The sequence below is a fragment of the Vitis riparia genome, chromosome 12, assembly GCF_004353265.1.
Source record: "Vitis riparia cultivar Riparia Gloire de Montpellier isolate 1030 chromosome 12, EGFV_Vit.rip_1.0, whole genome shotgun sequence".
In the NCBI taxonomy this organism is placed as follows: domain Eukaryota; kingdom Viridiplantae; phylum Streptophyta; class Magnoliopsida; order Vitales; family Vitaceae; genus Vitis; species Vitis riparia.
The window spans coordinates 3761383-3833471 of record NC_048442.1 but is presented as its reverse complement, the minus strand read 5'-3'; the positions used below and the strand labels follow the sequence as shown (position 1 = coordinate 3833471).

At 34.1% G+C, this 72089-nt stretch overlaps 3 protein-coding genes across 22 annotated transcripts; all 3 read left to right on the top strand.

Moving 5' to 3' along the window:
* Positions 1-5095: 5095 nt before the first annotated feature.
* LOC117926984 (AAA-ATPase ASD, mitochondrial-like) lies at positions 5096-6938 on the top strand. The gene has a single exon (XM_034846328.1). It carries the CDS (start codon positions 5162-5164, stop codon positions 6584-6586), a length of 1425 nt encoding a protein of 474 aa, XP_034702219.1. The 5' UTR covers positions 5096-5161; the 3' UTR covers positions 6587-6938.
* Positions 6939-16753: 9815 nt separating this feature from the next.
* On the top strand, positions 16754-45040 carry LOC117926990 (ATP-dependent DNA helicase Q-like 4A). Of its 4 annotated transcripts, XM_034846338.1 has the most exons (27): positions 16755-16915; positions 18030-18197; positions 19499-19549; positions 19658-19831; positions 30027-30084; positions 30424-30852; positions 31294-31467; positions 31539-31666; positions 31931-32306; positions 32388-32519; positions 32874-32960; positions 33063-33184; positions 40277-40397; positions 40487-40638; positions 40705-40840; positions 41597-41720; positions 41801-41871; positions 41996-42064; positions 42192-42320; positions 42408-42566; positions 42736-42816; positions 42906-43067; positions 43216-43271; positions 43774-43903; positions 44000-44094; positions 44235-44312; positions 44391-45040. In XM_034846338.1, the coding sequence occupies exons 3-27, from the start codon at positions 19527-19529 to the stop codon at positions 44833-44835; spliced, it is 3711 nt and encodes a 1236-aa protein (XP_034702229.1). In that variant the 5' UTR covers positions 16755-16915; positions 18030-18197; positions 19499-19526; the 3' UTR covers positions 44836-45040. The 4 variants fall into 4 exon arrangements, with proteins under 4 accessions (XP_034702231.1, XP_034702229.1, XP_034702230.1 ...); XM_034846340.1 differs by lacking the exon at positions 18030-18197 and having other exon boundaries at positions 16754-16915; positions 43774-43894; XM_034846339.1 differs by lacking the exon at positions 18030-18197 and having other exon boundaries at positions 19504-19549.
* Positions 45041-50332: 5292 nt separating this feature from the next.
* Positions 50333-58939, top strand: LOC117926698 (putative disease resistance RPP13-like protein 1). Of its 17 annotated transcripts, none has more exons than XM_034845939.1 (10): positions 50334-52020; positions 52432-55090; positions 55281-55343; positions 55446-55488; positions 55852-56218; positions 56350-56469; positions 57455-57499; positions 57657-57814; positions 57904-58284; positions 58413-58939. In XM_034845939.1, exons 1-2 carry the CDS (start codon positions 50502-50504, stop codon positions 55056-55058), a joined length of 4146 nt encoding a protein of 1381 aa, XP_034701830.1. In that variant the 5' UTR covers positions 50334-50501; the 3' UTR covers positions 55059-55090; positions 55281-55343; positions 55446-55488; positions 55852-56218; positions 56350-56469; positions 57455-57499; positions 57657-57814; positions 57904-58284; positions 58413-58939. The 17 variants fall into 17 exon arrangements, with proteins under 17 accessions (XP_034701824.1, XP_034701830.1, XP_034701816.1 ...); XM_034845925.1 differs by having other exon boundaries at positions 50334-55090; positions 57904-57997; positions 58092-58284; XM_034845933.1 differs by having other exon boundaries at positions 50333-55090; positions 55296-55343.
* The last annotated feature ends 13150 nt before the right edge of the window (positions 58940-72089 follow it).

Sequence of the window (72089 nt, the reverse complement as noted above, 5' to 3'; positions counted from 1 at the left end):
TCCAGGCCATCCCACTAGGAGCCCAAGCCACAGCCCAAGCTAAACCGAATGCTAAGGCAGAACCCAATGTGAGGAACGTAGCCCATCATGGAACCCACAAGAGAAAACCAACTTACGAATTACTTGCTCGCACTCAATTGCTAACTCATGACTAACCATGGATTGACTTTTAGTTGCCAACCAAGGTTAAGCCCCGAGTCAATTTGTGCTTATCCCATCCGCACAACAATTTTGACCAAAATATGATACTTTCAAAAATACTAAAAAACTTACATCACTTTTGAGACATTAATTCAAAATTATTTTTTCAAAGTCCAACATTAATTCAAATATTGAATTTGTTTAAAAAGTCAACTTTTGCAGGGGCGAAGTTAAGAATAGGATGCAGAGGCAATAGGATAAAGATTAGTTCCATGGGGCAAATATAAACCAAAAGGCTAATGTTTGGCCCGTCGGTTGGTATATCTCTCCCTTAAAATTGATGTCAGACCTTTTGAAAATCGATTTTATTGATTCAGTTTTCGATTACTTTGTCTCCTAACCAGTAATACTCAAATTAGACAAATAGTTTAAGATGGTGTTTGTTTTTTTACTTAATTCTAAATAGAACCTTAATGCTTAATATTATTAAATATTAGGTTATTTGTTTTTGTAGTATTTTATTTATATTAAGTATTAAAAAAAAAACAATGTGTTATTTTTTTTATTTAGAAAAAGTTTATAATAAGTCATGAAAAAATAGAAAAAAAAAAACAACCTAAATTCTGAAAACAAATTGTTTTAAGTAAAAAGCCAAAAAAATAAAGACCACCTAAGATTTTCATATCTTATTCGATAGTTGATGATTTTTTTTTATTATTTATTAGTATATATATATATATATATATATATATATATATATATATATATATATTAAATACTATTAAAATAATTTTTTTTTTTTTGTTAGACTATATTCAAATTAATTTGTGAGTAGATTTATCATATTTCAAACTAAAAATTTTTAAGGTCCTGTTTAGTTTCGAAAAAGTACCAAGGGAAAGAAAAAAATTGTTAGACTATATTTGATTTTTGAAAAATACTGTAAAAGAAAAAAAAATGTTAAAGTAAATGGTTTTCTTATGTTTGATTTCATTGTGAAAAATATAAAAGAAAATAAAATATAATTAAATTTAATTTGAAATTTATATATATTTAAATGATTTAATTTGTTATAATAGAAATAAATAAGTAAAATGCGTTTGAAGAAATACATAGAGATAATTTATTAAATTTAAATTTATTTTTTATTTTTCTTTATTTTTTCCTTTTTTCTATTTTTTCTCTTTATTTTTTTTTTTATATTTTCCCTTAAATTTTGTGGAACCAAACATAGCTTTAATGAAATCAAATATTTAGCTCACATTAGTATTTGGTATACACTTTTAAAATTCAAATTTTTTTTGTTCATATGCATTATATATATTATATACTATTGTCAAACATCATAAATTACATATATTAATTTTTTAATATAATGATTTCAATATATCTATTATTATTTGTTCCATCATTTTTAGGAGTGGTTTTTTTTTAATTAAAAAAATGTAAATAAAAATAACAAATGAAAAGAATATGAGAATTATTTAATAAAATATTTTATTTAGTTGTATTTAATCCAATCAAATTAATCTTTTACATATAAGGTCTGGTTATGATATTGAAAGATGCTTAAAAAATATATCACAAATTAGATAATGTCATACATACAATTTTTGGTCTCATTACTTATACCTTGATTTCATTTATTTATATTCTTATATATTTATCACATTCGTATATATATATATATATATATATATATATATGCAGGCTTAATGGTCTAAATCTCATTATCCATATTTTGACGATTATTTATATTAAAGAGCATGACATGCATATTGAGTTCGAATTCCGTAAATTTAAGTTTTTAGAAAAATTGATAATTTTGAACATGGTGTTAGAATATGGCCTTGGGGAAGTTCATGGGTTTGAACCACCTTATATAGATGAATTGCAACATGATGCCAATGTCATGACACAATGATATGATGTAATGGCTGCCGTCCATGCACAAAACAACAAAACTAACGTAGTGACAGTTGCTTGTATACATAATTCACTTACCAACTACGACACTCCCCATTTATTAAATTAGATATTGAGAAGATACAAATTTCTTACAGATCGATCATGTCTAATAATAACAAATGTCACGGCATTTCTATATATCCTTTTCACACCTATTGGTAAGGGTAATAGAGTGGCTGACTCGACCCCATCTTCCAGGCCGGCACCAGCGGACAAAGCTCCACTCGAATCTCGATTACCAAGAACCAGCTGTAGTGTGAACCTGTTCATATTCTTTTGGTCATGGAGTACTGGGTGTTTCGACTTGGAAGGGAGAAAGAGAGGAGGAGGACCCACAGTCCATTGTCATTGAAATTTGATCTATATGAGTTAGGTATATTTGTATGAGGCAGAAAATATTTTCAGCAACTTTGAATTCGTTTTTCAATCGTATATGGTAGTTAGAAAAATGTTTTCAAAAAAAGTTATTAGTTCACGGTTCATTGTTCAGACCAACGATCGAATCGTGGTTGAACCGATGACGTGATAAATATATAATTTATATATTATTAAAAGCAAAAATAATTATAAAATAAAAATAATAATTTATATATTATTTAAAAATTAAAATTTTGTTTGAAAAATGAGAACACTTAGTTTCAAATTAGAAATTTAAATTAAAATCAAAATTTTAATTTTAAAATTTATTTTTAAATCAAAAACTTATTTTATAATCACAAGTTTTAAAAATCATGAAGCAAAAAAAATAATAAATATAAAATAAAATAAATAATAATAGAGATGAGGTAAAAAAAAATATTTGGTGGCCAAAAAGGAAAAAAGGTGGGGGCAAGGCGGTGCTGGAAGGGCGAGAAAGAAGGAAGGGTTTTTTCTTTTTTGTGGGGGGTGGGGGGGACCTGAAATCGATTGAGTCATCTGGTTCACCAACCTAACTGCGGTTCCGGTGATTCGACGCCAGATCAAAGGCTCTTCGACTCAAATGGTTGAATCAAATCGGATTGATGATCGACTAATGATCAGACCGGTCGGTTCGATCCGATTTTTAAAACAATGGTTGGGAGTAAGTGCATGTGACTCATCTTTGATGGGATGTACTGGGAAAGTGGTGTGAATCCAAGATTTTGAATATTCAAAGTTCCGAAGTTTTGGTCTTGTCTACTAACTTCGTCGCTAAGTTTTGGTCCTTTATGGCAACTTTGTGGTCTTCAGAGAATTGCTATCGGGTCTCAAAAATAGTTTTGTATCCTTGAAAAAAAAAATTCACAACTGCATAAAAAAAATATGATGGTTTTAAATGAATTCTTCTAAATTATGGATCACAATGAGTTAGGTTAAGGAGGAGTTGCTCTCATCTCAACCCCGTCTCGTTTATTCAAAATATTTCTTATCTTTGTCCCATTAAAAAAACTTAAACACATGGGGCATGACATATAGGAAATTCTCATACCTGCCTCACATACTCCATTTAACTTTTTTTTTTTTTTTTTTTTGAAAAACTATATTTTATAAATAATTAAAATATTATAATTTTGTATAACTTATTTTAAAACTTTTTATTATATATATATATATATATATATATATATATATATATATATATATATATATATATATATATATATATATATATATATATATATATATATAATATGAAATTTAAAATTAAATTAAATTAAATTTTATATATAATCCGACTGGGGTGAAGTGAGACAAGACAATACCCAAACTCAGCCTAAATTGTCCTAATTTTTAAAAAGATCGGACAATTTTTAAAAAGATCTTAAACTCGTTTCAAACCTGTTTATTTAAATTTCAAACTTATCTTATTAGAAACTGAGCGAAATTGATACCTGAAAAAACCCACCCCACTGTCATCCTTATTCTAGATTTTTTTCACTTATTTTTCTAAGAGTTAATTTAAAAAAATATTTATATAAATATAAAAAATGATTGAAATATTACATATAAAATTTATTTTTAAAACATATTTAAAAATATAGAAAACATGTTACAAAACATTTTGAGTTCTGATGTGACTTTTATTCTTCAAAAAATTATTTTTTAAAATTATTTTCAAAAACACATTCCAAATAGACACTTTAATTTTAAGAGCAATTTTAAAAAACAGTCTTTGAAAACTGTTTTTAAAAATCATTTTTTTGATATTTTATTAAAAAGTTTTTTTGATATTGTTTTTAAATATTTTTTTTAAAAATAAATTTTATTTGTAGTGTTTTAACATTTTCAATCATTCTTCATAAAAAAAAAAAAATTAAAACAAGTGAAAACAGCTGAAATGTTAATAAGCTATTAAGTTATGGTTTTAGTTTTCCAAAATAATAAGTAAATTAATTAAGGAAAAGGAAATACTTAGTTTATCATCAATAAAAAGGAAATACTTTTTATAGGACATTATAAAAAGTGAAGAAAATAAAATATTAGGCTATGTATGATTGCCGAAAAGGACTAAAAAAATTTAAAAAAAATTATTATATTTGGTTTCAATAAGAAAAAACTGAAAAAAAAAATAATTAAATTTTATATATTTTTAAATTATTTAATTTTTATAATAAAAAAAAAAAGTAAAATGAGTTTAAAATAATATATTAATTTTAATTCTATTTTTTAATTTTTCTTCACTTTTTTTATTATTTATTTTTATTATTTTCTTTGTCTCATATTTTCCAAAACCAAACATAACCTCACTTTTTTTTATCCATTTTTTTTTTTTACTATTTTATAAGCTTTAAGAACAAATGAAGAGGAAAAATATGACCAAAAAAAAAATTGTTTAATTGAATTGAGGAAAAACAATTAAGTCATTAAAAAAATATTTTTTTCTTGCACTGTTATTTAAAAAGAAAATCTTTTAAAATTTTCTCTGTCGGTTGCCTAGTATTATGACATCCAAATATGAAAAAATAAAAAATAAAAAATAAAAAATAAAATTCTCAAACCTTTCTGGACACCCAAACAGAGCGTGTATATAAGGAGCTATAACACATCCCCTGAGAATGCGATGACAGGCTGAAGACAAAGGCAAGGGAAGAAAATGGGGGAGATGCTGGGCAATTTGGGGTCTGTGATGGCGGCGTTGATGTTCATCTGGGCCATGTTCCAGCAATACTTCCCTCACGACCTTCGCCGCCATATCGAAAAATACTCCCACAGATTGATGAAGGTTTTCTACCCTTACATCCAAATCACTGTCCCTGAATACGGCAGAAATCATTTCATGCGCAATGAAGTCTACACCGCCATCGAAACCTATCTCAGCTCCAATACCGCCGTCCAAGCCAAGCGCCTCAAGGCCGACACCGCCAAAAACAACCATTCACTGGTTCTCACCATTGATGATCATGAGGAGGTTGAAGACGAGTTTGAGGGAGTCAAGCTGTGGTGGGCTTCAAGCACCATCACAGCCAGAAATCAGACCTTCCCTTTCTATGGGCAGCCGGATGAGAAGAGGTACTACCGGCTGACTTTCCACAAGAAACACCGGGATTTGATCACCAAGGAGTACCTCAGTCATGTGTTGAGGGAAGGGAAGGCGATTAATGTCAGAACCCGGCAGCGGAAGCTTTATACCAACAATGGGTCGATGTGGAGCCATGTGGTATTTGATCACCCTGCAACTTTTCATACCCTTGCTATGGAGGCTGAGAAGAAGAGGAAGATTATCGAGGACTTGGTTTCTTTCAGCAAAGCAGAGGATTTCTACGCAAGAATTGGGAAAGCTTGGAAGCGGGGTTACCTCCTTTATGGCCCTCCTGGGACGGGAAAATCTACCATGATTGCTGCCATGGCGAATCTGTTGGAGTACGACGTCTATGATCTTGAACTCACGGCGGTCAAGGACAACACCGAGCTGAGGAAGCTGCTGATCCAGACGTCGAGCAAGTCCATCATTGTGATTGAGGACATCGACTGCTCCCTCGATTTGACGGGTCAGAGGAAGACGAAGAAGGAGAACGAGGCGGCTGAGGAAGAAGAGAAAGACCCCATTAAAAAACAAGCGAAGGTAGGGGATTCTGATCAAGGGAAAACCAGCAAGGTGACTCTCTCCGGGCTGTTGAACTTCATTGACGGCCTTTGGTCGGCCTGCAAGGGGGAAAGGCTGATAGTGTTCACGACAAACTACATGGAGAAGCTCGACCCAGCTCTGATTCGGCGAGGAAGGATGGACAAGCCAATCGAATTATCATACTGCAGCTTTGAATCGTTCAAGGTGCTGGCTAGGAACTATCTGGAGCTTGATTCCCACCACCTATTCGACACGATTGAGAGGCTGTTGGGGGAAAGTAGAGTGACCCCAGCTGATGTTGCCGAGCATTTGATGCCTAAGACAAGTGTGGCTGATGCCGAAACAAGCTTGAAGAGCCTGGTTCAGGCATTGGAGATGGCCAAGGAAGAAGCAATGTTGAAGGCCAAGGAAGAAGCCAAAGAGAAGGAGTCATCTGCTAGGGAAGAAGATTGATGATCATTGGCAAGAGGGGTTTAATTTTTATTTAGTGTTTGAATAAGTAGAGACTATGATTGTGTCTATCCATCTGAGTTAATTCCTGGGAATTATGAAATATTGGTCAAGTTAATAGTTTGGTAATTGAGGTTGATGGGAAATGCATATGGTGATCAATTCTGAAGATCTTTTCTAGGACCTACGACATGGGGGGAAAGGATAAGAGAAATGAGAGGTGGAGATATTGCGAGGAAAGGATAAGAGGACCAAAGAGGGAAAGTTTGTGCCTAATGAATATTTTTACAACAGGAGGATGAATGTTGATCACTTGTGTTATGGAAAGATATTAGTAATATAAATGTTCTTCGAACTCGTTTAGAGTGATTTTAAGAAACATTTATAATATTTTTAACATTTAAAATTTTTTATTATTTAAGTGTTAAAAGGGCTAGAAACATTTTTTAGAATCATTGTCAAACATATTCTTTATTTACAAATAAAAGAAAGTTTTTTTCGGTAGTTGCAATCATACTTAGTTTGATTGTGTTTTTAGAAAATATTTATAATATAAATAGCATTTCTTAAGAAATCAAATATTTAAAAAGATTAATATTTTGACAGTAAGGTAAATAATTTTGTCGTATATTTTTATAATATAATAATGATGTGTTAAATAGTAAAGAAATAAAATTTAATAATTTTAATTTTTAAAAAATGAATTTTAACCATATTTAATAAAAACTCATATTAAAATAATGTATTTAAGAAAAAAATAAAGAATTTACCACAACTAGGAGTGCAACTTTGGCTGGTTGGCCTGATCTATCCAACATATGAGTAAGATTGGACAATCATTTTCAATACTTGGGTTGGGCTTGGGTTAAGCTTTTTTTAACTCAAGTTCATTTTTTTTAGATTTTTTTTAAATATTAAGTTATATTATGTCATATATATTTTTTCATTTTTAGTGAAGATATATAATTTTTTTTTTTGTTACTATCTTGAAATTTTGTTATTTCTATAATCTGATCAATTCGAACTTAAAGAAATGATGTTGGGTTGAATACTATGGGTTGGAGGTCGAGTTAGGTTGATTTTGATTTGATTATTGTGGGACCCTGCATATGTCCAGTTATAAATCCATTTCATGTCCAAGTATCATATGGACAAAGAGATATCCGGGTAGCATCCATATTCATTATGCAAGTAATAAATGTACCAAACTGTTACGTTAGGAGAAATCATGAATATAAACACATAACTTCAAGCCCAAAAGTTATTATTTGCAAGGCTAATTATTAGCATTTGAAATATTAAAAAGACACATAAAATGTTACAACTTTGTCAGAATAAAAGGCCACCAAACGTCAATTTCATGTATGAACGAAACTAGCTCCCCTAAAAAAGCCATAGCCCATTTCTTCCAAAAACTTACTTAAGCTTCAGAAAGGTGTGCCTGGAAAAACTATTTGAACACACCTTGTTATAGGTACGCTCATCATTTATTTGGAGGAAACTAGCTGAAAAAACCATTGTTGGCCATGCATCAATAATTGGCACCGTTTATGAGAAACGAACAAAAAGCCTTAAGTGCAAATGACTAACGTACCTCTTGGAACATATCCCATTCGACAAATATGGATGATCAATTCCATGCGTGGCATGCCAAAATGGAGAGAAAGCAGGAACAATATGAACGGGGCATGCAATCCCTACTTCAGCATGCAAAGCAGTTGAACCAGGAAAACAAAGAGTTACGGGCGCAGATAGCCTCTGGACATTGTGTGAGCCGAATGAGCCACCACAAACCTAGTCGAATGACCTCAAAGCCAACACGAAGCCGGCTACATGCTTACAAGCATCTAACTAAACCGCTAAAAGAGGAAGAATAAAGTTGAATTCAACTACGTGCTCACATGCACCTAACTAAACCACTAAAAGTGGATGAACAAAATCGAATTTGGCTACCTGGTTATAAGAACCTAACTAAACCACTAAAAGAGGAAGAATAAAGTTGAATCTAGCTACGTGCTTATAAACACCTAACTAAATCGCTAAAAATGGAAGCACAAAGTCAACTCTAGGTACATGCTCACATGCACTTAACTAAATTGTTAAAAGCGGAAAAACAAAGTCGAATCCGGTTATGTGCTTACAAGTGCCTAACTAAGGTGCTAAAAGTAGAATAAAAAAGCACCTAACTAAATCACTAAAAAATGAAGACCAAAGCCAAAGTCGGCTATGTGCTAACAAGCACCTAAATGACCGTTAAAAACGGAAGGACAAAGCCAAACGGTACAAGTCCAATTGCCTAAAGTGTAAACAAAATGCGAAAAAATGAAAAGACAAAACCAAATGACATAAGTCCAATTACTTAAAGTATGAGCAAAAGGAAAAGCGAAACGACACAAGCACATTACTTAAAAGCAAGAAAATAACGCAAAGCTGATGAATAAAAACATAAAAACTCAAAACCAATACAAGCAGATGTAATCATGAAATAAACAAACATATAGCATATATATTTCCAACTATGCAAAAAAAAAAAAAAAAAAAAAACAAACAAACAAACAAAAAAAACCCTTATAATGTTTGGAATGTATAGCAAAAAGATCTATGTCATCATGAAAGGTGAAAAAGCCTAAAAGTATAATTGTCCAAAAAAGTGGCAAACTAGTTACAAGCATCTGACCACAGGTCTAATATACCATATTGCTTGATTGAGCTTCAACACCGTTTTTGTCTATAACACCTGGCCTGTCCTGAACAAGAACTTCCTCATCACGCTATGCTTTGCCATCAAAATGAATAACATAGATATCATTAGTAATCTCTTGTTTTTTCATGTGTCGCCTTGAATCCTGCGTATCAGACATGTGTTCCTTTGGCACCAAAAAATGAAATTTGAAAACTTTTTCAACAAGCAAGTCTAAATTAAATTCTTTCTAGCAGCCCATCTAGTGATTAGACGGATCTGATAGAAAATTTTTGGGGAAATTGTGGGACTCTACATCCATATAAGTATAAATCCATTTATCATCCAGATGTTAGACGAACAAAAAGATATCCAAGTAGTGTCCATATTTATTATGCAAGCAATAAATGTACTGAATCGTTATGTCAAGCGTAATCATGAATATAAACGCCTAACTTCAAGCCCAAAAGTTGTTATTCGCAAGGTCAATTATTGACATTTAAAGCATTAAAAAACCACATAAAATGTTACAACTCTGCTAGAATAAAAGGCCACTACACATCAATTTCAAGTGTGAATGAAGCTCCTTAAAAAAAGGCATAACTCATTTCTTTCAAAAACTAACTTAAGTTTTGAAAGAGTGTGCCAAAAAAAAACCATCTGGACACATCTTATTACAGATACGTTCATCGTTCGCTCGAAGTAAGTTAGTCGAAAAAAACATTGTTGGTCATGCACTAGGAACCAAGGCCCATTTATACCAAAGTATACTACTATACTTTAGATTGTACCAACTACAACAACACAAAATGGAACAAGAAAGAGAAATGAGAAAGGGTCTACAAATATCACTAACTGCAATTGTTTCCTGAGTTGATAAGCTTTATAGTCAAGAAGAATATGCTTTTGTCTATACCTACCAAAAATATATGGGAACTAACCAGAAAGAGTTCAAAGTTGCTTAATGATATCAACATGAGGTATTTTTCCATATTTTGCTTGCTGGCCATGAAGGTTGTTTTGTCTGGCAAGCAAAACACTTATCAATCAAGGCCTGAGGTTCCCCCTTGCAATGAAGAAACCATAGTTCCTATTTATGCGATTTCATGAGATGTTGTAAAGGAAAAAATAAGTATATATAAAAAATAAAAATAAAAATAAAAAATGAGAATTTCAAGGGTTTGATCTTGTGAATAGTATAGGTATGTGAGCTATTGAGGTGGCATTTGTTATAGCAACAACAAAATTTTTATTCTAAACAATATGAATGTTGAAATGCATTATGTTTTCCATTTCATTGTTTATTCTTTTTATAAACCATACATAAGTATGACATGATATATCTCAACGAATATAATGTTTAAAGCATAAATTGTAAAGCCTAAATTAGTTTTATTCTACTTCACTTGGTATGCTAAGGGTTGAGCTTCCCGATTAGCTCATGAGGTTCAAGTTGCATGGTCAATTCACGGGAGTTAAAGGGGATAGTGCCTCATGGAGATATATATATATATATATATATGATGAATGATGAGTGTGCTCTATTATATTTTTAACCCTTTTATATTTTAAGGTTTTTTTGGAGAGTGTGACTACAATTGAGGGTTTTTTCAAAAGCTTCACCATTATAATCCTTTGTCTCTTTTGATTAATGAATTATTGAGTGTTAATGCACTCCATGGATGTAAAGATTATATTAATCACCAAACCATGTTAAAAATCTCATGTTTTTCTTTATTGTTTACTTATGTGTGTGCATGATATGGTTAAGATAAAGATGCCATATCCCCTGAAAGTGATATTTTAAGATAAGCATATCTCATCTAACCAACCAAATACAACTTAAGTCAAATTTTAGTTTATAGTTATCCACTACATGAATATAAGAAGGTTAATGATATATACATTAAATGTTGCATCACATATATTTATAATATAAATGTCTTTTGATTTTGTGACAAAATAAAATTCATATGCCATTGAGTATGTTGGATATCATTGTGCCTCTATTGAGAATACTTGTTGCTATCAACCTCCATCAACAATGACTCGATCCATAAGGATATTTAACCATCTTAGAGTTTCACCCATATGTCAAAGCCTTTTATTGACTTTGGCATTGACTCAATATCCTTTCAAGGTTGAAAGTCCATGTAGTATAGTAACTTGGTGAATCATGACAATTGATAGCTTCATAATTCAATATAGGTCTTGTTCAATGTATAACCACACATAATATGTACTTACCATGAGAAACTCATCCAAATAACTAAGACATGCAATTTATTAGAATATTACCCAAATCCATGAATTGATTGTGGACAATTTATCTACTTATAAATACCTATGATTCGTATCCTTTATGCAACTCCTAATACACTCAAGTCATGTACAATGTAAGATATATGAGCATGTGTGCTCAAAAATCTAATTGAAACACAAATAGGATAAAGGAAAACCAAGAAACATGAATAAATAAAATTTATAAATGTATATTAGTTTGTTATATCATGTCATGCTTTATAGGGCTCAATCCCAACAAGTCCCACATTGCACAAGACATTATGGATTTAAAGTTTTAGAGGCATACCATTCCTATGACTTCTAGTACACCCATACCTCATCATAGTAGGAGGTTCCCACAAATTATGATGAAGTGGTGAGTGGTGTTGGTGCTCATTTATGGTAAAGAGCTATGAAGAAATAGTTAGAATCTTTGTATTCTAACATAGTTTAGGTTCTTGTAGAAACACCTAAGGGGATGAAACCCATAGATGTTAGTTTGGTCTACAAGAGGAATGCATACATAGATCGATGGAAAATTTGAGTTTTATGTGGTTAAAGTGTAGTAAAAGATTATAATTAGAAACATTGTTTTACTATGAAAAACCTTTTCACTAATAGCCATACTCAAATCCATCAAAATGCTTGTATCCATTACAATGCATCTCATTTATGAGATATAACAATTGGATATCAAGATAGCATTCTAGAATGGTAATCTCGATGTTAGTATCTATATGATACAACTAGTCATTTTCATAGCAAAGGACTTTGTATGTATAAGAAGGTGCAGGAAGTGTGGTAGTGCTATAAGATCTTATAGGTGGATGACAATCTACTTATTTGGAATGATATAAGGACATTGTCATCATTCAAGATATGGTTGTCTACTCAATTCTAGATGAAAATTTAGAAGGGACGTAATGTATTATTAGGATTAAGGTCTTTTGAGATTGCAAGAATAGGAAAATTGTGGTATCATACCTACATTGAAGAACATTTGATCAAGTGCATGATACAGGACTTCAAAAAGAGTTTGTTACCCTTCAGTTTGGAGTTGCCTTTAATAGGATTAATGTCCTTGGACATCTGAGGAAAGAAATCACATTAAAGAAATACTCTATGCCTTTACAATTGATAGCCTTATGCATGCAATGTTATGTGCTAAATTGGATATTTGTTTTGTATGTAAGAATAGTGAGTAGATATTAATCCAATCCAGGATTGGAGCTTTAGGCTGATGTCAAGCATATATTACCTTTTGAAGCAACAAAGAAAGCCTTTTGACTTAAGGGTAGTTCCCTTGGTTATATCATCCAAGATGTTATTATGTGATAACAATAGGATAGTGGCATAGTCTAAAGAACCAAAGTCTTATTGCAAGAGAAAATGCATAGAAAGGAAGTGCTATTTTTTATTTTATTTTTGTGAGATAGTACAAATAGGTGATATGGCTGTAAAAATATATTTTTTTTTCCTAGCGACCAGTTTGCTTTTTGGACTAGAGGGAGTTAGTTGGGATTTATCCCCTAAAAGCAACATATGTAATAATAAAGATAGACTTTATTGTCCATTTTCTATCCCTTTTATGCATTGATATTGATTAGAACATTCAACACATATCACTTACATTGTACATGACTTGAGTGCATTAAGAGTTTTATAGGGAATACAAGTTATGAGTTTGTTTCAAGATAATAAGTTGTTCATGGTCATTTCATAGATTTAGGCAATCCAACACAGATTATAATGCACTACCTCATAATTGAAGGTATGACTTGTCTTAGCTGTCGGGATAGTTTTTTCATGGTGAGTGTACTAGTGTGTAAGGTTACACATTAGATATGACCTATGGTTAATCATGATATAAGCTTATCAAATTGTCTTGATTCACCAAGATACTATATATTGCATGGATTTTCAACCTTAAGGGGATATTAAGTCCATGTTAAAATTAACAGGAGGCTTTTGACCTATGGGTGAAATCCTAAAGTGGTCATATATCCCTATGGATTGGGTTGCAATTGATGGAAGTTGATAGTAATAAGCAATGATTTAAAAATCGGACCGGACCGGTCAATTGAATCGTCGATCGGACCCTGATCCGCTCTGTTTCAGCTTTTGAACCGTAAAGGGCTTTGGACTGGCATCGAACCGGACGGACCAACAGTTGAACCGTCGAACCAAACGAACCATCTGGTTCTCTGTGAGCTGGACAACATGTGGATTGACTAAAACACATGTGGGGCATTGGCCCTACAGCAGCCTTCTTGCCACCAGCCAGCCAAGCCTACAAGCAGCCTACCTATTAGCCAGCCCATTGAGCAACTCACTTGTTTCTTCAACGTGTGGGCTATTTATGGAACTCATTATATTTGTGAGTTTCCGATGTGGGATTTGGTTATAAAGAATAATAAATGCAAATGTGTTGCGTTGTGAGGACTTAAACCTTAGTTCAAAGGTTTACAAAAGAGTGATGTTAACCATTATGTTGCACGACTCCTTTGATACATATAGGTAACAATGTTTTATATTAATGTTGTTTGCAAATTTTTATAATATAAAACATTTAAACAAATATAAATATTTGTATTCAAGATTATTTTTATAATAATTATTAACAATAAATATGAAAATATAAATTAATTAATATATTTTTTAAAATTTTAAAATAATAAAATGCATAGATATGTAAATAAAATTAAATGTTATAATTTTCTTCTCATATGTAAATATTATACATATTTTATTTAATAAAATTTGATTTATTAATACATTTATATTTATGTTTATCATTTAATAGACATATCAAATACATAAAAAATGAAATGCTATAATTTTAATATCATATAAATTGCTTAAAATTATTTTAATTTTAATAAAATATAAATTATATATTTATGACATCACCGGTTCGACTGCAATTCGACCATTGGTCCAACCAGTGAACCGTGAATCGGTAACTTTTTCGGTTCAATGACCAATCTGGTTCTAAAAACATTGGTAATAAGTATTTCCAATAGAGACATCATGATATTTCATAGGATTGAGATAATATGTACTTTTGGGTGATCCAAAGGATATATGTTCTAGAAGACTATGACCATGATATTTCCTTTAGTGAAAATTTGACATATGCTCATTGGAGTTATAGTATGTCAATTGTCCATATAATAGGAGGATTTATAACTTTAGGATTTGAGAGGTAATCTTGATGGGTTGATAACACTACCTTATTAGATCATGGACATTAGTTTATGTGGAATCTGCATGCTATGAATAGTAAGTCGCGAATTTGAGCTTTAATTCATTGTAATTTCATAGGATACTAAGGTGTAGTTGACTCTCTTTAGTGGAAAGTTAAATCAATTTTAGAATTTGATTCTAGGCGACTAATCTTTTTATATAGGTCCTAGTGGTCCTTGTTTAAGCTCTTAATTCATGGTGATACATGTTTTTAAGGTATTTTGGGTATGCAATTTATAAGTGTGCACAAGAGCATTTTGGTAAAAACATAAGGTTATATTAAATCTTATGAATTAACTTTATGGAATTGACTAATTAATTAATCATAGCCTAGTAAGGCTAATTAATTAATTAGGACCTAAGTGGCCTAAATTAGGTGACCCAAACCTAATTTGGACTCAAGTTACTTAAGCCCACAAAGAAGCCTATGTAAACCCTTCTTAGGAATTAGGGCTTCATTATTCCTATTTAATTTTTTGAGATTCCAAAAAGAAGAACCCTAGCCACCCTCAAGGAAAGAGAGAAGCCCACCATTCTCTCGTATCAAACATCTACGGAGGGAGAGATCATGTGGAAAAACATTGGGTAGACGAGCCCCATAGTGTTCTCTAAGTACGGTTTCATAATCTTCCTTGATGACTTCTTTGACTTGGAATTGATCTGGGAACATCTAGATTATAGGTTTGAGTTCCAACCTCTAAATCTAGTATTTTATGGTTTTTATGACCACTAGTTTTTTCTATGGTAGATCTAAAGTAGTCTAAGATAAATGCATGCCCCTTATGTAATCTAAGGCCAAGGAATGGAGTAATTTTGGATTTCCAACAATACCTCCTCAATCGCAACATTGGTAGAGTCTTTTTTGTTCTCATCATTTTTCAATGATTGACAATTCTTTTTTATGTGACTAGACAATCCATAATTCCAACATTCCACATTTTGCCAAGACTTGGAATTAGCTCATTTATTCTTTGAATTCGATCAACCATTACCCTGATTAGAATTCATTTCATAACTTTAGCCCTTAATCCCAAAATTTAGGGTAGAGTTTGATATTATCGCTTTACTCAAATTTTTTTGACAAACTTCCTCATCCAGAATTTGATCTCTAACACCATTAAACTTTAATTTAGAGCTCATTGTAGAATTACTAATCAATTCTTTCATGGGCTCCTAACTATTTAGTAGTAACACTATAAGAATTCTCCCAACATTGAAATTACACTTCACACAACTCAACAATTTCTTGCTCGTTAGAAACTCTAGAAGGGAAAAACTTTATGAAGCTTATTGATATAAAAGAAAAAAGAATAAATTTTGTATTACATGAGGACGAGACAATGAATAAACTCAAAATCATAATTTCTACACATAATTAAGAAGTTCATTGAGGGAATTACAACAACCGCTTTAAGACAATGAAAACACCAAAATGAAATACAAAACTACAAAAAATGTCAAACTCAAATCAATTCAATTACAAAATTCTTCTTGGGAGTCCCACAACATATATTTTTTTTCTTTCAAATAAATAGTTGACTTCTACCAAGATAAACAATGGAAACCATTGCTAATGACACTGAAAGAACGGTATGCATTGCAATGAGAATCCCACCAATGAGAAGTGCAAGAAGATTGTCGATTCTAGGACCATAATACCAATCCAGAATGGGTTTCATGACAAGCCAATCATCCCCACATTCCCAATAGCAGCCAAGACCTCAGCAACACTAAAACAAGAAATTTTAAAAGTTTTTAAAAAATTTGAAATAAAAATAAAATAGGTTTAAAACCTAAAGCCCCACCATGACTTTGGGCTTCAGCTTGTTTCTTGAAATACAAGGCCTTGCCCTGCGGGCTTGGACCGAATTCATCAATGGGTTGGGCCAAACCTGCTTATGTCACAGTTGCTATAATCCCCGGCTGTGACCTAATCACTGCTTGCGAAACAAAATGTTCAGGAATGTGCCGGGCTCCCGCCATCTACCAGTTTGAAGCTTCTCTCTCTAACATTCCTCCACCTCTCTTCCATGAAAGCAGTAAACCACACCTCAATCGTACAACTCCAAAGGTTTTTCTAACCGTACACCTCCCAGGGCTTTTCTAATCGTACACCTCCCAAGGTTTCTCTTTCTCTCTCTAGTTTTTTTCTGCATTTCTTCAACCTCACATAGCCATACCATATTAGGATGATCTCATTTTTTTTTTTTTTTTTTTTTTTAATTTTAATTTGTTTTTATTTTAATATTTTATATTTTAAAAATGTATTGATGTGAAATTTCATTATTTTTGGGAGTTTCAATCTCTGTAGCTGCTGTCTGAATCGTTTCTAGGGTTTCTTTTTTCTGAATGTTTTGTAGTGTTATTGATTTATGACGTGATGTTTGGATTTTTTGACGGTTTGTTCACTTTTTTAGGTTTCTATTGTTCTTCATTTTTCCAGCGTTGCCATTGGAAATCCAGGGGTTGTTCATGAAGTGTTAGTGAAATGGAGTGCATGTGTTTTGGGGGGTTGGGGTTGTTTTCTTGTGCTCTGTTTGGTTGGTGAGAAATGGTGGGAGAAGGACGGAGAATAAAATGACTTTCAATCTAATAAATGAGAAATGGGATTTGTGTACTTTGGGGTATTGGGAGTGATTTTCTTGTGTTCGGTATGGTTGCTGGGGACTTGTGGGGAATGCATACAAAATATAGTATTTTTCAATTAAATAATGGGAAATGAATGTGTATATTTTGGGGGATTGGAGTGATTGCTTGTGCTCTGTTTGGTTGCCGGGCAAGTGTGAGAAAAGAATACAAAATAACTGATTTTTCAATTTAATTAACAGGAAATGGAATATATGTATTTGGGAAATTGGAGTCGTTTGCTTGTGCTTCTTTGGTTGCTGAGAAAGCGTGGGAAAATAATAAAAAATATTTTTGTTCTTGAAGGAGAGTTTCATAAACTGTTTGTCAAAAACTTCTGCAAAATGCCTGTTTATTGTGAACCTTTTTTCTCTATGTTGAAATTCAGTCCTCCTAGGAGCCCAAGTTTAATTAGTTATGAGTTATTGCAAAATTGGTTGGTTGCAGGGGACTACTGTTATTCAGTAAAATAGTATCTTTCTTCCAATTTCTTTTTTGAATGCAGTTGTTTGTCTTATGCCTTGATGGAGTTAAACTCTGCTTCTTAGGATTCTTGCATTCTTCAAAGTTCATTCTTATATGGATTAATGACTTTCTTGGAAAATAAATCAGAATACAAGAAGTCAAAATCGGATGCTAGATTACACAAAATTCATGAAACACGAGGTTTGGCTTTCCTATGATACTGATCAAGTGTTCAGTTTATGATGGGAGGAGTTGATGTCTCTGGAGTTGGTTAAAGATACTACATGAGTCCAACATCATGCTTTGGGGTAGAAAGTGAGATATATCATTCTAATTGCTCCTAGTTGGCTATGCTTCCTGAATCCTCAAGTGTTTAATGGTCTACCTGATAAAAGTGATTGTCTCTACTATTAAGTTCAAAATTTGTGATGATTAATTGATGCTGACGTGCTGTTACCTTGGATTAAACTTTTATTGGACTGTTGTGACTTCTTAATGCTCAATCTGTTCTGAATCTTTTGATATTTCCTCGCCTCTCTTGCGGTTTTCCATTTGACATTTGCTGTTTGTCAGGTGCATTTTATCTTATTTTATATCTTGACACATTGAGTAAGCTTGTTTGGGTCTTTGCATTCTTCATACTTCTCTTCAAGATTATTAGTATGTTTGCTTGTTCCACCAATGCCATTCCATTAACACAGCCATTTGGTCTAATGTTAATTTAAGAGAAGTTTGAAAAGCGAATTATCATTTGTAGATTTAGGACTTGAATTGTGTTGATACCAAATAAATATCTGAACAATCCTGTAACTAAATTTGAGTAATCTCAATAACATCAATGCTGACACATAGATACAGAGACATAGGTCTTTGTATGTTTACTCTAGCTTTACAGAAAGATGTGAGGAAAAAAGTGAGATTGCGATGGAGAGGGACATTATCAGGTCTGGTTTGTCTTGTTAATGTGAAACACTTCAGCTTCTGGTGTGAAGGTGAGAGATGAAGCTTCAAAGATAAAGTGTAACATGCACTCTAGCAGGAATCCAGTACATATGGAGTATTTTCTTTGGGCACAACATAACTGTTAGAAACATTTTTATTTGATAGGCCCACAAGAGATGTGTGTTTGGGCATATATGATGTAAAGTGTATTACAAAAGGGTGAGTACATCTTTAACACTGATTCCTGTAGAAACTTTGAAGGAAATAAAAATCAATGAAATCAATGTCTATTTCTCAAAAAAGTTGTAAATTTTTTTACAATGTGAATATTGTATTTTTATGTGTTCTTTTGAACAGGACAGCATTGTTTAGCTTGTAAAAAGATTAGATGACCTCTGTGAATATAAACTGTTGAGAAGCATCCTATTAATACAGATAAATTCCCATCGCTTGCATAGGAGTTTCATGATGGAACCATGAGATGTAATATCCATTCCTACAATTTTTGTTTGGCATTTATTGCATTCAGCAGAATTAAAATATATATTTGAATCGACTAAGAGTTACTTTTGTAGAATTGCTCTGACATGGAGCAACAACTGTCTAGTTTAGTTTATGCACCATTTATAAGGAAAGATTTTTCCTTCATTTCCTTTTACTTTGTACTTTTGTAGGGCAGGAGTTAAGCAAATATGTTAACTAATGACAAAGGAAAAGCATATGGGGTAAGAGAGTAACTATCTGATTTTGATTTGTTATTTTGTTTTTTTTTTAAATTTCATTCTTTTGTTTTCCCTATCTTGTCTGGTTAAGTATTTGTGGTTTATATGCAGTGGTAGCAATTTGGGTGAAGGTTTTACTTCTGATGAAAAATGCCCTAAAGTTAATTGGTCTCAACATGCCAATGCACATGATAATTTCTTAAGCCCAAATAAGTTCTTGGGTTCAAATTTTCTTTTCTCCTTATCGACACAGAGACCTTGTACCATCAAAGAAATGGGTGTGAGGTACGTAACTCTTATATGTCTTACTTATAATAACATCCTTCTTTTGGATATGGAAGTATAGCTTTATGTTTGTTCCAAGAATATGCCTTTTCATCTAATTTATTAGTGGAAAAGCTAGGTTGAGTGGCTATTGGAATATAGAATCTACTGCATAAAAAATATCCCCATCGACACCAATTTCAACGATCGATAGTCACATATTTATTCTTATACTAGAGGGAATATAATATTTGCTCTCTCAACTTGATCACATTTCTAATGGTCTTTGCTAGTTTTATGTGTTTATCCTCGTCACCAAAAACAGTCTGAGTCTAATGGTCTTATATTTGAAGTGCTTCATAGGATGCTTGTGTTATGCTCCTCTTGAATTTGAAACTTATTACTTGGAATTTTAAGCTGATTGCTAGAAATGACCTAGAGTCGATAGTTCTTGTTTGATGAATTTTCTATTTTACACTTGAGGCTTGGCTCAAGTGGTGAAGGATTGAGGTGAAGATGTGGTAGGTTCCAAGTTTGATTCCTTATAGGGAAAAACGTTATTGGAAAAAAGATGGACCTTTCTGTTGGCAAATTAGAGGGTTGGCCGCGTCCATCAACTCCCCTTGTGTTCACCGTGGGCGTTTGGGTGAATGCACTATAAGGCTAGGGTATGCGCCTTTCCTAACAACAATTGCTTTTAGGAGAGTTGGTAGTGCCTGAGGTCCTACACTTTCTATTTTAGTGCTCCATGCAAGATTTATCAATATTTGGGTTGATTACAAATTGTAAAAATTGGCTACTGGAGGATGGTGGTTGAAGAGTTGTGAATCAGCCGATCATCTTTTTCTTCATTGTCCCATTGCATTAGTATTTTGGCATGGATTGGTCTGCTTGTCCAATCTTAAATGGGTTTCTCCTAGAGGCATAGTAGGGATGTTAGGAGTATCCTTTAAGGGATTTGGAAGCTTACCAAAAGGGAAGAGTCTTTGGTAAGTGGTTGCTTTATTCTTTGATATGGTTGGAGAGGAATGCACAAATTTTTTAGGATAAATGGAGATTTTACGATGCCATCTGGAACTTGATTTGTTTTTTTCCCCGCCCTATGGGCCTTGGTCACTAAGCCTCTTGCGGATATTCCTTTGTATCTTTTAATGCTAGATTGGAAGAGTGCTTGATATTCAAATAGGTTAAAGAAGAAATTTATGATTGATTGTTTACCCTTTTTAGTGGGTCCGATAAAGCTAAATTTTAATGAATGTTCTTTGGATAGCCTTGATTAGATAGGCATTGGAGGTCTCATTAGAAATTATTTTGGTACAATATTCAAAGCTTAATCTCAGCATACAGAATTAGGGTTGACTATCAATGTGGAGATATTGACATTATCAGGGGTTTTGCTACAAGCCAAAGCTTTATGCCTATCCAATCTAACTATAGAGGGAGATTTTGCTATTGTATCTTGGGTGACTAGTAGAGAAAGAGGCTTCTGAAAGTTTGACAACTAGATTCATAAAATCATAGATGTTATTAGTGAGTTGGGTTGTTCCTTCTCTTAGGTTCCTTGTTCAGATAACCAAGTTGGAGATTAATTAGCCAACCAAGGAGCAAAGCAGTTGGCCTCCTTTGTTGGAGATCTCCTTCCACCTTGAATTTCTAATGTTTCTTTACTATATTTATGTTGGTTTTCTCCTTTTGGGGTTGGGCTAGTTTTTGTGGATCTAGTTACTTGGTTACTTTCTAGCCAAATTTTGTACATCTTTGAAGGTTGCTTGTCCTTGTATTTATCAATTGATTGATGCATGAAGATGTTTGTTTCTATTTTGAAAAAAAGGAAAAAAAAAAAAGAAAAAAAAGAAAGGAGTTGCTGAGCATGAAGAGTGAAGTGTTTTGAGTTACACAAAGAAGATGGTTTTAGAAGAAATTTGGTTTTATAATAGAAGGATGAATGTTTCAATTCAAATCTTGGGTTTTCTTTCTTACTTCGATTTTTTTTTTCCTTTTCTATTATTGATGGGGAGAGATTTGTTGTAGAGAGGTGGGTTTCACAAGAAAATACAGTGTATTTGCTGGCTCTTAATTTGATTTAGTTTAGTGACAATAAGAATACAATGTTTATTAGGGTAAATAAATTCTTGGGTAATAGAAAATTCATTTCATTGCTAACTCTAGTTGGGAGTGACTATGGTGGTTGGTTGAATCCAAGCTTCCTAGTCTCCTCTTGTTTTGCTACTTTGTTAGTTCTAAAAGAATACCAAAAAGACATTTTGTGAGGGATCGAAAGGGGTTTCTAATCAAGATTTTTGAATAAAAGAGGGGAGGTCAGGACTACTTCTTTGTTGATTTGTTTGCAAGAAGAACTGTTGTAATTTTTTGAGGAATGTCATGGGTCCTTGGATATGGGCTTTGGTATGCATGGAAGTATTTGTGGAGAACTTGGGGATTAAAGGGGTAGTTGGAAGTATGCTTTATTTTAATGTTCTTTTGTAGGGGGAGCTAATATAGGCATAGATGCAGTGTGAAGATAATATTTTGATGTTAGATTAATGATGTAGCCTTCACTATTGAGATGACTAGATGGATAAGAATCCTCAACTTGAGGGAGATTAAAGTGACTATCAAGGGTGGCAATAGAGAGGGGATTATGAGGACCTTTTAACTAGAGAAGTTTCTTGGATGCAAATCTAGAGAAGTGTGGCTTCGGGAAGGTGATAGGAACACTGGCTTCTTCCATAGGATGGCTAACTCTCATAGAAGTGGGAATTATCTGGCCAAGATTAAAAGTAATGGAACCTACTTATCAGAAGAGCATGAGATTTAGGGGGTGTGGTTAGTGCTTTCTAGAATCTGTTTGATGAAACCTGGTGATTGGCATCCAAGTTTGAATGGGTTGGATTTTGAAAGAATTGGAGGTGAGGATGCTGCCAAGTTGGAGAAGGCTTTCTTTGTGGAAGAGGTAGTCGTCGCCTTTTAAAAACTGAGCGGGGACAAAGCACTTGGCATGGATGGATACTCCTTAGCGTTCTGGCAATTTAGTTCAGAGTTCATGAAAGACTAGGTTATGGGATTCTTAAGAGAATTCCATGAGTATGGAAGATTTGTATGGAGCTTGAATGTTACATTCCTGGTTTTAGTCGTAAAAAAAGGAGAGGTTGAAGACCTTAGGGACTTCAAACCTATTAGTTTGGTGGGAGGCTTGTACAAGTTGTTGGCAAAGGTGTTAGCTACAAGGCTAAAGAAGGTGGTAGGTAAGGTGGTGTATTGATCCCAAAATGCTTTCGTTGAGAGAAGACAAATCCTTGATGTTGTGTTCATCGCTAATGAGGCTATAGATACTTTGTTGAAAAGCAATGAGAAGGGAGTGTTGTGCAAGCTTGATATAGAGAAGGCGTATGATTACTTAAGTTGAAATTTTTTGCTCTTGGTGATGCAAAAAATGAGTTTCAAGGAGAAGTGGGCAGGCTGGATAGGGTGGTGCATTTCTACTGTGATGTTATCTGTTTTGGTTAATGGCACTCCATCAGGTTTCTTTCACATCATTATGGGATTGAGGCAAGGGAATCTTTTATCGCCCTATCTATTAGTGACTGAGAGATTTTTGATAGGATGTTGGGTAAAGGGGAAGGGTGGAGATGAAGCTCAAATCACTCATTTTCTGTTTACCGATGTTTGTATTTTGCAAGGCTTCTCAAGATCAGATGGCTTAGTTGAGTTGGTTGCTAATGTAGTTGAAAGCCATCTTAGGTTTGAGAAATAATTTGGACAAAATTGTGATTTTACCGGTGGGGAGGGTAGAGAATTTGAAGGTTTTGGCCTTGAGCTCAATTGCAAGGTGGGGCACTTCCCTCCTCCTACTTGGGGCTTCCCTTGGGTGCACCACATAAATTTGTGGTAGTTTGGGATGTGGTGGAGAGGTTTCATAAGAGGTTAGCCATGTGGAAAAAACAATTTATATTTAAAGGAGAGAGAATCACTCTCATTTTAGAGCACTTTGTCTAGTATGCCCATTTACTTCAGGTCACTATTGCACATGCTTGGAGTGGTTAGATTGAGATTAGAGCAGATCCAAAGGGACTTTCTTTGGGAGGGGACTCCTTTGGAACGAAAGCTTCATCTTGTAAAGTGGGCGGTTGTATGCTAGATAAAAGTAAGGGTGACTTGGGTGTTAGATGCCTTTCCACTCTTAATAAGGTCGTCTTGTATAAATGGAGTTGACACTTTGTGGAAGAAAGAGGGGCTCTTTGGAAGCAAGTTATTAGTAGAAACTTTGGGTTAGAAGAAGCGGGATGGTGTATTTGAGAAGTGAGGGAGGGGTATGGAGTGGGGTTATGAAAGGATATCAAGAAGGAAGGATCTTTATTGAGTAACAATATTGTGTTTTCTATGGGGGAATTGTAGAAGAGTGAGATTTTGGTAGGATAAATGGTGCGGTGACGATGCTTCGTGTGTTTCTTTCCCCTCTTTGCATGCCTTGGCAGCTTAAAAAAAGGCGTGGGTGGGGTGGGGGGGTGGGGGGTCAGAACCTTTGTTTCTCTAGGCCTTTTAATGATTAGGAGGTGGACTTGGTGGAACAACTCCTTTTGACTATATAAGGGAAGAGGGTAAGTGCAGATTTGGAGGATAGAGTGCTATGGAAAAAGACTAAAGATGGGAAATTTTATGTTAAGTCCCTTTATGGTGCATTGGAGCTTGGAAACATAGTCATGTTTCCAAGGAGAATTATTTTGAGCCCTTGTGTTCCTTCCAAAGTGGGTTTTTTTTGCTTGGGAAGCTTTCTAGAGTAAAGTTTTTACTTTGGATCGACTAAAGAGGAGGGGGTGGTCCCTAGCTAATAGATGTTTCCTTTGTCTTGCTCAAGAAGAGTCTATTGATCACATTCTAATCCATTGCACTAAGACTAGGGTTTTGCAGGAGTTATTATTTGCTCTATTTGGTGTGACATGGGTTCTTTCATGGTTGGTTAGAGAGATTCTCCTTGGTTGGTATGACTCATTTGTGGGCAAGAAGCGTAAGAAGATTTGGATGGCGGCTTCCTTTTGTCTCTTTTGGATGGTGTGGAAGGAAAGAGATAGGATTGCCTTTGATGATGAGGAGCTTTTGATTCATATGATGAAGAACTCTTTTGTTTGTAGCTTTTAGTCTTGGACTAAGTTGTTTATAAATGCAAGACCTTTACCTTAAATTAACTTTTTTGATTGGTTAGGTTTTACATGAGGGTAGGTGAGATTTTTTGTATCCCCTTTTCTTTTTTATTGTTGCCTTTAGGCGCTTGTTATATACTTCCTATATGCTTTGGGTTGGCCTTTGGGCTCCCTTTATATATGATATCTTTCTATGCTTTTACTTATCAAAAAAAAAAAAAGGAGCTTTCAACTGTTTCTCATGTCTCTAGCAACCTAGGTTTAAGGATAGTTTTAAACCATTGTTTACATCTCTAACTTATGATACTTTGTTTTTTGATAGGCCTCTAACTTGGGATACTTATTAGACCATCTTTGTGCCCCTTGGCTTAAAACATCCTTGGGTATTCTTTATAATGTATTGGTAGAGGATCCTCTAAAGTTTTCCTAGACTCACTCCAAACAAGTCTCCAAAGGCTCTCTAAAACAAATTGCCAAAAGGTCTTCTCTATTTTGAAAGGAGGCTTATTTATAGATCAGATTATAATAAGTAGATTTTAGAAGATTCTCTAATTTTTATGATAGGCAAACAAAAATATTATTGATGGTTCTTAACAAAAGGGTAGACTGAGGTGCACAAGGCATAGGCCAAGGTTGCCTGAATAGCAAAGAACAAGGAGATTCTCTTAATATTAAAAGGATAATTAGTCAACAATTAAACACTTGACGTGTGGAAGGTGGCCGATTAGCACTCGACTTGTGGAAGGAGATTCTCTTAAGATTGATTTGCCCCTTATTCCATTTAGAAGACTAAGGCAATAATTGGCCCACTTTTGAAGCATACTACTTCCTTTAGCCCTTGCTTTAGCTGGCAATTCAAGGTTCTCATATCATTCCCTCTTCTATCGAGGATAATAGTTTTCCAACACCTTAATTAAGAAAAATTGACATTGAGTCCTAAAAAATCTTGGGATCCCTTGGATCTTGCCATGAATTGGAGTAGGCATTAGTTGTTAGGGTGCATGAAGATTTAAAATTTTTATGAGACAAATTTTGTATAGAATGCTTTACAAGCCTCACTTCATTTCATGCATCATGCTCAAAGTCTCCATTCAATAGTTTCTATCATGTCATTTTCACTTGGCCCATTTCACTTGGTCATTGCCACATATTGTTTGGTCAAACCATTTGTTAGACCATGTTTCACCTTATCCTTTGGCTATTAACATTCCTTTTAGGATTCAAATTGTGTTTGCTTGCTGATTCTTCTGTGACTATGTCTCATTATTAAAGGTTGGAAGTGTCTCCCTTGTTGTTAGGGCTTGTTTTTCTCTTGAGTGATGATATCCAAATATCAATTTAGTCCTACATGGGTCTTTTGATGATGTGGAGTTCAAGTGAGAGTACTCTCATTCAATTTAGGAATAGTTCAAAAAATTAGGGCCCTATTTGATAACTGTTTTTTATTGTTTTGTAGAACAAATGTTTGTTTGAACTTGAAATGTTTTTAACCTATTTTCTATGTCTTTAAATATATTTTAAAAATAACTTTTATTTGTAGTGCTTTATTTTTAATCAATTTTCATATTTGTATGATTATTTTTTAAAACAACCCTAAAAAAAAATATTGAAAACAACTAAAAAATATTCTTCGAAAACACTTGTTTTCTGGTTGTCAAATGTGTTTTTTTTTTTTTTTGGGGGGGGGGGGGGGGGGGGGGGGTGGTGGGGGGGCAGGGGTAAAAATTGACATTGATCAGAAAACTTTGAAGCATTTTGACTTGCACAAAAGCAAGGATTAATTGATGGGAATATGAGCAAATTATAGGTATCGAAGCCTATAAAAAAAGAAAAGTATTGATATTGAATTTTTTTAGAAAGAAATGATGATAATCATTATTGAAACACTACCATTCGAAATGAAACTTTGAGGATGCTAATAGTTACAATAATAACACACTGTTTATTAATTTATGGATACAAACATGACAAGTGTATAATATACAGAATGAAAATTAAATTTGCTGACAAGTACATGGAAGTTTTATGTGAGAATAATTATATTAAATTACTCAATTGGTATAGAATATTAAGGTTTTTCTTTTTTCTTTTAATTACAGATTTTAGCACTGAAAATAATTTGAAATACGACACTGGTTACTAACCCAATACAGAAGCAAATCATTTTGATTCAACACTAGCAAATTTTCATTATATAAATACTTTGTGGAATCAAAATACAACATTCTATTATTTATTATTAAGCTTTTAATATCTGCTAGTTTCAGCATTCCCCTTCCAAACTTTGATTTTTTGTGTAATTTATTAAATCGGGAAACTTGATGATTTATCTTGGCTGTTACTTTGCACCTTTTTTTACCTCTTTGTTGTTTCCAAATAAGAGATTCTGGACTTTGGTTCCTCTTCCTCCAAGTCTGTTCAGTCTGAGGTTCTCTCAACTAAACCTGTAATTGTCTCAACCCAGTTATGACATCAACCACATCCTACTGTATTGCTTGTTGCTTGTATAGTTGCCTTCTGAAGGCTCCACCCCTCAAAGTAGTCACATATGTTATTTGCATAACAAAACAATAGAGGTTCTGGATTATCTCTTGATCCAGAGATCTGTTGATTATCTCTGGATTCATCTTAGTTCTTTTTCCATGCTTATTTTAAGAGTGAATGGTCACCTTATCTTTTTTCAGATTAATAGTATTGAAAGTTTAACTTTTTTCAGATTAATGGTGTTGAAAGTTTAGAATTCCTTCAAGGTTAGACACTTTACTGGTGAGTGGCTGGTAAAACGCTTAATGTCTATAGCTGGTTACAGAAAAAGTATGCTCTTCAAAGCATTTAATCTAGAGAGTTCTGTTCTCTGTTTATATATTCTTGAGACAATGGATAATCTAGTTCAAAATTGTCCTATGGCTTGGAATTTTGCAAAACAGGCTAGGTTGTCTTGGATTTGTCTTGGATTCCTCCTAGAGCGGATATAGATAATGCCCATTGCTTTGAGAGGTTTTACAGGATTCCCATTGATAAGATGGTATGGTAAGTATCCATGCCTTTTTTTCTTTAGGTGATTTTGTTGGATTGACCGAGGTATCTACAGGGAATCAGCAGTAGGAATTAGAATGAGGTTATAAGCAAGGATGAAAATATCGGTAATCACGGATATATCGGTACTTCGATTTTACGGATATATCGGATATATCGGAGATATATCGGCGGATATTTTGGAAAAAAATATTGATAAGCTTAAAATTGTTAAAAACTCATAAAAATGTAAAGAAAACCTCATAATAATATAATTAGAAGTATAATAGACATTCTAAAGTTATTTTATTGAAAATTTTGATATATGTATATCATGATTTATTATATTTGATAATAATATCGTATGTATCAATAAAAATATGAATTTTATAAGTGTATATTTATTATTAAATTACACATAATATTATGATATTTGATTATAATATGTCTAATTTTAAAATATATATTAATATTAAAATATGATCCATTTAATTCAATTGTATTAAACAATATAAAATAAATTATGATATATATATAATTTTTTTAATATTTAATTAATTATTAATGATATTAAAAACATTATGAAGAAAATTATATAATTTTTATATTTTTGGTAATTAATTAAAAGATCTTGTATTTAATTATAATTAATTTGCTTTTTAAAATATTCTTTTAATATTTTCATACTGAGTTTAAGTATATATATATGTTTTGCACATTATATATCAAGGGGCTAGTTAGCCCAAACGGTAAGTGGTTGAACCCCAAACCTTTTGGTTTGGGGTTCAAATCCCCTCGGCAGCAAATGGGATTATGGGAAGCTACTGTAGCGGGGGCACTGTGGAGCACTGTAGCGGGGGCACTGTAGCGCGTTGACTGTACTGTAGCGGGGTTGACTTCGTTTGACCCGCGTTGACCAGGCGATATATCGTGAAAAATCGCCGATTTATCGCCAAAATCGCCGATTTATCGCGAGAAATCGGCGATTTTCCACGATTTATTCTGAAATATCGGTCCAGCGATATTTCTCCGTGAAATATCGTGTCGCTGTCCATCGATACACGATATTTCGGCGATATATCGCCGAAATATCGCGATATTTTCTTCCATGGTTATAAGTATGGGAGTCTTCTCCTTTGGAGCATCTTGATTACTTCAATGGATGTTCATTGGGAAACCATGGCCTGTTGGTAATTTGAGCGGTGTTACTAGATCACTATAATGGAACGATAAGGGATTTTTCTAGGCCCGAGGGTTTTTGATTGGAAATTTAGGCTGAGTTTTTACCTTGCTGGAAGGCTTGATAGAGGCATAATGTATGGGAATTTGTAACTTACGGGTGGAAAGGGAGGCAACCACTGTTATCCTGTGATTGTCATGGGAAGTGGGGAGCATGAAGATTTGGAATATTTTAAATTCCTTGGGAGGGATGAGCTGCTCTTTTCCTTGGATAACTGGGTCCACTGACTGGGTTGTGGCTTTATTGACTAACAGAGGAGCATTGTTGCAGAGACATTTACTGGGGACTCACTCCACCCTGACAATTTATGAGTCTCTGATCTGCTTGCTGGTAGTCATGGTTTTGAAGGTTCACATTTCTGTGAGCTACTTTGATTTGTTTCCTCGTGATCATTTCTTTTGTTTGGCTTAAAGAACAGCTAGTCCTTCCTGGAACCTTTTTATTTTTGACTTAATGATATTTCCCTTGGAAAATCATTATTTTATCTAGTCTGTTGTTCTTAATTTTTGAGAATGTCCTTGTTATTCATTATTGCCTGTGAAGTTTGCCATTGAGGCTTGGTGCAAGTACAAAAGGGGTAGCGGTGGGGATGTGGGATGTTCCAGGTTTGAGTCTATCAGGGACCAAAAACTAAAAATGTTACCCAGAAAAAAAAAAATTACCCTTCAGGTTTGAATAATTTCCTTACTCATGGTAAATTCAGATGAATGCATATTGATCAAAATGACATGATATTTATATCTATTAAAGTGCACATTGCTCAAAATGGAATGATATTTGAGTCTATTCAAATGTGTTCTAATATAGTTGCTAATTTTTTTAGGCCGATGATATGTCAAATTCAGCATATTCAAAGATTGCAGAGTCTGCAAGTTGAAAAGGTAACTAATTTAGATAGGTGTCATGAGGTTGTATTTTTTTGTTATATCCTAAGTCTCACATTAGGGGTTTATCGGTTAATCTTTCCTTTAGTGGGGGACACTTGCTCTTCCCTTTCTTCTCTATTTTCTGATTATTACAGAGAACTATGTTGCTTAGACTTGAAGAATCTTGATCTTGCTTTTAGTTTACATTTAACTACGTTAACTTCATTTTTCTTTGACCTGTTTTTCCATTTTATGCACATTCAGAGAGAAGTTTCTATTTATTTTATTTTTATTTATTTATTTTTATTTTTATTTTTTTTGTTAAGACACTTTTGATTGGAAAACTTTTTGCAGGCATGGGGTGCCCTTTCCAGTCTTAAGCTGTCCTCCAGGAATTATTCAAAACCTGGAAAAATGGCACTATTACTTAAGGATGCTAGTGTTGAATTTCCCCGGGATGTTAGAAAATGTAATTTACAGAGCTCACACAACACGAATAATCAATGTTTGGAACATAATCTACCACATCAAAATTTGGGTGAAACCAATTCCAGCTATAGTGAGACTGCAAGTTGCAGGGGCAACTCTTTTCGGTCAGGTAGTGCTTGTGCTGCAAATGCTGGACGGGGAGGTGGGCAAAATGAGACCAAACCATCAATGCTTTATAATTCTCATACACAAGTTGTGGGCCAATCATCTGGAACACGTAATGTGCATACTGGCCAAGTGAAAGAGTTGGTGGGTGCTTTTCCTAATGGCACAGATGACGATGACATACTTGAGGTAATTCATGCCATTTTTGTAAAACAGCAAATATCGATCTGAAGCTCTGTTAACTAGAATTTGCCAAGTTCCGGGTCTGAACTCTTCAAGTTCTTAAGTCAACTTCAAACTTTTAGTTTTTGCCATGTCGTTAGTTTTCTGAAAATCATATTAATTAATGCATTAAATCTGATGATTTTGTTAATGCATTCAATACGTGTCTGAAAATGGAATTCCATCTTTTGTTATTGCATTCATTTTGTTGTTCTTTTTCAGCTATACAAGGCATAAAATTTTCTACTCAATTCAAGTTATTAACTCTATTTAGCCAACTTTGGGGTAAAGATGAATTTTTGAACTGTGACAGGCATTTTCTTTCATCTAGGTCATGCTTCATGATGTGCTTTTGCATGTTAAGTGTTGATTTGTGTGCCTGATTCCTGCACTGACTTTGGATTTCAGGATATTGATGTGGACCAAATAGTTATGGAGCACTACCAATCAACTTGCACACCTCAACCATCAATTTCTAAGCTTCCACCTGTTACTCCAACTTTAAGCACAGTTAATATCGCAAAGCATGAGGAAACATTTCTCCCTTTGGAATTATGCTCAAACTGCAGTCATGGCTTTAAGGTATATGTGATTCTTGCATTCTGTTCTATTGTGATGCCATCTAATATGTCTGATTCCCGCACTTTATACAGCTAGGGCTTTGCCCAGAAGCTGCAAATCATTTACAGGAATTGAAGGACATGCTAATTGTCATATCAAATGAACTTCTTGACAATGTTGACCTTACATCAGTGCAGGTAGAGAAGCTTCGCCAAGATAGGTTTGTAGGACTCCTCTCTTCTCTTCCTCACTAGTTTGGTTTTTTTGCCTTTCCCTTTTTGGTGTTTAGCAAGTAAGAATAAATATTCGTGGAAACAAGAAAAGGAAAAGAATAGGACAGAAGGAATTCTGGCTACATCAGATCTTGTGGAATGGATACATTACTTTATTACTGTGTAGTTGTGTTTTGTTGTGGGCATAGATATATAACAACCAGAAACTTAACAGATTGTTTTCCCTCTTGCCTGTATATGTTCATTGTTAGATTGCACCTGAATAAGCAAATTCAGCAGCTTGAGATACATCTACATTTGGTTTCTGTTGATGAAGAAAGGAAAAATTCAAATTTTTCTGCATCCACCGCCACTCCTTGGGCTCAATTTCAAACCCCTCCAGCAACTGCAGTTGGGATTGATCCCATGAGATTTGATGCCCAGGTGCATTTACATAATGAGTCAGGCAACTATGAGAAGTGGAATACATCATCAGTTTCATTCTCTTCTATAGATAGGTTTGGTGTTACGCCATATCCTCTAGAGAGGGAACCATATATCCCAAAGTTAATCGAAGTGAACTATATTGAAGGCTCAAGTGACAAGAAGTGGAGTAGTGGGAACTTCCCATGGACAAAGAAGCTGGAGGTGCTCATCTGCATTGATGTTTGAAAATCTATTTACATTGCATGTACTTCTGATTGTTACACTCACTGGTCCCGTTTTCAGGCCAACAACAAGAAAGTTTTTGGAAACCACTCATTCCGCCCCAATCAAAGAGAGGTCATCAATGCTACAATGAGTGGATATGATGTTTTTGTTCTAATGCCCACTGGAGGAGGAAAGAGTCTGACATATCAGGTAAGAGAATATTTAACCATTATGGTGGTTCCTTTTTTTTAAGCCTTGATATGATTCTGTATGAACTGAAGAACTCTTCATTAATAAAGTTAGAGGGTTATGGTTGCAGAGGTTCCTGAAATTGCTTACTGGCATCAGTTTTCATTTTGCATCTCAATTTGCTACTCCAGTTCGTGATTTTTCAGTTGCAAAATTCAAGTTCCTGCTACACAACTTTTCTGGAACTGACCATATTTTTTTTTCTTTATCATATATCTAGGAGTTGGTTAATCAATAATGCAATGAACTGAAGGTTTTTGTGATTACTCCTGTACAAGTGATGATCTTACTCATTTGAGTTCCGTTATATTGCAGCTGCCTGCTCTTATTTCTCCAGGGATTACCCTGGTAATTTCTCCTCTTGTCTCACTAATTCAAGATCAAATAATGCATCTATTGCAGGTAACATATACTATGTAATTGACTCTAGTCTAGCTTTTATTGTATTTGTTTATCTGAGTTTTGATAACATTCGTTCTTCCTCTCTTTTGGGTTAACCTGTAGGCCAACATACCTGCTGCTTACTTAAGTGCCAGCATGGAGTGGAATGAACAACAGGAGATCCTTAGAGAACTCAGCTCTTGCAAATACAAGCTATTGTATGCAACTCCAGAGAAAGTTGCTAAGTGAGTTGCAAATACAAGCTCTTGCATCAGTAGTATTTTTGTGCTCAATTTTCCTTGAATGTCTGATAAAAAATTATTGATTGAACGTTTTTACATTGTAATGGCACATTTTCTGATCAGTATTGCTTTGAGGTCATTAAAAAATTGCCAGGAATAGATGTGATCATCAATAATTAATACAGATCAATTATGAATTTTGATATGCATGACCCTAAAAATAAGTTATAATTAATTAGAGAAAAAAAGTAAAAAAAAAAAAAAAAAAACATTTTATAGTAACATAGTCATGTGTATAGAAGTAGCTTTTGGGGAGAGTGTTTCTGACCCTATTCACTCAGCAGCTAATCAAGCAAGGAGTAATTGAAAAATAGTTTCTGTTGGGCTTTTCACCAAGCTGTTTATATGCTTTGTACAGTATGTAGAAGCCTTTTAACCGTATGGTCAAGGATGTGAGTGTTTTGTGAAATTTGTGTATGAGATAGAATAGGGAGTTTGTATCAAGTTCTCCTGTGCTGTATATGGTTGTTTTTTTCTTTTTTTGCCATGATGCAGAAAGACTTTTTTTCTCAAGATGGTAAACTTCTTGAGATGTGACAGGTTATGCATGTTAAATAGGAGTTTAGCAACATACATTTTGAGTGTTTTGGCTGAAAATTTGAGAAATGAGAGCTGTTGAGAAAACCCAAAATGAAAAAATTCAATGAAGTATTCACTCCCCGTATATGTTCCTCTGGAAACTGAAAAGGGTTTTTCCCTGTTCTCAGAATTGATTTCTTTTAGTTATTTAATTGAACTCCTCTAGAACTCAACAGGGATGATTAAGAATCTAAGGGTGGAGTTCAAGCTGTCTTGCGAAGTTCAGTCGTTGCCTGGGTGTGCCGACGAAAGGTTTTGAAGAGGTCATTTTGTACCTCTTAAGGAGGATGAAGGGGAGAATTGATCAAAAGGGTAAGGAATGGTGTCTAGGAAGACGAGTTTAAAACCTTCAAAATCCAATAGGGAACTCAAGAAGCTGGAGTGAACTGTAAGCTATAAAAAAGCTAAAATGTGTTCTAGCATGGGTATTTTTGGAGGGGCTTTTGGATCAGGGTGTAATTGAAGATAAGAATTTTATCGTGGAATGTTAGAGGAGCTAATGATAGAGATAAAAGGAAGATCATTAAGTCAGTCATCAAATCCCAAAGAGTGGACGTGGTTTGTTTACAGGAAACTAAAATTAAAGAAATGACTATGGGGCTTGTTCGTAGTCTAGGGGTGGAAAGACATCCACACTGGAGAGCAGTCAATTCTAGGGGTGCAACTGGTGGTATTCTGGTGTTTTGGGATAATAGATTGGTGGAGTTGGTTGATTTGGAGGAAAGGGTTTTCTTAATTTCGTGCCGATTCAAAAATTGCGTGGACGGTATATAGTGTGGGTGTTCACTGAAGTGTATGGGCTGGTCTGCAGTAGAGATAGAGAGGATTTCTGGGAGGAACTTGGGTCAATAAAAAGTTTATAGAGTGACCCATGGTGTGTGGGAGGGGATTTCAATTTGGTAAGGTTTCCAGAGGAGCGTAGTAGGGGGGGAGGGCTTACTGCTTCAATGAGGAGATTCTCAGAAGTGGTAGAGGATTTGGAGTTGAGGGATTTTCCTTTGATGGGATGCCCGTTTACATGGAGAGGCGGCTTGAATAACCAAGCCCAGTCTAGGCTTGACCGGTTTTTAGTGACAGACAACTGGGATATCCTTTTCAATAGGGCCGTGCAGGGAATTCTTCCCAAACCAGTCTCTGATCACTTCCCCGTCCTCCTAGAAGGAGGAGGTTTGAAGAGGGGACCTTCTCCTTTCAAATTTGAGAATATGTGGTTGGAGGAGGAGGGTTTCAAAGATAAGATGAAGACGTGGTGGGAGAGTTTAAATTTTACAGGGACATCCAGCTTTATCTTAGATGCAAAATTGAGGGCCTTAAAATTTTTTTTGAAGAATTGGAATAAAGAAGAGTTTGGTCTCATTGAGACTAAAAAGGGTGAAGCTCTCAGGTAGGTTGTGTATTGGGATGAAAAGGAGAAATGTTCAACTTTAAATCTAGAAGAGTGTGAAGCAAGAAAAGAGGCGAGGGAGTCTTATAAGTCTTGGGTGTTGTGGCTAAAGGAGGGGGACAATAATACCAGATTTTTTCATAGGATGGCGAATGCTCACAGTAGAAGAAACTGGCTGTCCAAGTTGAAAGTGAATGGTTGTTGGCACTCGAAGGAGAATAATTTAAAAAACAGTGTGGTGGGGGCGTTTCAAAAGTTGTATTCAGAAGAAAAGGGATGGCTTCCTTGTATCAACGGGTTGCCCTTTATGGGGTTAGTTAGCAGTGAGGTTGAGGGGTTGGAGATTCCTTTTTCAGAAGAAGATGTGTTTGCAGCTCTATCAGATCTAAGCAAGGACAAAGCCCCGGGGCCGGATGGTTTTACCATGGCTTTTTGGTTTTTTTGTTGGGATGTGGTGAAGGTTGAGATTATGGATTTTTTTAGAGAATTTCATGAAAGGGGCAGATTTGTAAAGTCTCTAAATGCCACCTTCTTGGTTTTAGTCCCAAAGAAGGGAGGTGCAGAAGATTTGAAAGAGTTCAGGCCAATTAACCTTGTGGGAAGCCTTTACAAGTAGTTGGCCAAGGTGTTGGCAAATAGAATCAAGAAGGTTATGAGGAAAGTGATTTCGGAACCCCAAAATGCCTTTGTGAAGGGTACATAAATTCTAGATGCAATTTTGATTGCAAATGAGGCTGTGGATTCTAGGTTGAAAAGCAATCAAGGGGGTATGCTGTGCAAGTTGGATATAGAAAAGGTCTATGATCATGTCAGTTGGAAGTTCTTATTGGCAATGCTTAAAAAAATGGGCTTTGGGGAGAGATGGATTAAGTAGATAGAGTGGTGCATCTCTATTGTGAGATTTTCTATTCTTATAAATGGCTCTCCCTCCGTTTTTTTCCAAAGTTCGAGGGCTTGAGACAAGGAGACCCTCTCTCCCCTTATCTGTTTGTGATAACCATGGAGGTGTTTAGTTGCTTTTTTGAGAAGGGCTATTAGTGGGGGCTTTTTATCAGGGTGGAGGGTGAGAGGCCGGGGAGGTGAGGGGATATTGATCTCATACTTGCTGTTTGCGGATGACACTTTGGTGTTTTGTGAGGAGTCTCATGATTAGTTGACACATATAAGCTGGCTTCTCATATGGTTTGAGGCTTGCTCAGGGTTGAGAGTTAATTTGGAGAAGAGCAAGCTTATCCCGGTGGGGAGGGTGCATGATATAGAGGATTTGGCCTTGGAGTTGAGTTGTAAAGTGGGTGGTCTGCCTTCCTGTTATTTGGGTCTACCTTTGGGGGCACCCTTCAAATCAGAGGTGGTTTGGGATGGAGTTGAAGAGAGGTTTTGAAAAAGGCTTGCAATGTGGAAGTGACAGTATATATCAAAAGGAGGAAGACTCACCCTAATCCGAAGCACTCTCTCTAGCATGCCTATTTACTTCATGTCTCTCTTTTATATGCCCAGAAAAGTAAGGTTGAGGTTGGAGAAGATTCAGAGGGATTTTCTATGGGGTGGAGGAGCTCTTGTGTAGAGGCCATATCTTGTTTGGTGGAACTTGGTTTGTTTGGAAAGAAAGAAAGGTAGTTTGGGTGTGAGAAATTTAGCTTTGTTGAATAAAGCTCTTTTGAGTAAGTGGAATTGGTGCTTTGCCATTGAAAGTGAGGCTTTGTGGAAGCAAGTTATCAGTCACAAATATGGTGTAGAGGAGGGAGAATGGTGTACTTGGGCTGTAAGCGGGAGGTATGATGTCAGGCTTTGGAAATCAATTAGAAAGGAGTGGTTGTGTATGAATAGCAGTTTAGCCTACTGCGTGGGTTGTGGTAGAAGAGTGAGATTCTAGAAGGACAAGTGGTGTGGAGATGAGCCTCTTTGTGAGTCATTCCCTTCATTATTTGCCATCTCCTTGGCTAAAGACACTTGGGTATCGGATGTTTGGAACCCAGACGGTGTAAGGAATGGTTGGACCCCTCTTTTCTCAATGGCGTTTAATGATTGAGATGGTGGAGCGTTTTATGCTTAAAATCCAAGCCTTTAGGGTGCAAAGGGAGGACGAGGATAAAGTGGTGTGGACAACATCTAAGAGTGGAGCTTTCTCAATCAAGTCGCTTAATTCTATTCTGGAGCCTAGAGGTTCTTCTTTGTTCCCTTGTGGTAGTATTTGGAGGGCGAATGTACCTCCTAAGGTAGCATTCTTTGCTTGGGAGGCTTCCTAGGGTAAAATCTTAACTTTGGAGCAACTCCAGAGGAGGGGGTACTTTTTGACAAATAGGTGTTTTCTATGCCTTTCTAAAGTAGAAACGATGGATCACCTTTTACTTTATTGTGTAAAGATGCGGGCATTGTGGAATCTTCTTTTCTCCATTTTTTGTGTGACTTGGGTTCTCTCTGGTTCAGTAAAGGAAACTCTCATTGGGTGGCATGGAACGTTTGTGGGGAAGACCCGTGAAAAGGCTTGACAAATGGCCCCCTTATGTATATTTTGGTCAGTCTGGAAGGAAAGAAATTTGTTAGCTTTTGGGAATGAGGAGCTTTCGCTTCAAAGGCTGAAATATTCTTTTGTATGTAATCTTTTGTCAACATATTGTGTGAATGGCCGAATACCTTGACCTTGAGTTTTGTATATTATATATAGACTTTACAAGGATGCTATACATTGATAGCAAATAAAAGCAAATAAATTCCCGCATGATTCTAGCCCTATACATGTAAACTATAATCTGTCAAATAATGTATGCTAACTGTATAGAATAATAAATGGAAAAATAAGGAAACAATTGTGGCCTAAAATAAGGAAAGAAGTGTGGACAGCAAAGCTGTCCTTTGACAGCCCCCCTCAAATTGATGCAGGTTGATCAACCAGCATCAATTTGCTACTTAGTAAGCAATGTCGATGACGAGGGAGAGCCTTGGTGAAGATATCGGCAATTTGTAAGTCAATGGAAATATGTGGAAGAGTGATAATACGAGTTTCAAAGGTTGCACGGATAGAGTGACAGTTCACTTCAATATGCTTTGTGCGCTCATGATAGACAGGATTGGTCATGATCTGAATAACACTTGTATTATCAGCATGTAGAGGTGTAGGATCGGTCTCAGAAAAATCTAACTCCGCAAGCAAACCTCGAAGCCAAATGATTTTAGAACAAGCAAGAGACATCGTCCGGTACTCAGATTCCGTAGATGACTTAGAGACTCTGTCTTGCTTCTTACTTTTCACAAACATCTTAAACTAAAACTCCCAACTAAGATAGTTTTTGCCATTGAAACGAACAATAGAATATTCTCCAGACATTACAAAGACAGAAATAGCCTAGGAAACAAAAAAAAACATCGTCAAAGAGCCTAAATCTGATAACAAACCTCCAAATAATCGAAGATTTGCAAGAGCCTAGAAGCGAAGAAACCTAAAGAAAACTCTAAGATCACTCCACAGATGTGTTGTCACAACTACAAAAGCTGGGCTAGAGTCCGAGAGCCCCTAGGGCTAAATCCGAGAAAACCCAAAGAAAAAAACTAGAAAGTGTGTAAACTGTAGGTTCAGAACACAAGCTTTGATACCATGTCAAAATATTGTGTGAATGGCTGAATACCTTGGCCTTGAGTTTTGTATAATATATATAGACTTTACAAGGATGCTATACATGGAAAGCAAATAAAAGCAAATAAATTCCCGCATGATTCTAGCCCTATACATGTAAACTATAATCTGTCAAATAATGTATGTTAACTGTACAGGATAATAAATGGAGAAATAAGGAAACAATTATGGGCTAAAATAAGGAAAGAAGTGTGGACAGCAAAGCTGTCCTTTGACATCTTTGGTCTTGGGTTAGGGTGTTTATACTTTTGAGTCCTTCTCTTGTTAGCTTTTTTGAGCGGCTAGGCTCTAAGTAAGGGTAAGGGTTGTTGTTTATTTCCTCCTCTCTTGGTTTCGAGCCTTTGAGCTGCTTTTGTATACTCTCTGTATACTTAGAGGGCACTATTTTGGTGTTTCCTCTTTCCGTTTAATATTATTCTCTTTATCTATCAAAAAAAAAAAAAAAAAAACCTAAGTTGTAATGTCTCTTCGATAAAAAGTTTAAGATCTTTAGCCCTTCTTTTGCTGAATTTATCTTGCTCATCCTGATGAAAGGTCTTGTATATTAGGGCCTAACAGTTCATTCTCCTTTAAATAGTTTTTAAGCCCTTTCTAAAATTGAATCTCCTTCTTTCTTTCCTCAAGGAAAGTTCATCTGAAAATCCAAACTCCCCTAAAAATTTGGGCCTTTGCTCCTTAATTGCATATGCCTTCAAGCCAAGAACTTTGGCTTTGATACCAAAATTGATGTAGGACAACCCTAGGATGGTTGCCTACAATCAAGGGTAGGTGGACTAGGGTTTTATTTTTAGGCTGTAAGGAGAGCAACAAGGAATAAATTTTATGATAGAGAAACTTATAAGATGAGAAATAGAGAGAAAGAAGAAACAATGAAAAAAAAATGGAAAACCTTAGAGTCTCACTAAGGCCTTGTAGAAGTCTTACCTAGAGGAAAATCAATGGAGTCTCACCATTGAGGGTTGCAGCCTTGCAATGAAAGAAAATATAATATTATTAATATCAATTCATCCCTTTGATTTATATTGATTAGCCTATTTATAGGCTTCTTTAAGAAATTCAAAGTCTATTAAGATTTTAATTCTAATTATAACATCCAAAGTTTACTAAGATTTTAATAACCTATCATGACTCAAATTCTAATTATATTATAACTCAACTAGTTAATCCTAATTAGACTTCAAGAAATACCAATCCTAATTCAATTCTAATTAATATTAATCCTACTTAAAGATTACTTAGGTCTTCCCATTCCTCTTTGAATAAACTTTAAAAGGCTTTCCCCCATCACCCCACTAACAATGATATTGTATTAACATGATCAGTATGTCCGTAAGCGAAACAACTTGAATGCATGATCATGTAATATGCTCTTGCACAGCTGATATTTCTTCAATAAATATTTGGTTTTAAATTTCTTAGAGCCTTATTCATCTGAGTGCAGAAGTGATGTCCTAATGCGAAACTTGGACAATTTGCATGCTCGTGAATTGCTTTCTAGGATTGTTATTGATGAAGCCCATTGTGTAAGTCAGTGGGGGCATGACTTCCGACCAGATTATCAGGTGATGACTATCTCAATCTTCTGGAGTTCACTCCATGGATGTTTTTTTTTTTTTTGCAGAGTGTTAATTGTATATTGTAAAATGTCCAGGGTCTTGGTATCTTGAAACAAAAATTCCCAAATACTCCAGTTTTAGCTTTAACTGCTACTGCAACAGCCAGTGTAAAAGAAGATGTAGTGCAAGCCCTTGGTCTTGTTAATTGCATTATTTTTCGGCAAAGTTTCAACCGCCCAAATTTATGGTAAGTGTTGAATAAAGATATGCTGTGATAAAATGTTAAGATTATCACTTACCGTGAACATTGCAGGTATTCTGTTCTCCCCAAGACAAGAAAGTGTCTGGATGACATTGACAAGTTCATTAGAGAAAATCATTTTGATGAATGTGGAATTATTTATTGTCTTTCAAGACTGGACTGTGAAAAAGTTGCTGAAAGGTTACAGGTTTGTCTCTTTTTCGTCATCTTGATATAGAAGGAGAGTTGTCTTGTATGTCTTAAAGATGTGATAACATATATTATTCAGAGTATTCCTAATCCTCTGGCATAAATCTGTCAGATATTGCTATAATTTCTCTAAAAAGCAAGTTTCTTGTTGTAAGTTTGATCGGATTTTTCTTTGATCTTCTTGAAAATGTAAGAAATGTTGATATTGACCATCAGACTTGGGTTCTAAAAATATGGAGATGTTGGACTTATTAGGGTTATCGATATGTTATGAATATCAATTTAGAAAACGGTGAAATGTAGTTGCAAATCATCGAGGAAGTGCATGTCTTGGAACTTTTGGATGTTGGATATATGTAGAAATTTCTTTTTTCTAATCTTTCACTTGGTGCCCTTTGTATATCCCGTGTAATTTGGTGCTTGTTGTAGCTCTTCTTGTAGCGTCTCTTTTAATACATTATAAATATACCTGCTTAGCTAAAAAAATAAAAAACAAGAAAAATGCAAAGTTCCTCTCAATTCTTTTGTAGCATAGCTAATTAATTTTCAGATAAGGAAGACATAGTTTGTTAGAAAATGCACCTAAAAATGGGGAGGCACCTTTTTTTTTTTTTTTTTTGCTGACCTTTGTTTAGTATGTTTTTGACATTGAAACTGATACTGAGTTTTGATCAACTAAAATTCATTACAAAATTATTGTTTAAGTGAAACCCTTTGGATTCCTTAAGAGAGTTTCTGTTTTTCTTCTGTTCAGGAATGTGGACACAAAGCAGCATTTTATCACGGTTCCATGGATCCAGCTCGACGTGCCTTCATTCAGAAGCAATGGAGTAAAGATGAGATTAATATAATTTGCGCAACTGTGGCTTTTGGAATGGGTATCATTGATTATTACTATTTTCCTGACTTGGTAGCTGATGACAACCATGTATTGACATAGTCACTAGACTCATTACAGGTATCAACAAACCAGATGTCCGCTTTGTCATTCATCATTCTCTTCCAAAATCAATTGAAGGGTATCATCAGGTAATTTGTGAAAATGATTTTACCATCTTTACAAATTGTTCTTATAAAATATTCCTATTGTTGATCGAGTACTTAGTTTTCACTCAATGGTTTTATAGTTTCACCATATTCTCTCATGACCCAGGAGTGTGGCCGTGCTGGTAGAGATGGTCAGCGTTCATCTTGTGTGCTGTATTATAGTTACAGTGATTATGTACGTTACACTGGTATTAGTATTGTATCTTATTTTTGTAATTGGACATTGATTATGGTTGTCATGCATATATTCATATCTTAATATTTCTTTATTTTACCTCTTAAATTTTCATATTCTACTGCAGATCCGAGTGAAGCATATGATCACTCAAGGAGTAGTAGAGCAAAGTCCATTGGCATCTGGACAAAATCGTTCAAATATGGCGAGTTCAGGAAGGATATTGGAAACCAATACTGAAAATCTTCTGCGCATGGTACTTATAAAAACTTCTTGTCTTTGAGTCTTTACCCTCTTGATGCAAATAGAATGCCAGTTGAGTCACTGAGTTGAATGTTTTCAGGTAAGTTATTGTGAAAATGATGTTGATTGCCGGCGTCTCCTACAACTCGTACATTTTGGAGAAAAATTTGATTCGGCCCACTGCAAAAAGACTTGTGACAATTGTTTGAAGATTAAAAGTTTTGTTGAGAAGGATGTTACCGAGATTGCAAAACAGCTGGTTTGGAATCATCCTCACTTTATAGTTCATATATATATATATATATATATTCTTTTTTTCGTTACGGTTGTTTGCCATTAATATAGATTTATAATTGTTTCACATAATAATTATGCAATCATGCATTGGTATTGCCTATCAATTCATTTTTGTATTGTATTCCATGCAGGTCGAGTTGGTGAAGTTAACACGAGAGCAGTTCTCATCATCTCATATCTTGGAAGTGTATAGGGGTTCCTTAAGCCAATATGTATGGTCCAAAAGTGGAAATATGCACCTTGTGTTCTCTTTTCTTGTTTTTCTTCAACCTCATCTGTACTTGTCTAATTTGAATCCCAGGTTAAGAAACACAGACATGAAACTTTGGGCCTGCATGCAGCTGGGAAACATCTAGCCAAGGGTGAAGCATCTCGAATTTTGCGCCATCTTGTTACTGAGGATTTCCTTATGGAGGATGTTAAGAAAAGCGATATCTATGGGTCTGTGTCATCAGTATTGAAGGTGCAGCTATTAATTGCCTTGAGTCAATTATACTTCATTTGGTATATAAGATGATTGTGTGGAAAGAAGGAAACCACCTACTTTATCCTCTTATGTCTATTTATTGCTTAACTAAAAGTTGCGGTATTTGTTTTACCTTTGTCTTCAGGTGAACGAATCCAAGGTTTACAAGCTCTTCTCTGGTGGGCAGAAAATTATATTAAGGTTCATCTCTTCATAAATTCTTAGTAATTAATCCTCTAAAAACCATGCCAACACTTTTTTTCCCCTCCAATTAACTTTAATTTAATACTTGGAAGTAGTGATTTGGACAACTTCTCATCAACAATTGGTGTTCCAGATACCTGGCAACATCACCTATTGGACACTTGCAAACATTTCCATGATTTATATATATGATTATTAACTGTACAGATGAGTGAGGTTATATAATCATTCCACTTTCTCATAACATATCATGAATTGGTGCTTAGGGGCATGTTTTACATTGTTTCTTGACTGGTATATTGTAGCATGGCCATGGAAGTTTACTGTTTGTGTTTCTTACACTGAAGACGTATAGAAACAGTAGAAAAAAACGCATGAAAGTTTGAACTAGCATGAGTTTGAGCTCTTGCTATTGGTTCAATCTGCTTCAAGCTCATAAATATGCACTCCAGAAAAATTGTACTTCTCATGATGCTGGCGTTTGATATATACCAAGCAGGTTCCCTTCCTCGGCAAAATCATCTAAACTGAGCAATTTTGAAGCAACTCCAGCGAAAGGCTCTCTTACATCAGGAAAGCTAAGTCCTCCACGAATAGAAACCCCTGCTCATCTCCCAGAGGTGGACTTGGTATATGCATTTATTTACCTCTTTTTAACTTTCTGCTACATGATTTTTCTTTCAAATGCCCTTGAGTGCTAAAAATGAACTTTTATTTTATGACAGAATCTGTCAGCAAAACTTTATTCTGCTCTTCGGATACTTCGAACTGTACTTGTTAAAGAAGCTGGGGAGGGGGTCATGGCATACCACATATTTGGGTGAGTTCTCACCCATTTCAGTTGTTCCTTTTTTTCTCAATCTAAATTTTGTTTTCTTATCTAATTTATTAACAAAAAGGAGCATTTCTGTCAGTAAAATCATATCCTAATATGTTGCACTGTTTTTCCCCTCAACCTAGAAATGCCACATTACAGCAAATAAGCAAGAGAATACCCAGAACCAAGGAAGAACTCCTTGAAGTCAATGGCATTGGCAAGTAAGTTTTTTAGATTTGGTTTGGTGGCATTTACTTGGTAAACCATTTATCTCTAATGATGATGTTGGCTTTATTCAGGGCAAAGATAAGCAAGTACGGAGATAGAGTGCTGGAAACCATTGAGTCAACCATCAAGGAATACTACAAGACGGACAAAAATAGCAGCAGTAGCAATGACAGTACTGATACCATCAAGAGGAGAAGAGAGTCTGCTAAGGTTTTAGATGCAAATCCGGAGGATGATGACTTCACGAAAAGCACTGATCGATCCAGGGGAAGGGCTATGAAAAGGCACAACAAAGGCGGTGAGGCTAACAATACCAGAGAGACAGACTATTACAACCAGTGCATAGATGATGACTTAGACTTTGATGACTCCAATTGTGATGTTGCCATTAATGGGTCAGCTCCAAAGGTTGATGGGGATGGTGCAAGAAGAACACTGCCTTCATGGTCAACACCGAGCAATAAGGGTCACGGCCAAGATCTCAATATGTTCCAAGAATATTCCTTCAAGGGGTAGCTGACATATTATTTCCATAATTTAAAGTTTTGCATTCCTATTTTAGAAAGAGAAAGCCATGCATTTCAGGCTCATAGAATCAGATTGTGTTGCTTTGCTTGAATATAACTGAAGATGAATATGTAATCTTGTATAGTGTTGTATTTGAAATGCTTGTTCCTGGCAAGTTTTTTGAAGTTTTTTATTATTATTTTTTGGTTTTGTATTTCGTTTTCCTTTAGGACACACATAAAAGCAGGGAAGATGAAGGATGTTGGGCAATTTGCTGTGGCTATAGAGTTGGTATTAGTGTTTCTATTATAATGTTGTCAAGGTAAAATCAAGTAGTCTTGTCTACTTCCCATTTACTTCGATTATCATTTTGTTGATTAGATTTGTTTAATTTATTTGATGCGGGTGATCTCCATCTTCTTTCAATGTCTTCTTTAGTTTTATTTAAGGACCAATTGTGTTTTTAACTCATATAGGCTTGATAATTAAGATAAGGTCCTTCGACCACCCATAATTGATTATAAGAATATGAGATAATAATTGACAAAAATATTCATTTGATTCATTTTTGTCTTTATTTTACCACTTATCATTATTTTTTCTTATTTAACCATTTTTGGATTTTTCATTATTTTTTTTTAAACTCTTTTATAAATAATTAAAAAATCAACATTATTTTTTATTTTTAAATTATAAATAAAAAAATTATATTAATGATTCAAAGACTATTTTGGAAAATACTTTCTAAAAAAATTAATTTAAATAAATGAAAATTATCTTTTACATTTATTTTTATCTTTTATATTTTAGAAGTAAATAATTTAATAATTAAAATGCCGATTAAAATAAATATATTCACTATTTTAATTTTTTTTATACTAAAAAGTATTTTAAAGTTTTTTTGTACTATTATAAAATAAAAAGTTTAATTTTTTTTAATCTTCTTCCTTCCTTATTTTAATAACTTTTTCAACGTGACTTTTAGTAATAAGTTATATGAAATGTTACAAATTTGTTTATTAAGGATTTTTTTTAATGATTTGAATTAATTGAAAATTTATTAAAATAAGAAAAAGAAAAAGAAAGAAAAAGGATGGATGGAGAGTTTTTATTTTAAGTACTCAATTAAAATGTTTTCATATGATCTAATTTTAAAAGTGAATTATATCAATACATAATAGAGATTGAATTTTTCTTATATAAAAGGGTTGAAAGGTATATTTATTTATTTTAGATGAAAACAATTAGTTAAAAATTATATAGATTATATCTAAGTTTGGTTTTAAAAAAAATTTCTAGTTTTTTAATTTTAATTTTTTTATTTTAAAAAATAATTTTTATTTTCTATATGGTCTCTTTTTGAAAATATGTTTAATTAAAAAATGAAAACTATTTTTAAAAATGAAAATTGAAAACCTTGTTTAGTACGTTTTTCTTATATGAAAATAAAAAAAAAATTATTTCTTTATTTATTACGCCACTATACAATTGTATTACACTAATTGTATAATGAAACTATACTAAGTGTACAAAGGTACACAAGGCTAACGTTTGTGAAATATTATAATCGATTATTAGTCATTCTTTTTTTTTTTTTTATCACTCACGACTTACACACATGTCATGCATTTTATTTAATTCTTACATGGAAATTCTAATACTTTCCCCAATAATGATATTTAGGAAAAAAAAATTTGACCTTAAGTACTATCTTCTCAACTAAACCATTGGAAATATGGTTAAACACTCCTATATAGACACATAACTTAGAAGTGATATGAAATTTATGTCATTGTACAAGGGTATTACACTAACTGTACAAGGGAAATGTACTAATTATACAAAAGTGTACAAAATTACTCTTTGTGAATGATTTTAATCGATTCTAAACCACTTTTTTATTTTCCTTGTCACCTAAAGATTGTACACCTATGTCATGCATTTTATTTAACTCTCATATGGAAATTCTAATATTTTCCCCAATAATGATATTTGGGGAAAAAAATGACCCTCAGTCATCCACCATTTTGTCAATCAAACCATTGAAAATATGATTAATACATCTACATGGATATATAACTTAGGAAATATATGAAATTTGTATCATTGTACAAGAGTATTACACTAACTGTATAAGGGAAATGTGCTAAGTGTATAAGGGTGTACAAGACTCCTAATAAATTTTGTATGATTTTTAAACAACTTGAGTTTGCCATTAAGACAATTATTGATATTTTTTTTTTTTACCAAATTATATCATTAAGACATTCCCTACAAAAATTAACACATATGAAATAAAATTAAAATCAATCATGTTTGAATTGTTTATTATAAATAAACTAAATGAAATATATATTTGAACTATTTTGCCTTTATAACATAATTTCATTGTTATCAATAGAGATTAAAAAAAATCATATTTAAATGGAATTAAAAATAAACAAAAATTATTTTTGTAACATTTTTATTTTTTAAAATCATTAATTTAAATTATGAAATTAATTTTAAAATTAAAAATATTTGTTGTAATTATAGTTTTGAAGATTTCATGATTTTTATCTTATTAGTTTGAAAATTTTGCTTTAATAAGAAAGTATTTATTTTAATAGTTTTAAATATTTAAATCTTTATTAAAAAAATTAGGATTAGTGTGGAGAGCAATTAAGTAATTTTGTAATGAAGAAATTTTGAATATTTTGAAAACTTTAATTCGACTAATTACCCTGTTTACACTTTCAAAATTATCGGAAGGTTGGTAAATTAGTCTTAAAAATAATGTCTTTTTGATTAATAATATTTTATGAGGTATTTAAAAAGTATTTATTATATGTTCTATAAATTTAAAAAATATATAATATTTGATGATATCTAATTTACACAAATAAATAATACTAATATTATATGAGGTGTTTAAAAATTATTTAATATATATGAGAAATAATATAAGTTTGAAATAAATAATAATATTTATCTTATATTATGTAAGTTTTCAACATATTTAAAAAATATTTATTATATATTATGTAAATTTGAAAAAAAAAATATTTGATGAAGTATCTAAAAGTTATTCACTTTAAAAATATATTTGATAATAATAATTTTTAATCATTTTTCATATTTAATTTGATGAAAAAAAAAAAGAAGATTCTAAGTTGGTTCCACTATTGAATAAATGAAAGAATGATAAAAAAAAGAATGAGAAATATGACATAATTGGTTAGACTTTCTCATTTAATAGTTAAAAATAGTTTAGAGATTTTTTAAAGATAATATATTTGGTCTCAATTTATATTTTGAATTTAATCGGGGGAGCTTTTCTCAATTACCCAATTTAAGTGGGATGAAAACATAATTCTTCCTTTATTGTTTAATCCTGACCCAGGACTCGTACCTCAAGATAAGTGCATTGAGATTCGCACCTTGCGATCGCGCATTGGGATTTGTGCCTGAGGAATGGCACCTCTGGGTGTGTGGCTTGGATTCATGCATCCGTATTTGCACCCCGACAAGCACGCATTAAGATTCGCACCTCGATGCAAATATTTACCACTCATTTCTTATCTTTGGCAGTGTACGGGTGTAATGGAATCAATTTCTTTATCTTTGGACAGTCTGGGTCTAGTCTCCGACAATGTTCACTCGATTTTTCAGAATCCGAAGTTATCTTTTTTACAAACGACAAGATTGAAATCTGTAGCTTATCCCAATGTTAAATGAGTTTACGTAGATATTATTTATTTTAGGTTTAAAAGACACTTACGATTTTAAAACCCATTTATAAAATTAAAAGAAATTTTTTTACGTAAATAACATTAAAAACTTTCTCCGATATTTGATATGAAACATCATAAACACTTTTATACAGATACAACGTCTTTATTGTGCCACATTGGATTATGAGACTAAATAAGCAAATACCCCATATGGGTCCAACCAAACCTTCACTTCCGATTTAAGGATTAGCTGTGATACCATTATAATGATTTGCTTTCAATCATATAGATATTATCTGTTTTACACCTAAAAAGCCTTACGACTTTAAAATGCGTTTACAAATTGAGAGAAACGTCTACATATATAGAGTTAAGAACTCTCCCCTGTTTGATGTGAGACATTACATGATAGGCCTTTTAAACAAGTCCATGTATGGATTATTGAAACATATATAATTACGGGGGATTCTATTTTATGTCACATCTTTTATATTAAAGAAATTTTTAATATGCGTTTTGATTTATATGACTGTGTTTGAACTATTAAAATATGCTAAGGAATGAAATTTCAACTTTAACAAATAAAACCAATATAATTATACTATGAAAAATATAAAAATAATAATTATAATTAATTAAAATTTTATTTATTTTAAAATTATTTAATATTTATATATAAAAAGTTAAAATAAGTGAAATGAATTCAAAATAAAAAATACAAATAATTTATCAAATTTAAATTTATTTTTTATATTCTTTGGTTTTTTATTTTATTTATTTTATTTTTTCTGTGTATTTTTTTCCTCACATTTTCTCTCAAATTATTTGAGAACCACACGTGACCTAAATATTTGGCTTACCTCAATGCCACTGAAATTGATACTTCCTTTTGTAGCAATCCCACTTTCATTTTGAAGAAATTACTTATTAAACTCTAAAACATTGTCATAATATTTTTTTTTTCTAGCTAATGCTAACTATTTACATGCTATTTTCTCTTATTTCAATTCATATAATTACTTCATTCTATTTATCATTAAATAAATAAATTATGTCTTCTAAACACACGTCTAAGTATGGATTGCAACATATAAAATTGTAAAAAAAAAAAATTATATTACATTTTTTATATTTTAAGAAATTTTAATATAAGCTTTTAATCTATATCAATAAATCTAATATACTAACAGGTGATATATATATATATATATATATATATATATATATATATATATATATATATATACACACAAAAAAAAAATGAGATTAAAATATAAAAAAATTTAATCATCATTACAATGTGAATAAATGGGATGTGTATAGTCATATAATTAATATTGATTACTCTAATCTAGGATTGGATTTAAATTAATTGGATTGTATGAAAATCCATTCATAATTTTTTTTCCAAAACCCTTTTATTTTTTTGTATATTTATACAAAAATTTAAATAATAAAATAAAATTTTAAAATAGTAATAAAAAAGTATAAATAAATTTACATACCTTTAAAAAAAATGAAAAATTACATGATATAATTATAATTGATTGGACTGTTTAATTTACATGTAACCCCTTTTACTCTTTTTTTCCTTTTTCTTCCTTCATAAAAACTACCATGGATGGGCCATCGATTGAGTGATGGCACACCTAATTTTCCACATTCTCATAATTAATTTCCAACGAAAATAATACACATTATGCTTGGTGTAAATTTATGTAAATCCGTGTTGCCTTCAAGTGACAGGCCATGTGCTACTCTGCCCCATCTTTTTTACTTTTTTGCTTTCTTCATTACTTTCCACTCAATTATTGATGGCATTGAGTCCTTATCGGAGCAAAGAAAGCTTCTTACTCCATTCCTATTCTTCCTAACGACCTCCTGTGTCTTTCATTTCCACTTCGCATCTGCTTACCTTCATCTTCCTCTCAATTCCTTCACTTCCTCTGCAGAGAAACAGACATGGCCCTGGAGTTAGTTGGAGGAGCTTTTCTCTCCGCTTCTCTCCAAGTTCTTTTCGACAGGTTGGCTTCTTCCGAGGTCTGGAGCTTCATCGGGGGACAGAAGGTCAGTAAGGAACTCCTTCTGGAGTTGCGGGAGAAATTGCGGGTTGTGGATGAAGTGCTCGACCATGCTGAGGTGAAGCAATTTGCAGATAAAGAAGTCAAAAGGTGGTTGGTGGGCGTTAAGAATGCTGTGTATGATGCGGAAGATCTACTGGACGAGATTTCTACGGAAGCTTTGCGACGCAGGATGGAAGCTGCTGACTCCCAGACCGGCCTAACTGACGCATTGAACAGCTTTTCCACACGGTTAATGGCCCCACTTGCTGATCATCCAAGCATGGAGTTAAGGGTAAAGATGATCATCCGCAAACTGGAAGTTCATGCAGAAACAAAAGATAAGCTTGGGCTGAAACCAGGCGATGGTGAGAAACTGCCACAGAGATCACCCTCGACTTCGCTGCAAGATGACTCTTGTGTGTTCGGCAGGGATAAAGTTAAAGAGGAGATGATTAAAAGGTTGTTGTCTGATAATGTAAGCACCAACAGGATAGATGTGATCTCCATAGTCGGCATGGGCGGCGCAGGCAAGACCACACTGGCTCAGCTTCTGTATAACGATGCCAGAGTGAAGGGACACTTTGCCTTGACAGCATGGGTTTGTGTTTCGGAGGAGTTTCTTCTTGTTAGGGTAACCAAATTAATTCTTGAGGAAATCGAATGTGCAACCCTTTCTGATATGCAAAGCAGCAACCTAAATTTGCTTCAGAAAAAACTGAAAAAGAGCCTTGCTGACCAGAAATTTCTACTTGTCCTGGATGACGTTTGGAAGAAAGGTTGTAGTAGTGAATGGGATCAGTTACGAATTCCGCTCCTAGCTGCTGGGAAAGGAAGCAAGGTTGTTGTGACTACTCGGGATAGTGATGTTGCAACAATCATGCGTGCTGATCATACTCATCCTCTGGAAGGGTTGTCCCAGGCACATTGTTGGTCCTTATTTGAAAAACTTGCATTTGAAAATGGAGCCTCGGGCCCATATCCTCATCTTGAATCAATAGGCAGAAAGATTGTGGCTAAATGCCAAGGATTGCCTTTAGCGGTCAAAGCACTTGGCCGTCTCTTGTATCCTAAAACCGACGGAAGGGAATGGGAACAAATTCTGGAGAGTGAAATATGGGATTTGCAAGATCATGAAATCATTCCTTCGTTGATATTGAGTTATCAAGATCTCCCATTGCATCTGAAACGATGTTTGGCCTATTGCTCCATTTTCCCTAAGGATCATGTATTCGACAAGGAGAATCTGATTTTACTATGGATGGCAGAAGGACTTCTACAATTTTCAAAAGGCAATGAAAGAATGGAAAAGGTAGGTGAGCAGTATTTTGATGAACTTGTATCGAAGTCATTTTTTCAGAAATATGCTTTGGAAGAATCATACTTTGTCATGCATGATCTCATACATGACTTGGCTCAATATATATCTAGCGAATTTTGTATTCGATTTGAGGATGATAAGGTGCAAGAAATCTCTGAGAACACTCATCACTTATTGGCCGTTAGTAGGAAATTTGATAGATTGGCTGTGTTTAAGAGGTTTGATCATGAAATCATTCCTTCGATGATATTGAGTTATCAATATCTCCCATTGCATCTGAACCGATGTTTGGCGTATTGCTCCATTTTCCCTAAGGATTATGTATTCAAAAAGGAGGATCTGATTTTACTATGGATGGCAGAAGGACTTATACAATCAAAAGGCAATGAAAGAATGGAAAAGGTAGGTGAGCAGTATTTTGATGAACTTGTATCGAAGTCATTTTTTCAGAAATATGCTTTGGAAGAATCATACTTTGTCATGCTTGATCTCATACATGACTTGGCTCAATATATATCTAGCGAATTTGAGGATGATGAGGAGCAAGAAATCTATGGGGGCACTTATTACTCAACGACCGTTAGTAGGAGATTTGAGGCCCTTGCAAAAATAAAGTGTCTTCGAACGTACCTTGAGTTAAATATAAGGCAATGTCCGCAATTTCCTTTGTACATGCCAACTAAAAGGGTTGATTTACACGCTATATTATCTAAATGGAGGTACTTACGAGTGTTGTCATTACGTTTTTGGATTCTTACTGATTTGCCCGATTCAATAGGCGAATTAAAATATTTGCGTTATTTGGATATCTCATATTCTAGGATTAAAAAGTTGTCTGATTCAGTGTGTTCTTTGTATCATTTACAAACGATGATACTATCAGGAGATAACTGTTGCATTGAATTACCTTCAAGGATGGATAAATTGATTAATTTGCGTTATCTTGATATAAGTGGATGGAGAGAAACGCCAAGTCACATTAGTCAATTAAAAAATTTACGGAAGTTGAGTAATTTTATTGTGGGCAAAAATGGTGGATCAACAATTGGTGAATTAGGAGAGCTTTCACATATTGGGGGAAGACTTGAAATTTCAGAAATTCAGAATGTGGAGTGTGCTGGGGATGCGTTGAGAGCGAAAATGAAGGATAAGAGACACCTTGATGAACTATCCTTGGCATGGAGAGACGAAGGTACTAATGATGTTATACAAAGTGGCGTCCTCAACAACTTGCAGCCTCATCCAAATTTAAAGCAGCTTACCATCGAAGATTATCCCGGTGTAGCATTTCCAGAGTGGATAGGAGGACGTTCTTCACTCTCGAATCTTGTCACCCTGGAGTTGAAGAGATGTGGAAATTGTTCATCATTGCCACCACTTGGGCAACTACCCTCTCTTAAACATCTTTCTATCTCATTTATGAGTGGAGTAGAGAGGGTGGGAAGGGAGTTTTATGGGGATGCTTCTTACTCCTTCCCATTCCTACAAACTCTAAGATTTGAGCATATGTACAACTGGAAGAAATGGTTATGTTGTGGATGCGAATTCCATCGTCTCCAGGAGCTTTATATAAAGCATTGTCCCAAACTCACAGGGAAATTACCAGAAGAGCTTCCTTCATTGAAGAAACTTGAAATTGAAAGATGTTGGGGGCTGCTTGTGGCTTCACTCCAAGTTCCAGCCATCCGTGAATTGAAGATGTTGGGTTTTGGTGAATTGCAGTTGAAAAGGCCAGCCTCTGGCTTCACTGCTCTTCAAACTTCACATATTCAAATTTCAAAAGTGCATCAGTGGAGGCAACTGCCATTGGAACCGCACGAGCTCACAATTACAAACCTTGATGCTGTAGAGTCTCTACTAGAGGAGGGAATCCTGCAAACCCGCACTTCTGCTATGCAAGATTTGAAAATCTTGGTTTGTTATTTTTCCAGACCGTTGAACAGATTTGGTTTTCCCATGGTCACATTAAAATCGCTACAAATCTGTGACTGTAACAACGTAGGGTTTCTCCTACCTGAGTTGTTCAGATGCCATCACCCATCTCTTGAAAAATTAAAAATCATCCGTAGTAAAACCGATTTATCTCTCTCATCATCCTTCTCATTATCCTTCTCTTTAGCCATCTTCCCCAGGTTGATTCATTTTGATATCGATTCTGTTGACGGTCTTGAATCCCTCTCCATCTCGATTTCAGAAGGGGAACCAACTTCTCTTCGTTCGTTGGAAATTATCCAGTGCCATGATCTCAAGTCGCTGGCACTCGCACTCGCACTCTCATCCTTGCAGAGATTACGCCTAGAAGATTGTCCACAATTGTTGTTTCACAACGATGGTTTGCCCTCCGACCTACGTGAACTTGAAATTTGCAGATGCAACCAACTGACACCCCAGGTGGACTGGGGTTTGCAGAGACTGGCCTCTCTTACAAAATTCAAAATCAGAGGTGTATGCCAGGACGTGGAGTCATTTCCCGAGGAGCTCCTGCTTCCCTCCACACTCACCACTCTTGAAATTGGATATTTTCCATATCTCAAGTCTCTGGACGGTAGAGGGCTTCAACAGCTTACCTCGCTCACACAATTATCCATCCGTGACTGCCCTCAGCTCCAATTTATTCCACAAGAGGGGTTTCAACATTTTCCTTCTCTTATGGAATTAGAGATCGTACACTGCGCGGGCCTCCAATCCTTTGGGGAAGACATCCTTCGACATCTTTCATCTCTTGAACGATTATCCATCCGTGGCTGCTATGCACTCCAGACCTTGACAGGATCGGGTCTTCAACACCTCACCTCTCTTAAAAAATTGGGCATCAATTGCTGCCCTAAGCTCCAATCTTTGAAAGAAGCGGGTCTTCCATGCCTTGCCTCTCTTAAAAAACTAGACATCTCGGGCTTACCTGAGCTCCAATCCTTGACAGAAGTGGGTCTTCAACGCCTCACCTCTCTTGAAAAATTACGGATCTTCGACTGTCCTATGCTTCAATCCTTGACAAGAGAGAAACTTCCAGATTCCCTCTCTTTTCTAAGCATCGAGAACTGTCCTTTGCTGGAACAGCGGTGCCAATTTAAAGAAGGGCAAGAATGGGATTATATAGCTCACATCCCACAAATATACATCGGTGTTGAGTCAGTCTAACGAAGGTGTTTGCTGCAGTAATATTTAGCCAGGTACTTGTAATTTTCTTCAGAAAACCTATGTTCCAATTCATTAAGTGGCCAAACTTATGTTTCAAATTTTCGAATTATCTCAAGAATTGTGCATCCACATATATAATCCATTTGCTAGTCATGTTGTTGGGGATTTGATTTAACCCATACAATTGTCATATTCTAATGGTGTACAATTATTCATTTTAAGATTCTTTGAAACCAGAGACCTGGAACAAAGATTTGAAGAGGAGCAGGGGAAGATCGATCCCAGGTGGTTTACATTTCATGCATACAACCAATTCTCATATTTCCAAAAATTGTTTGTCTTTCATGTGGACTTTTCTCATTTTCTCTGCTTATTTCTCTTGTACAGGCATGGAGGAAACCAGGCACGTATTCTAGTTAACTGCTTATAAGTAAGTAATTTTACTTGCTTTGGTTTTTCCTTGCTGCTATTCTCTCTTCCAGTGTTAGAAAAGTGGAGATTTAAGTCTGCAAGATTTTTGCAAACTCTATTTATTTGATTTAAGAATTTTTCCAACGAAGATAAGAAGATTAAAGGAAGATTGATCCTAGGTAATTCACATTTTAACCAACCAAGACTTATATTTCCATGACTTCTTCAATTTACCTTTCAAAATGCAAAGACGGCTATTAACTATCTGTGAAATATGTTAATTACTTTAATCCTTTTGAGGACCTAACATGGATTTGTGCTTGTTGATCTCTTTCCCATGCTACAAAATTGGGGATTTAACTTTGTGATGTATTTATCACAGGGTGTCCTAATCTTGTGTATATTCTTGGAGACTAGGGTGCACAACATGCTCCGTTTGTTTGATTTAAAAGTTTTTCCTTAAGCTAGCTGTAACAAGGATATGAAGAGGAGCAAGGGAAGATTAACCACAGATGGGCAACATTTTGAACAATTTGAGACTAGAATCAAATGTGGTTTCTGTCTATTTCTCTTACGGAGGCACAGAGGAAATGAATAAGATCTCTAATTACAAGAATTTCAGGTCACTGATGCATGCTCTGGTACTTTACTGAGTATCACGAACAGTTCATGGCTGATGTCCCACATGTAGTAAGAGATGATCTGGCTTTCTAATGACGACGATTGCACACCAATTTACAGTCAGTCAGGTAATTTTTGTTTTTGTTAATTATTTCAGTTTGATATATTATTTGATTCCGTATCTCCTTCTATTCAATCTTTTGAGATTCCGATAATGGTCCATAAGTTGAAGCTTTTACACAACTATGTTGCAATCCAGGTGCATTGAGCAGTCCTACAGATTTGGTTTCTTGATTAGCATTATTGGGTTTGTTTTCCATGGGCTAAATCATTGGGAACCACTTTTGATTATCGGTTTCTAAGGGGCATTGTGTTTCAGGTATGTAACAACAAAGACGCATACTACATTCTGCATCCAGCATCCCGGTACCCTTCACAAGATTGGTGCAGGACATGCTCTGTTTCTTTGATTTAAGATTTATTCTGAGGGTAGGACTCCGGAACAAAAATAGAAGAAGAATGGGGGGAGAATGACTCAGGGAAGCTATTGCTTTAAGCATACACAACAAGCAAGACACAGAGTTTTGATGAATGCCATTTTCTCTTTTGCATTCTGACTAGCATTTGATCCAAGAACCCCTTTCAGATCTTGATACTCCATTCAAGGGACTGCAGAACCTCAGCTCTCTTCAAGAACTGAATGTTGTTTTCTCACACTTTTGATGCAGAATGAACCCGCCTTGTTTGTTGAATTTGAGACTTATTTTGAAACTAGAAACCAGGAACAAATATATGAAGAAGAGCAAGAGAGAATTGACCCTAGATAGCTTACATTATTGCGCAAATTTATGTTAGATCTAGGACTCATTTTGGAAACTACTGGTCCAAAAACAAACACAGTGAAGCAGAACTAAGATGAAACAATTTATTGAAGACATCTCCAAATCTATTTGGTGTAATCATTTAGATGACTCAAACTAAAATTCTTCATGCTTTAAAAATATGTCACCCATCATATTCTGTCCACTTCCCCTTCATATTTTAATTCATCATCAATTAGAGTTTCTAATGCCAATGATAAATTAAACTCCATAGTGAATTTTTCTTATTCTTTTTCTGATCAATTGTGATTATGAAGCAAATATCTTAAAAAGATAAGTCAGAGCACATCCATAGCTGTACCTCTGCAAATTTCTGATCAATTCATCCATGTTTTCTTTCCTTCTATTTATTTTTATATGGTAGCTGTTGAATTCTCTGACTATATATTCTCATATACTCACACCCAATACTTTCAGTTTCATATATGATCGAATGAAATGAGTGTTACCTAAATATTTGTCTAATTGTTGTGTCTTTTGCAGATACCTTCCACTTTCACCAGCCTTGTAAACCCTACTTATTTGAAGGTATTTCCTTCTCTTCCCTGCTCGTTGTATAGATATCACTACTTTGCTCCTTATAAACCGCACCATTAGTTTTATCAAGAAAAATAGCACCTGTAAAGCTGCAGCTGTTTTCATGGCTGGTCTTGCTCCTAAAAATTTGTCTTTTGTATGTTCAAAGTGAGGGTTTAGTTATTATGACGGCTCTTTGAAATGGAAGGTGGAGTTAGGAAGATGTGTCTGTTGTAGCGGCCATGACATAATTGCTACTAAAATTAAGAGATATTATTCTTGATGATTCTCTCCCTCCTCCTTGATGGGATCTGCAAAAATTGACTAGTGAGTGAGCCACTACCATGCCTTTCCATGCTATATTACCGAAACAAAATTGGTCAAATCTTACGGAGGTGTCTGTTTTGATTTGGCAGGCTTGCACTTACTAGGAGTCCCCATGGTGAAAGGCCCTGGAGATTTTCTTGTTTTGCACCAAGTCAACCAGTTTCAAAAGACAAGCCAGTTTAAGTACAACATCTTTGTGATGCACCTTTGGAACTTTTTTCTTTCCTGATTTTGATGTCATTTTCTTCTTGGTTTGGTCTTTCTTGGGTGTCAACAGTGACCAGGAATTTTTGACAAAATGGAGACTGCCAGTCTCCCTCTCTTATTTGACGGTCAACTACTGTTGTTCTCTCCAAGAACAGTTCCAATTCAGGAAAGGGAAAGATGGGCATTATATAGCTCACATTCACAAATGGAGATAGGCCTAGTGCTGTTCTAATGAAGGTGGTGGTACATCAATATATAACAAGGTAATTGTTCTATGCTCAATATAAATTTCTTCCAAAAATGTTTCACTTGAGATTTTTCTCTTAACCCAACAAGCCTAGTTCGAGATAATTCACACTTCAACACAGCCAGCTTTCATTTTATTTGGCAGATTGCACTTACTGGGAGTTCCTGTAACAAAAGGTTGTGGTGATGCTTTATTCTGCCTAAACAAGAGGATCACTTACCAAAGGCAGGGGGATAGAATTCTAACATCTTTGTTCTATAGTTGCCACTCGCTTCTTTCCTAATTTTGATGCCATTTTTTTATTGTTTTCATTCTGGTGTTTGTTAGGTCTTGATTTTAGCAGGAGTATGCGAAGATGTTCCATTGCTGTGGGGTTATGGTCCTAGAATTGAGAACGTTCTTGTGCTTCTATCGGTGACCATGGGCATTGTTTCTCATTGTTTGTATCAACTAGAGTCAATTGTTTATTTGTAGAGAAATAATGTCCAAAGTTTTAATGAAGGTTTACTCCATGAGACTTGCAAGAAGAATATTGTAATTAAATTGATCATATTTTGAGACTCTTTGTTATTCTGTTTGCCATTTTGATGTCAGTATCATCTTGAAGTGGTGCAGTGCAGTTTCCTCATTGAACTCTATGATTTTATATGGAAAAGATGATTTTGAGCTTATTCATTATCTTCATGCATTGTTCTTTTAGTTATTTTTGCTCAAATTTGAAAGTTTATACCAAGCTAAGAATGTACAAATTGTATGCACTCTTTAGATTATTTGTTTACCCATTTTGTTGTCATTTTATTCTTGTTTTGGTGTTTTTTAGGTCTTGATTGCGACCAGAAATTTAATAGATGTCTACTGCTGTGGAGATGATTATTGAGATCACTCATGGATCCCATTCCAAACAAGCCTATTCTTTCAGTTTTTCTAATGATTAAGCATTATAAAATTAGGTTGTGTGAATAAATTTCTTTTATCCTCTTAATAGACTATCTCAAAAGCCCTTTTGATTTACCATTTTAGGGTTTTGATTCTATTGGATTTGTTGTCAGCCCTAGTAAGTTCCTGTTTTAAAATTTGATCTGTAATGTTAAGACCATTAACAAAGTGACATTATAAGTATCATTTTCTATGGAATAATTCCTTAGAAAGTTCATGGCAGGATTTGAGTCCCAATTTTCCCTAAACCATTCCTGATAATCAATTTTGAGAATCATGAAACTGTTTCGTCGATGACAGCAGCAAAATATCAGGAATTGCAGAGGCTCAACTCTCTTGAAGAATTGTGTATGTACAAATACCATCGCTCATACTGTTATTGGAACTTAGAGAATTTGAGAATACCCACCAATTCTCAATTTTGTATGACTTGTTTCCACTTCCCTAACATCAATGTCTGAACTTATCTATTTATCTTACAGAGGCACAGAGGAAATCGATGAGATCTGTAATTGCAGAATATACACTCTCTGGAATGGGCCTTATATGCAATCTTTGGAAAATCCCTTGCTTTTGAGTAATTCCTGTGTTGAAGCTTTCACACATCATCTATAATGGACTATTGTTTATGAAACAGGTGCACGAAGCTGGTCTACAAGTTTGGTTTCTTGATTAGAATTTTTTGCATAAACTTACGAATCTCTCTCACAAAATTATCCATCAACAACTGCCCTGAGCTCCACTCTTTTGGGGAAGAGGGGCTTCAACATCTTACATCTCTTGAACAATTGGAGATCAGTAGTTACCCTGCCCTCCTGTCCTTAAACAGGGTCGGGTCTTCAACACCTTACCTCTCTCAAAAAATTTTACATCAATAATTTTCGTAGGCTCCAATGTTTGACGAAAGAGAGACTGCCTACACCCCTTTCATTGCTTAAAATACAAAAATGCTTTTTGCTGGAACATCGGTGCGAATTTGGAAAAGGGGAAGATTGGTGTCATATAGCTCACATTGGATGTGTGGTGATAGATGATGTGCTATTCTAATGAAGGTGAAACTGCATGAATCCGAGGTCTAGTGCTTGTTCTATGCTCAAAATAAGTTTCTTAAAAATTAGATGATTATAAATGACTATTGGTGTCTTTCAGGTTTAGGCTGTGCTTCACTCTCATTATGGTACTGATTGTAGCTTCTGACCGGGCCATACATGCTAATGATAGAATAAACTAAATAGCAATATAGAAGTGAATTTTTATGTATTCTTTTTGGGATCAATTGTGATTATGAATCCATAGCTGTACCTCTGCAAATTTCTGATCAATTCAGCCATGTTTTCTTTTCTTTTATTTATTTTTATATGGTAACAGTCTGAATTCTCTGACCATATATTGACTAATTTACTCATACCCACTCCTTTCAGTTTCATATATGATCTTATGAAATGTGTTAACACCTAAGTATTTGTCCAACTGTTGTGTCTTTTGCAAATACCTTTCACTTTCGCCAGCCTTATTCTTGATGATGCTCTCGAACTTGATAGGATCTGCCAAAATTGACCAGGTGAGTGCTACTACCATGCCTTTCCATGCTATATTACTGAAAAAGAATTGGGCAAATTTTACAGAGGTGGCTCTGTTTGGTTTTGGCAGGCTGCACTCACTAGGAGTCAACCACCTTCAAAAGACAAGCCAGTTTAAATTAAAGTCTTTGTGGTTTACCTTCTGAACTTGTTTCTTCCCCGATTTCGATGTCATTTTCTTCTTGGTTTGGTCTTTCTTGGGTATCAACTCTGACCAGGAATTTTTGACGAAACGGAGACCGGCAGTCTCCCTCTCATATCTGACTTTCAAGTTGCTGTTCTTCTCTGCAAGAACAGTCCCAATGCTGTTCATTGGCAGAGTTGCAATTGCCTTGCCTTCAGTTCTATCAGTGACCATGGCATTGCTTCTCATTGTTTGTCTCAGCAAGATTCAAAAGCACATCCAACGGGCATTAATTATATTTTACTTTTTTTTTTCCTATTTTCCATCGTAAAATCAATTATGAAAAAAATCATGTTCATTAACTTTTTTTCTTTTGTACTTTTCTAGAACAAAACATGACATTAGAATTTCATCATAACAATGTTGATAACGATTAACAATATTGTATTTCATTAGAATTTAATTATGGAGTTCGATGTTCCAATTATCGAAGTAAGCAAAACAATTAAAGAACATAGTACAAAAGAGGATTACAAAGAGAATTTTTGTTAAGGGGGAATTAATTATTCTCTCATCATAATGTGATATAAGAAACAAGAGAATTGTAACACACAATAATACCATGGTGCATGAAGGGAATCTTGGTGCATGAAGGAGACAGTGACACACATAGATTGCAAGGTGCACAAGTGGTTTTTTTTTTTTTTGTTAAACAATATATAATGGAAAGATGGAAAGTTAACTTGGTTCAAGGTAGAGATTGTTGGGAGGTATCTCAAATTTCTAATTGAAATATATTTCTTTTTATAAAAAGAATATTACATAAAATATTTTCTAAATTAATATGTAATTGTAATTAGATTCCTTGTAGAATAAAAAAAATAAAAAGGTAGTAAGAATATCTTTATAAATATTCTGGATTATGAGCGGAAAAAGTTAAGAGAGAAAGATGAAATTCTAAGGATTATACGTGATAGATATGTGAGGACCAATGACAAAAACCTGGTGTAACAAAAAGGTTTGTGGTTCAATATGAAAATACATAAAATAAAAAAAAATAAAAAAAAGGAAAAAGTGAGATGTTTCAAGACTCAATAATTATATTTATTTATGTCTTCTGTAATATTTTCTATTTATAAAGGAATGCATGATTGATGAACCACATTAAAACCTTGTGTATCTTTATGCAAATAATTTTAGTTTATGTTCCTCCATTAATAAAGCTTTTCCCCTCATCCAACACAAAGAACATGAATCTTTCCATGTCATGGCCCTTTATAGTCTCCTCTCTAAGATGAATTTCAAGGACTCATGGAGAGTTTAAAAGCCATTGTCAACTCATAACTAACAAAATCTTAGATTCAATTTCCATTGGATGAACATTGATCGGGACCTTTCAATAATATATTAGAATTGGTTCTATGTCAATAATATGTCATCATCTATACATGATAAATCATTTAGATATATTTATATCATAAAAGCCAAATTTAAGAAACTAGTATTTTCTATCAACTATTTTTTTTCCTCGACCCATTTTTGTTAACAACTATCAAAGGAAACATAGAAATGATTTTGAAAGATTTGGGGTGACATTACTTTGAACGGACTGTGCAAGAATATGAATTAGAAACAAGTCTCCAACTTTACTATCGACAAACATTCGTATTGACAAAAATTTTGGGCATAAGAGACTTGTAAAAATATCAATAATTTGATCATACAAAACTCTGCAAATTTCAATTAAATTCCCTTCTTTGCTATGCACTCTCTAATAAAATAATAGTATGCACTGTAATGTTTACTTCAATAATTGGAACATCGAACTCTATAATTAAATTCTAAACAATCAAAAAAATTTATTGTAAATTTCTTTTTGAAATTAAATCAAATCCAATTATTGAAATCTTTCCAAAAGCTCATTGTCATTTTTCAACCCTCTCTCTAAACTTGATATGGAACTCCAAGTAGAATTCTAAGCCTTCTAAATTATTAAACTTAAAAGGCTTTGTAAAAATAACAATAATTTGATCATACAAGGCTTTGCAAATTTCAATTAGATTCCCTTCTTTGCTATGCACTCTCTAATAAAATAATAATATGTATAATTTACTCTTCTTAAAATCTTTAAATAAGGCTTGTTCATACATCCACAACCAAGGTTCTTTCGGACATCTTCAACCAAAACTCTTCTCGGCATCTTGAATTGAATTAAGGGTCTAAGACCACTTGTTATGTGAGTAGAAACTCTAATGTAAACATATTATTTTTTATGTGTTTTTATTTTTATTTTTTTATTTTTATTTTTTTTTAATCATCTTTTATAACAAACTTGGAGTCAACCCTAGCTCATCTGTCTTTTCCTATCTCGGTTCTTGTATCTACTTGTGCCCCTTATTTTTTTTTTTTATTCTTTATTTAAAACTTTTTTAGGTGTTGGTGGATCATTTTTTTTTTTTTTGGGTTGGTGAGTCAATTATTATTATTTCTTTTTTTTTTTTATGTGGTTTAGTCATCTGTGTTTATTATTTGAACAGGCTGTTTTGGTAAACCATTGGGCTGTTTTGTCATTTTGGATGAAGCTTCCTAAAAGGTCAATGCAGTGGATTTAAAGCCATGCTTTGCTTATTGTGATTGGTGAGAGATTATTGAATGTAAATTAAAGTTCACTTATTGACTGGGCTGGCTAACCCAGACTATAAAGATGCATGCCATGTTGCTCTTTTGGAAGAAGGTCATTGCAGGCCATGGAGGTGCGTCCTTCTTGCTAAATCATTTTTCAAAATCTATTCAAATTTCTGCACCTTTATATCCACAACACAATATATACTTGTTGAAGCGTCTAGCTATACTTTCTCACATGTCCTGCTAGCCCTACTCAAATATTCCACACATGTACTGCTCGGGCATTTGCCCAGTGCGCTACCGGTCGGAATGCGTAAAACTGATGCTAGTTTTGTATTGGGCAAGATCTTTCCATTGCCCAATACAAAACCAGCATTAGTGTTACCTATTCCACTAGCGAACTGGCCAACTACCCCAGCGGTGCATGTATGGGATATTTGAGTACCTAGTAGGACACGTGAGAAAGTGTAGCTAGAGGCTTCAACAAGCATATATTGTGGATACAAAGGTGTAGAAATTTGATAGATTTTTTTAAAAATGTTTTGACAAGAAAATTAAATGCACCGCTCCAGACCTTGGAAACAGTTGGTGTTTCAGATGCCTCCCAACATCACTTGTTGGATACTTGCAAAGAGCTCCATTTTTAATATGAATTGGTGCTTAGAGGCATGTTTTATGCACTTCAAATTTTGTTCTTGTTAAAGAAGCCAGGGAAGGGCTCATGGCATACCTCATGTTTGGTGAGTTCTCAACCATTTCCTCTTTCTTTTCTGCTATTTTTTTTTTCAATCTAAAATTTATTTTTCTTATATATCTACTTTCTTGGCTACCAAAAGGAGATTTACTGTTACAAAATTATATCCTAATAAGTTGCACTTTTTTTCTCCGCAACCAAGAAATGCTAGGTTACAGCAAATAAGTAAGAGGATACCCAGAAGCAAGGAAAATCTCTTTGAAATCAATGGCATCGGCAAGTAAGTTATTGGATCTGGTTTGCCTGCAATGAATTGGTAAACCATCTATATGGAATGGAGATGTGGGCTCATTCAGGGAAAAGGTAAGTAGATAGAGTGTTGGAAACAATTGAATCTACCATCAGGAATACCGACAAAAGAAGCAGTGGTAGTAATGACAGTACTGATACCATTAACCGGAGAAGAGAGTCTGCTAAGTTTTTGGATGCAAATCCAGAAGAGGATGATGACTTCACCACGCACTGATCGGTCCAAGGGAAGGGCAACAGAAAGGCACAACAAAGGTGTTGAGGGTTTGACACAGGAGAGACAGACTATTCCATTTATGATGTTGCCATTAATGGATCAGCTTTAAAGGTTGATAAGGGACGCATGGAACAAGAAGAGCAATGCCTTCATGGCCAACACAGGAAGGGTAGACATATTATTGCCATAATTTAAACTTTTGCATCCCTAAGAAAGCAATCCCTTTTGTAAGCCATTCATAATTAAAGCATAGAATCAATATTATGTTGATTGAATATAACAGAAGATAAATTGTTGTGTTGTACAATTTTGCATTAGAAAAGCTTATTTTCTGACACGCTTGCAGTTCATTTTTTTTAGTGATTTTGTACTTTATTTTCCTCTCATTTAGAACATAACATGATAGAAGGGAAGACTAAGGGTGGTGGCTGCGGCTATGGTGTTGGTATTGTTCTTCTCATTTATAACACAAGCCCTTTGATGACCCGCAGGAATGCTGCATCTGCCTCTCTGCCTATGAGGATGGAACTGAGAGCTGCGCGAACTCCCTTGCTGTCATGCCACCTGCCCTCTCTGCAAGCTGAAGTGGGCGTGAAGAAGGATAAAAAAAAAAACCATAAACTCTTTCAAAGTAGAGATTCATTTAGCATCGATCTGTGTTGTGTGTGAGGTTTGTGCAGATTGACTGCTGGCATCAACTTATTTGTAATACAAGTAATGAAAAAGAAGATGAAAAAAAAAGAGAGCTCAGATGCGTGACTTCTCATCAGCTCAAATTACTCATCACTGCCCCTACTCCTTAATAGGCCCTGCCATCAGCTCGGACCCTGGTCCAACCCAAGGGCAAGGCACCAGTAAACCACTTGACTCTCATGTGTTTGGTGCTATTGGTTGATCCTTTTTCTCTTTATTGTGATGGTCTTGATTTTAACATAAGAGACAAAGAAACGGAATTATGTTTGCCTTTTTTGTTTCTTTTTTTGCCATTTATTCTATTTCCAATTGGGTGGTACATGAGGTTAGGGCTACCCAATTGGATTCTTGGTGTGGTAGATAATATTTTTAATACTTATTGGGCTTAGGAAAGTTTTGTTTATCCAAAGGAATTAACATTTTTATAATATTTCTAAGTTTATTATCTTATTTATATAATAATATTTATTTTTATCTATTTTAAAATTGTTTAAAAAATTACAAAATTATAATTATATTATTTATTATATATATTTTTATTATTTTAAAATATTATCTTATTCATTATTCAAATTTTGATATAAATATATAAGAAAAAAATTATAAAAATATACATTCAATCCATCTTGACTCAATGAATTAAAATCTTATCAATTCTAACTTACAAAAGTGAGATTAAGTTGAATATGAATTGACCATCTCGATGCTAAGATTAAATTGAACCATATTGTATATGAGGTGTTTTTTAATTCAATTCAATTTCTTCTCTCTCAACCACTACATCTATCTTTTGATCATGAGATATTTTTTTTGACTCCCCTTGTGTAATTTGGGTTGAGATGGTTGCGTTAAAGTAAGAATTCACATTGTAATTTCTTTAAAATTTCATTAAAATTATTTTACAAGAGAATGGAAAAGTTGCTCAAATATTTAAAATTCAATTTGATTGAATTAATTTATTTAGTTTAGAAAGTTATAAAATAATGTGTAAATTGTATCTTAATGCTGTGGAAAATATCATTGAAGCGTCTTTGAATATCAAGGGATTATGGTATTCAGGTAATTTGTAGTGAAAGTAACAAAAAAACAAAAAAAGATTTGGAAGTGTATAGAGAAATATATAAAACTTAACCATTCGGCACAACCTTATTAATCATCAATTCTATTAACTTTGGCCAAGCTACTTGAATACTACTCAACCATTCAGCTCTATCTAGAGCTATATCCTCTATTTTTAACTTTTTGAAATCATGGTTCTTCTCAAGTAATTTTTTCAACTTATCAATTTTGGTCATACTCTTACATGCAATAAGCATATCTTCACCATATATTAGCAAATAAATAAAGTTTCCATCAAATAATTTGCTAATATAAACATAATGATCAAATTAAAATTTGATGTTATTCTTCCTAACCGTAAATTGATCAAATTGCTTGTATCATTTTGGGGGATTGCTTCAAATCATATGATAATTTAGAAAATTTACAAACAAATTGTTCTTTTTCGGGTTCTTTAAAACCCTTCAATTGAGACATGTATTTCTCTTCATATAAATCACCATGGAAAAATGCAATTTTAACATCTAATTGAAACTACTACATATCATACTAAGTAAACAAGAAGAGCTAACAATAATCTAATAGAAGAATGTTTAACAACATGAGAAAACACTTCATTATAGTTAATGCCTTTCTATTTTGCATACCTTTTTGCAACCAATGACAATACTGATACCATCAAGAGAAGAAGAGATTCTACTATGGTTTTGGATGCAAATCTAGAAGAAAATGATGACTTCATTAAAAGTAGCGATTGATCTAGGGGAAGGGTAACGAAAAGGCACAACAAAGGCGGTGAGGTTAACAACACCAAAGAGATAGACTATTACAACCAATGCATAGATGATGACTTAGACTTTGATGATTCCATTTGTGATGTTACCATTAATGGGTTAGCTTTAAAGGTTGATAGGGTTGGTGCAAGAATGGTCACCACCAAGCAATAAGGGTCGCAAGCAACATCTTAATATGTTCCAAGAATATTCCTTCAAGGGGTAGTAGACATATTATTGTCATAATTTAAAGTATTGCATTTCCTTTTTAGAAAAAGAAAGCCATGCATTTCAGCTTCATAAAATCAGATTGTGTTGCTTGAATATAACCGAAGATGAATATGTTATCTTGTATAGTGTTTTATTTGAAAAGCTTTTTCCGGGCAAGTTTTTTGAAGTTCATTATTATTGTTTTTTGGTTTTGTATTTCACTTTCCTTTCTCATTTAGAACCCACACATAAAAGAAAGTAAGATGGCGGTGGCCAATTTTCTATGGCTATGGAGTTGGTAGTAGTATTGTTCTAATAATGTTCTTAAGGTAAAGCCAACTATTCTTGCCTTGTTCCTCTTTCCTTTAATTGTCATTTTGTTGATTGGATTTGTTTATTTTATTTGATGTACCACAACCTTACTTTTCGATGACAAGTCATGTTCTCCTTTCATTATATTCTTTATTTTTGTTTTATCTTTATTTACCAAATCGAATTCTTATCTTGGGCTGTTTATGGGTATAATCAAACATTCAAGCAATGGAATGGATTTCTTATCCTTGAGCTATCTAGGTCTAGCATAATGTCCAGTCAATTTTTCAAGTACAAGAATTCGAAGTTCTCTTTTTTACAAGCTACGAGATTCAAATATGTAGCTTATCTAAATGCTAAATTAGTTTGGGATTCAAGCAATGAAATCACAACAATCTTGCTTTCATTAATTTTGAAGAAAAATAAAGATTGTCATAAAATTCCTTTTGGAGTGGAGATTTATGATCACTGGCATGCTAGACTAGCTCGGTGAATGCATTTCAATCCAAACAATTGTTTTGTTTTATTTGTAATTAGCTGTGTATGTAAGTCATGTTAAGCATTTTCAACGAGTCTATGTATGGATTGAAGCATACGTGATTATAGAGGGATTCTGTTCTATGTTACATCTCTGATACTAAACAAACTTTTAATAGGCGTTTTTGATTTATATGATTAAATTTAAACTACTAAAAGATGTTAAGGAATGAAATTTAAACATTAACAAATAAGACCGATATATATATATTATTTTCCTTTTTAAACTCTTTATTTGAAAAGCTTGTTCCTTGGCAAGTTTTTTGAAGTTCAAATTTTGGTGGTTTTATATTTCATTTTTTATTTATTCAAAACACACCACAATAGAAGGGAAGATGAAGGATTGTGGATATGGTTAAGGAGTTGGTATCAATGTACTTTTGATAGTGTTCTTAACGTTAGGCCAAGTATTCTTGCTTTGTTCCCCTTCCCTTTAGTTGTCATTTTATTGATTCAATTAGTTTAATTTCCCAAGTACAAGAATCTCATGTGTATAATACTCAGACATTTTGATGACATTTTCCACAACATTACCATACAATTTACACAACATTACCATACAATTGTATTCACGAACTGTTCATGACTGATGTCCCATGTGTAGTAAGAGACAATCTGGCTCTCTAATGACGGGGATTGCACACCAATTTACAGTCAGGTTTTGTGTACTTGCAATCCAGGTGCTTTGAGCGGCTCTACTGATTTGGGTTTTTGATTAGCATTACTGGGTTTGTTTTCCACCGGCTAATAAGGATGCAATAGAAATAAAAAATATCAAAAAGAAAAAAAAATTAGTCGCGTGCCGAGATTAATTTTGTCCTTCTCTATATTTTATATTATTTTAATTTATTTTAAACTATCTAAAAATTATTTACTTTAAATAATTTTTAAACAAACTATCTTTTTTTTTTTTTTGGTCTTAAATAACAAATACATATAAAAATAGCAAATTTAATTTAAATTATTTCATAATCACAATATTGTTCAAGAGTTACAAATATTATGTAGAAACAAAAGGGATCTATGAAGTTGATTGTGAAAACAAAATGCAAAAGAAGAATAAAAATAAATCAACAAAAGACATCAACGTTCAATAGTTTGCCTACATCTGATGGTAGCAAAATCATTCACTATAGATTTCAAAAGAGTACAAAATAATTATAAAGTACTCTCTATTCTTGTTTTGGGTTTTCTCCATATAAGTATCTAAAAAATTTCAAAATTTGAAAAACCGATATAGAGAACACCAATTATAATTATATATATATATACTTAGAAACTTTTCAAAAACAACTATATATATGGTAATTGTAGTTTTTATTTTTCAACCTCTACATAAAAACATATCTAGTTCAAATATTAAGGCCCCAAAACTTCTCTTGCAATATTGGGTTAAGTATCTTAAGTGAAGCCACATTTAACAACATAGAATATGATCTTGTTTGAGTCCCAAATCCTCAACCAAACCATGCAACTAAATAGTTTCCTTGAAAGCTTTTGCCACTGCCATATATTTTCCTTCTGTAGTAAACAAATCCACAATAGATTGTGATGTTAATCTCCAACAAATAGGTTCACCTACAAGAGTAAATACATAACCTGTAGTAGATCTACACTTATCAAGGTCTCCTTTGTAGTCTAAATCCATAAACCCCATAGCTTATGTTGAACTTCCTTGTTGAAATACTATTCCAACATCAATTGTGCCAAGAATATATTTCAAGATCCATTTTATTGCTTGCCAATGTCTTTTCCTTAGATTATGCATATACCTGCTAACCATACTAACAACATGTGAAATATCAAGCCTACTACAAACCATGGTATACGTCTAACTTCCAATAATGCTAGTAGATGGAACATTATTGTAGAGCTTTCATTTTGTCTCTTTAGTACTTGTCTTTCAGTGCTCTTTCAATACTCCATAGTAGTTCTCTAATGGCCTATTGCTACTCATATAACTTACTTTTTTTTTGAGTCACCTTAGAGACTTTGATTGAGAGATTTATTTAGCCCCTTGGCAGCCCTGAGTTAGATCTAGGATTTTCCTTTTTCTGTTTTAGGATGGTGCATTTAGGTACACTTTTAGGACACTTAGACGCATCCTAGACATTGTCCAGCTTGCACACATTCACCCTAGGTCACTTGGCACTTTTTCAGAATAGGTCACTTGGACACTTCTTTATTGCTTGATTCTTTAGGTTTCAGTGAGTATTGACTACATGAGATGGTCTTTCGATACCTAGTTATATGAGTTCAATGTTTCAATTTTCATTATTATTGATTGCATTAGATTGACATTTTGCTTCTTTTGATTGCATGCATTTGGTACTCGTACTTTTATTTTTGTTTATTTAAATTTGCATGAGGTTGATTCCTTTATTTTTATTTTTATTTTGCATGAACTAATATTTTTTATTCTCCTATATATGCATGTGATTGTGCAATTTCCAATTTTATTCCTAATTTTATTTTTTATTTATTTACCATTGCATGATTTCTAAGCCCCCTTCTTATTTTTTTTTTACTTTTTTATTTTTTTATTTTTGCATGAGGATTCGATCACTTACCAACCAAGACACGGGCTGCATCCTTGAGGAAATCTCCAAGTAAGCTACGCATATATGCACTTCCCATATCCACATGCGTTCAAAAAGAAGCAGAATATTCAATGAGAGAGGATGCCATAGAAGATCCCCACTTCCCATAAGAAGATCTCTACGGGCTGCAATAAAGGGGACACACAGTTCATTTTAAGGGGGAGACTCACGGATTTGAGAGGGAGGATTTTCTCCATGGATGAAAAGGATGGGTAGCCGAAGATGAGAGGCTGCTTCGATAGTGTGAATTTTTCTGTAAAGGGCCGAGGGCCACAGGAGAGGATCAGGGACAGAGGCACTATTACTTTGAGAAGAAAGGATCATCACGAACCAAAAAAAAAAAAAAAAAGAGAACCAAAGGAGAGGAAGGAAAGAAGCAATAGGAGAGGCCCACGAGTTCTTGAAGTCCCCAGCATCTCCCCTGAGGTAAGCTCTTCAGGGTGAAGTCCAATTTATTTTATTTTCTTTGTTTCTTTTCCTTCATTAAGATTTGTTACTGTTGATTTTGGGTGTTTCATAGATTTCCCTGACTTCTGATCCCATTGTTGCTTCTTTGTTTATGTTAAAGAATCCTTCAATTCTTCTTTGTGATATTTGAAAACCCTTTTATTCCACCTGCATTTAAGCCCACTGATCCAGACGTGGCTTTTTGATAGTTCTTACTTTCTTCATTTATGTTCCCTTTTTTTTTTTTGCTATTTTCTCCTCGCTCTTGGTGTTTGCACATTCACTTGGACGTGAAACCATGGGATGATGAGACTGACATGAAAGAGCTTGAGGTGGCATTAATCAAATCAAGATTCGTGGCAAGACTGTGGCTGCTGTACTGAGTCGGATGTTTTCCATATGGGTTTGGTTCTCTTTCATGAATTTGCCGTTGGTTTAGAGTCTCCAATTTTCTATTTGGGAGAAACACTACTAAGTATTTTGGATATCTGGGTTTGTTTCTATTTCTGCATTGATGATATGTTGTGAGCATGGTGGGTTTGTGAGGAAGGAACTGTGTATCACTGGGGAATTCTAATCTTCATAGAATTACCACCACAGAGGACTACAGTGGACTAGGACATGGTGATAAAGAACCCAGGCTACTTCCCTAGTCTATAATTGCATTGATCAATGATATTTTTGTCCAGTGGTTCAGTCATCAAT

What these genes read in the sequence shown, in the direction of transcription:
- LOC117926984 (XM_034846328.1), top strand. Translation starts at nt 5,162, where the DNA reads ATGGGGGAGATGCTGGGCAATTTGGGGTCTGTGATGGCGGCGTTGATG.
- LOC117926990 (XM_034846339.1), top strand. Translation starts at nt 19,527, where the DNA reads ATGACAAAGGAAAAGCATATGGG. An exon ending in CTGTGTCATCAGTATTGAAG is followed by an intron (nt 43,068 to 43,215) that starts GTGCAGCTATTA and finishes CTTTGTCTTCAG; the next exon opens with GTGAACGAATCCAAGGTTTA. An exon ending in GGGCAGAAAATTATATTAAG is followed by an intron (nt 43,272 to 43,773) that starts GTTCATCTCTTC and finishes TATACCAAGCAG; the next exon opens with GTTCCCTTCCTCGGCAAAAT.
- LOC117926698 (XM_034845933.1), top strand. Translation starts at nt 50,502, where the DNA reads ATGGCCCTGGAGTTAGTTGGAGGAGCTTTTCTCTCCGCTTCTCTCCAA.